Here is a 72,089-nt window from a genome sequence, read left to right on the forward strand (position 1 = left end):
GCTACTGTCCTTGGTGGCAGCCGTCTCAGTCTTGTCGCACCGGGCCTTTTTCTTTTTTGTCCTCTTCCTAGGTGGGCTGGCTGTCCCCTTGCTTCTGGCCGATGTTCCTGCCCGAGGATCTGGTGGACTCCAATAGCCCTGCACTATGGTCACAGTAGATGCAGGGCTGGTGGTGGCTGAGGTGCTTTTTTTACTCTTACCAGATGGAGGGGGTGGGTCAGTGATTGGAACGAGCTCAAGGTTGGAAAGGAAAAGGACTTTGGAAGGACAGGGACGGGTAGGTGTAGTGGGTTTGGGAGTGGAGGAAGAAGATGTGGTTGTAGGAGAGTCAAGTGTGCTGTCTTTGGGTGCAGGTGCTTGTGACGGAGCCTGTCATGAGGTGGATGGCTGTTGGGTGGGTGGCTGCCTGCGTTTGTGTGCTTTGGAAGAGGGGGTGACAGACACACTGGGAGAGGACACAGGGGACGTGTAAATGGCAGTGGGGGTGGTGACTGCACGTGTGCGGACTGTAATGGAGGGTGTGCTGGTGATGGAAGTACTGGCTGATGGTGGTGTGCATGCAGGTGTGAGTGGAGACGTCACAGGGAGGGAGGAGGGAGATGAGGAGGTGGGGGACACAGAGGTGGTAGTGACTGTTGGCATGTCTGCATCTGGATGTTGCTTGGGTGAATGCTTGTGGGATCTGTGGTGCTAATGTCTGGATTAGCTGCCCTTGGGTGTAGAGGTGTGTGCAGGCTGGTCTGATGGTGTGGATGGGATAGGCAGAGGAACAGGAGACGGGACTGGGTGGAGGGAGTCAGAAGAGGGAGGCTGGAGACAGGGACAATGGCTGCCGTCAGTGCTGAGGCCAGAGCGTTGAACGATCGCTGATGGGCAGCCTGACCCGAATGAATGCCCTCCAGGTATGCATTGCTCCGATGCACCTTCCTTTCTACACCCTGGATGGCATTCAAAAGGGTAGACTGCCCAACAATGAGTGTCCTGAGGAGGTCAATGACCTCCTCACTGACGGCAGCAGGGGTAACTGGGGCAGGGCCTGAGGTGCCTGGGGCGAAGGAGATGCCCGCCTTCCTGGGCGAGCGGGCACGGAGCGAAGGCTGAGGGGCTGCTGGGAGGGCGGGCTGGTGCGCTGGGTGGCGGCTGTACCTGTTGTGGCGGTGGGCACGGATGTTGCCGCCACCGCTAGGGAGCTCCCTTCCGAGGACGTGTCTGTGTCGCCGACGTCTCCACGGGTCCCCGTTGTGGAGCTCCACTCGCCCTCCGTCTCACTGGTGTACTCGGAGTCTGTTGTATGGCCCTCCGGGGCCATGTGAGATGCAGCTCCCTCGTGCGCCGATACCATTTCTCCTCCACCTGATGATGCTAATGCGCACATGAACAGGACGACAAAGAAAATGGGGGGGGGGGAGAAATGAAGACAGGTTGAGTGCATGCATTGGCAACACCGTTGTCGGAGAGGACAGACACAGAAGCCCCCTGAACTAGGCCGCACAATGGGGGTACACTACTCAGTTATTGTGACTAGGCCTACAGGTCTATGGACGACAAATGCACACATGGGTGAGGCCGGAGCATGGATAGCTGTACTTGGCACCCTACAGAGGTGGGGGGCGGGGGCAGGGGCTCAGGGCCGTGTCTAACGGAGGGGCCTAGCCTACAGAATGCGCCCTGGCCTGGAGATAGCCACAGCCCTCCTCCCCCACCCAGACACCTTCCCTGCGCGCAAAGATAGCAGAATGTGCTGATACTCACCCCCTTGTGTCTGCTGTGATGTCCTCACGTGCCCATCCAAATCGGGGTAGGCCACCGCCAGGATCCGGGACATCAGGGGGGTCAATTGGCGGCTGGCACCCCTCCTACATTGGGAGGCCATCCCCAGCAGAGACTCGGCGGTCTTTCTGGTCCCACGGCGGATGTCCTCCCACCTCTTTCGGCAGTGGGTGCCCCGTCTGTTGTGGACCCCCAGGGCCCGGACGTCCTTGGCGATGGCACGCCAAATGTCGATCTTCTGATGGGCACTGACCTATGTGACATGTACAGGGTGGTAAAGGAAATCGCATCAGTTTTCTGCCTGGTCAATGTGAGTGCCCCCCCCCTCCCCAACCTTGCCATGTGGCACATGCTCTCATCTTTTGTGCGTTGCACTCCTCATTCGCTCCCCTCCCCACCATCTTACATACACCCCACTCAACACAGGCATAGCCCATTCAACCTGCACCCTGTGTACTAACCTGTTGGTCTGGAGGACTGTAGAGTAGCGCATACTGGGGGAGGACCACATCAACAAGTCTCTCCAATTCATCGGAAGTGAAGGCAGGGGCCCTTTCCCCAGTCGCAGCAGCCATTGTATCTCCCAGACCGAGGTCACAGCAGCACTTGCAGTATAGGTCCTCTCCTGTGGATGATCAGGTCTCGAGTGATTAATCAGATAGAAAATGGCGGTCACGCCTGCGGCGGTGCGTACCGCGGCGGTGCGTACCGCGACCGCCGGTGCACATCGTCATTGGCTCCTGAGACCCATAGGGTTCAATGTTAACCAATGCTGCTTTGCGCCGCGGTCTTCGACCGCCTACCGCCACGGTGTGCCACGCCAGCGCAGTGACCTCACATCCTACTGTCACACTTCACAGGTCAGGCAGCCGCCATTTCAAGGGCCCACATGGCATGATTTCTACTGCGTCACACAGGCCTAGGCCTTGCATTGCCACTCATACAAGCCGTTCAATGCATAGCGATTCATGTACTGTGCAAGCTGTGTGAACGAACCTGTGGGTTGCTTGACTCTGTGCTCCATGTTGTCCTTCCTAGCAATGGTGCGTCCGCTGGGACTTGCGAGGAGAAGGATGAATCCTCCTGTGTACCGACCGCTGGTGGACCTGTCGACAATGGAAGAACGACATATCATACTTACATACCGGCTTGACAGAGCAACTATACATGAACTATGTGCCCAGCTGGAGCCAGACCTGATGTCCCCCATCCGCCAACCCACAGGGATTCCCCCTCTGGTGCAGGTTCTGTCAGTACTCCATTTTTTGGCAAGTGGGTCTTTTCAGACAACAGTGGCCATATCATCTGGGATGTCTCAGCCTATGTTTTCTAAGGTTTTGTCCAGAGTGTTGTCTGCCCTGATGAAATACATGCGGAGCTACATTATTTTCCCTGAGGTGGGCGAATTGGCTACAGTGAAGGGTGATTTCTATGCCCTTAGACATATCCCCAACATCATTGGTGCCATTGATAGGACCCATGTGGCTTTGGTACCCCCCAAAGAAAGTGAGCAGATGTACAGAAACAGAAAAAGTTATCATTCGATGAATGTCCAGGTGGTCTGTTTGGCTGACCAGTACATCTCCCATGTAAATGCCAAGTTCCCTGGGTCAGTGCATGACGCGTATGTCATGCGAAATAGCAGCATCCCTTATGTGATGGAACAGCTACAGAGACACCGTGTGTGGCTAATTGGTGACTCTGGTTACCCCAACCTGTCGTGGCTACTGACCCCAGTGAGGAATCCCCGGACCAGGGCAGAGGAACGGTACAATGAGGCCCATGGGCGAACTAGGAGGATCATAGAAAGGACCTTCGGGGTCCTGAAGGCCAGGTTTAGGTGCCTGCATATGACAGGGGGATCCCTCATGTACTCACCAAAAAGGTGTGCCAGATCATCGTGGCCTGCTGTATGCTTCACAATCTTGCATTGCGACGCCAGGTGCCTTTTCTGCAGGAGGATGGTCCAGATGGTGGTGTTGTAGCAGCTTTGGAGCCTGTGGAGAGTGAAGAGGAGGAAGACGACGGGGACGACACGGACAACAGGGATACAGTCATACAACAATATTTTCAGTCGCACACAGGTAAGAATCAGCCACCCCATTTTACATTTACTTAAGGCCTCATGCGTCTCCACTGTCTGTGTTTCCCCCCAGTTCCTGTTAACTGATTTGTGACTTTCCCTTCCCTTTTCAGAGCTGTATGACCCACTGCCTGACTTCAGCTTTGTTTGCCCATGGACTAAAGCTTATTGAAATTGGTATGTTGTCATCACAAAGTAACTGGACATTATTGCACCGTTATGTGTAATACATTTGTTAAGAATACAAGCAGACTCCTGTTTTTTTAAGTGGAATAAGTGATTTATTTTAAGTGCTACATATAGGTACATGATTGGGAAACGGTGATGGGTGGGGGTGGAGTAATGTCCATGGCAGAGTCCAGTTCTCAGTCGCACAGGTGCATTGTCGATATGCCTGGGGAAGGATGGAGCAGGGGCAGTTCAAGGTTGGACAGGGTGACAATGTGGGACAGTGGGATGACATCAGGGGGTATCTTAGGCTGGCGGGGGTCTTGCAATCCTACTCTGTCTTCTTGTGAGATCTCAGGTTCCGCTTGCGGGGTGGTTCTTCTTCTGCAGGAGGTGGGGTTCTGGTGGCCTGTCGTTGTGTGGGGGCCTCCTGTCCACTAGCGCCGGCGGAGGTGGTAGGCTGTTCCTGGCCTCGGCTAGTGACAGGGGCCCTTTGGGGTGCCACATGGTCCCGCAATGTGGTGACAATCTGGGTAAGGGCCACGACGATGGTCCCCATTGCGGAACCGATGTTCCTCAGTTCCTCCCTGAACCCCATGTACCGTTCCTCCTGCAGTTCCTGGATCTCCTGGAACCGGGCCAGTACCGTCGCCATCGTCTCCTGGGAGCAGTGGTATGCTCCCATGATGGAGGAGAGGGCCTCTTGGAGAGTCGGTTCCCCGGGCCTGTCCACCCCCTGTCGCACAGCAGCCCTCCCAGTTCCCCTGTGTTTCTGGGCCTCTGTCCCCTGGACGGTGTGCCCACTACCACTGCCCCCAGGTCCCTGTTGTTGTTGGGGTGGTGGGTCAACCTGGGTGCCCTGTAGTGGTGGACACACCGCTGATTTACGTGTCCTGGAGACAGAGGCATGGGCCCGCTGGGTGGGAGCTGTGCTGGTGTTCCCAGAGGGGGTTGGGTCTGGTGTAGCCTGTGGCTGTCTGTGGGGAACCGACTGTCCAGAGGTCCTCGATGGGCCGGGCTGGTCATCTGGCTCCAGGGAGACAGAGCTGCTGTCATCACTGGGGGCCTCTTCTGGGGGTGGGATGGACATCTCTGGACCCTCCGTGGCGGTGTGGTGGCGTTCGGGTCCTGCAGGGGTATAAAGGTATGGTTATTGCTTCTGTGTGTGGCATTTCATGTGATGGGTGGGTGTCCGTGTACCCATGTGCAGGCATTTCCTTGTGGGGGCTTTTGTGAGGGTGGCTTGTGGGGGTGATGTGTGTATGCAGTGGGCATGCTTTGGTGATGGGTGTCCATGCTTTGTAGTCGCATGCAGGGCTTGGTGTTGGGATGGGTGGGTTGTGATGGTGAGCCATTTGCTAGGTGTTGGTGTGATGGGGGAGGGGGTGAGGGTGGGGGTATGATTTGGCATGCAGGTGGGGTGGGGGTGGGAAGCAGTAGTGTAGATTTGCCTTACCAGACTCCATTCCTCCCCCTACTCCTGCGAGGCCCTCAGGATGCAGGATGTGCAAGACTTCCTCCTCCCACGCGGTAAATTCGGGGGGAGTAGGTGGGGGTCCGCCGCCAGTCTTCTGCACCGCAATGTTGTGTCTTGATACCATGGAACGCACCTTCCCCCGTAGGTCGTTCCATCTCTTCCTGATGTCCTCCCGATTGCGTGGATGCTGTCCCACCGCATTAACCCTGTCCACTATCCTTTGCCATAGCTCCATCTTCCTGGCAATTGTGGTGTGCTGCACCTGTGCCCCGAAGAGCTGGGGCTCTACACGGACTATTTCCTCCACCATGACCCTGAGTTCGGCGTCACTGAACCTGGGGTGTCTTTGGGGTGCCATGGGGTGGTTGAGGTGTGGGGTGGCGTTTGTGGTGATGAGTGTGGTGCGTGTGGTGGTGTGTGGTGTTTGGTGCGTGGATTCTGTGTGGGTGATGGTGTTGTGTGCCTCTGTGTTGTGGGATTGTCTATTCTGTGCTCTCTCTCTAGCCTTCGTCAATGATTTCGGGTCGTAGGGGCTTGTGGGTGATGTGGGTGTGTGTTTTATATTGTGTTGGGTGTGTGGGAGTGGTGTTAGTATGTGGATCAGGTGTGTGTATTTCAAACTGACCAATGTGTCTGAGTTTTCTATGTGTGTGTGTATTTTGAGGGCGGCGGTGTGTACCGCCAATGGAATACCGCGTTTGAAAGACCGCTGCGTGGATTTGTGGGTCGGAATGGTATGGGCGTATTTCTGTTGGCGTGACGGTGGAGGTTTGGTCATCGCCATTTTTTCGCTGAGCTTTGGTGTGGCGGACTTTTGTGGATGTCGGGTTTTTGGCGGTTTGCCAGTTGCGGGTCAGAATGACCGTGGCGGTTTACCGCGGCCGCGGCGGTGTTATGGCGGTCTTCTGACCGGCGGTAAGCGCCTTTTACCGCCGAGGTCAGAATGACCCCCATTGTCACTAAAATAAAGTACCTTTATTTTTAGTAACTATGAGTATTGTCTTTCTTATGATATAGTACCTATATGATATAAGTGGCATTGCATTAGTTTTGCATGTCTCCTAGTTCAGCCTTGGCTGCTCTGCTATAGCTACCTCTATCGGCCTAAGCTGCTAGAACACTACTACACTCTACTAACTGGACCTGGCATAAGGTGTAAGTACCCTTGGTACCCACTACAAGTCAGGCCAGCCTCCTACACTCACTGATTATGAATTCATGATCATTTCTAGTATGGCTATCCTGTTTTAGGTTTAAACCTATGATAGGTGATAAAGCCCCCTCAAAATGGAAGCAGCCCTCATCAATGTAACCATATAAACACTGATGAACACCTGCACAACCACAAACTAAAATGTCATTCAAAAAAAGGAAACTGAGAGAGAATGAGTCATTTTTTATATTTTCCTGAGGGGGCGAAGCCAATGTAACTTTGTTATGCAAGGTAGCAGCAAGTAAGGCTGGCCTAAGTGTATTCTGTTTGAGTTTTGTTGTTTGAGAATGCCAATTAAATATTCTTTCTTCTACCATTTTTTCCTCCAGTTTTGTGTCCTTGTATTAAAGGTGCAGGATTTAGAAGCATGTTTTAGGCCTGATCTAATTATTTTATGCACCGTAAAGAATCCTGAAATAATAAACCCATACTTGATCTTTTGCAGTGTTTAATTCTTTCACTGATTGGTGAAATGGCTGGCTCAGAGGAATCTTCACCAATATGTACTATCACATTTACCCACAGAATGGGTAAATCCCTTTGATACAGAAGATCCCCCCACCCCTTTTTCTAACAAGTCAGTATTGATAGAAGGTCACCTGCCAAACACTCCAAACATTAAACAGTCAATGCAAGGCGTAGTGACAGGTACCTGTGAAAAAAGTACTGTCACCATGAACATAGGATAGTGGTGAAAAGATGACACAAGGCATGCAACCGATCACCAAAATTCATAGCTGCAAGTTGTCCTATTGTTACCTTTTGCCAATCTTGGCTTTTTTACCCGACTGAACTTAACTGATGAGGTTTTTGAACCCATAGTTACAATGTTAACAACACTTCAAGTCCCAGAATACAATATGATGTCTGTTAAATGGTCAGGACTGACTTAAAATGAGACATTTACCATGGGGACACTTGGTGGCTATGAAATGAACCTGGTGTGTTTCAAAAAATGTAAATGTTTCTCAAGGCACTATGCTATTGACAGGGTTGACCAGCTCGATGAACACAATCTAAATTATGTATGCAAGGTAACTCACAATTACAGCAGATTACAGTGGTGCTGGAATAGTTTTCAGAATGGCCATCAATATGACATCACTGAAGTTATAAGGACTGTTAAACTTTCAACATTACACAAAGAACAAATGTAGCAAATGAGCCATGCCCATTCAGCAGGAGAATGGCAGCCACTTGCGCTCCTTTCCATTACTCTAGATTCACCATGCCACGCAGGGTCATGCAATGTGGCTCTGCGTGGCACAGTAAATCTGGGTCTTCACAACTATTCTGAAATATATTACAACTTATATTGTCTGCCTCAGCGGCCAAATGTTCTATTATACTTAGCCGCTAGTGCTTGCATTAATGTAAAATGTTTTGTGGGCACACGGATTTTACTGTTTTTTTCGTTGCATTGTTCGTTGAATGCTGTTTAGGATATGTACCAAGGAAAGCTTGCAGACCGTATGTTGTGTCCTTGAAGCACCATAGGCACTGTGTGCAAGAACGATGTGTCCTTTTGCGATGTTTCTTGTGCGTTAAAATGCTATTGTCCTACGAGAACCTCTTGTCAGAGTTACGGCTCTAGCCATTAGTAGACCTGTTCTGCGCATTGCCAGTGTGACGCTTTCTTTTCTACAGAACTTCCGCTGTAACCACCTGACCACGGCTGTGCTGTGAAACATGGGGCTTTGCTGCCATCTGCTGGGTATCAATACTTATGATTTGTGTGAAATAAATGCTTGTCAAATTCTGTTAATGAACGAATATATAATAATCTCGTATTTTAATGCAAGCGCCTTCTGTGATCCATTTATATTTTCAGTAAATATTTGAGTTTGTAATGCGAATGGAATTAATAAAATACGTTACTTCTATTTTATTTCTCAGTGAGAACTAATCTTAGGCAGTGAACGGTCATTTGCTAGGCACTATTCTCTCTGTCTCATTCTCTCTATTTATCTTCCTACATCCTGGTGTCTTCCGCTCTCTATTTATGTATCTCTGTGTTTTGTTATCAACAAAACGCAGAACCATTCACAAAAAAGTATATAAATCGTTCCACCTCTCATGGAAGCCGATTACGAATTCTTGAAACTCACCAAGGAAACATGTGACAGACACAGGCTTTAAGGACTACTCGTGGAAAGCGTTTGTCCGGTGGGAATTCGATTCTTGCAATGGCAAACCTAGCCCTTTGCTAGTGTAGAATGGAATTACATTCGCAAATGGCATGGTGATTCGCCCCCAATGTTTGCATGTTTCTGGAGGTCTTATAAAAAGAATAAAAGGAAGTGTAAGGGCGTGATGCGGAGTTTGGTGAACAGGGCGCAGTCAGTCAGAGTGGCGAAGTACGTTACATCGGCCCTCTTGTCAGACTACCGTCACCACACTGAGGGCCATATTTATACTTTTTGACGCAAAACTGCGCTAACGCAGTTTTGCGTCAAAAAAATTAGCGCCGGCTAACGCCATTCTGAAGCACCATGCGGGTGCCGTATTTATTCAATGACGTTAGCCGGCGTTAGCCGGCGTTAGCCGCTGGCGCTGCCTGGTGTGCGTGAAAAAAAACGACGTACACCAGGCAGCGCCGGCGTAGGGGGATATGGAGCTTGGGCGCCAAAAAATGGGGCAAGTCAGGCTGAGGCAAATTTTTCCCCTCAACCCGATTTGCGCCATTTTTCCGACTCCCCACCCCCATAGAAATGACTCCTGTCTTAGCAAAGACAGGAGTCATGCCCCCTTGCCCAATGGCCATGCCCAGGGGACTTCTGTCCCCTGGGCATGGTCATTGGGCATAGTGGCATGTAGGGGGGCACAAATCAGGCCCCCCTATGCCACAAAAAAAAACAAAAAAAAACACTTACCTGAACTTACCTTAATGTCCCTGGGATGGGTCCCTCCATCCTTAGGCGTCCTCCTGGGGTGGGCAAGGGTGACAGGGGGGGTCCCACAGGTCCCTTAACGCCTGCCCTGAGCAGGCACAAAAAAACGGCGCAAAAGTGGCCGTACGTCATTTTTTTTGACCCGCCCACTCCTGGGCGTGAATTTTGCCCGGGAGTGTAAATACGGCGCACATGCCTCGGAGTCATTTTTTTAGACGGGTACGCCTACCTTGCATATCATTAGCGCAAAGTAGGTGTCCACGCTAAAAAATGACGCAAACTCCATGGACTTTGGCGCTAGATGCGTCTAAAGCCAAAGTATAAATATGGAGTTAGTTTTGCGTCGGAATTGCGTAAAAAAAAATGACGCAATTCCGGCGCAAACAGAGTATAAATATGCCCCTTAGATTTCATCGCCGTCTCTCTCTACCTTAACAGGAGCCGCCATCGTAGCAGTTCCTGTCAAGGTACAAAAGTTTGGTTGACACCTGTGAACCAAATTTTGACAACTTCCGTTTTACTAAAAACAATCTCCCAAAGTTGGAGTTTATTTCTGTAAAAACAAAAAAATAATTATCCCCTGACTAAGGGAGTTTTTTTCCCTGGATGTGGACAGCGTTATAATTCTTTTGTGTCCCTAAACACAGGGATTTACCTAAGGGTGATAGACCAAAAAGGGACCCCACACCATCCACCTTAAATAGGGAGGAAGGCTAATGCCAGTCCTCTGTCATCCCTTATTCTTTTGGGATGTCAGATGAATCTTTCCGTTGGCTCCAATGACAGAAAGCTCGCAGTCCTCCCAAGCTTAAATATAGCAGGAGGACCATCAGTTTGTATGGACAGGGTAGTTTGTCACAGGGCCTAAAGAGAGAAAAACGTCATAAACGTCCATCATTTCTCAAATATAGAATACTACATTCAGTTTATAGTTAATTCGCATTGACCTGAAATACGTGCACATTCTTAGTCCACTTTTAGCTGTCATTTGCTGTTGTTAGCATCTTCTGAAGTCTTTTTAGCTTCAACCCCTTATTGAAATTCAGAATTTAAGTGCAGCCCCTATATGTGCTAACTGAGTGTGATATAGCATTAGTTGTTGTCTTGAGATCGCTATAGAGCACCAGGGAACAAACTGAGATGCCCTTTGCTAAAAATAGAAAAGTAATGCAGCAACAAAATTGTTTTGCTGCATTGCATTGAGGTGAGAGAATTGTACAGCCATATCTTCAGACACATGACACTGCTGCTCTTTTTCCCAGTTGTGGCCTACAAACAAGCTGACTAGCATCACACACACACCTTTGCACAGTAGTGCAGAAGCGTGTGCCTGACATGTAGCATAGGGTCTGACCTGGAAGGGTACCTTTCAAGCACAAAATACCATTCTTTGGCGAACATTATCACTTTTCACATATGTGTATTGCAGCACAAATGCATGTGGGAAAGTTTTAGGGGGAATTAACACATATCTCCTTTTTAAAGCTTGCCTCAAGAAGGCCTTTTTTATTGGTATAAAGTACTCTGTGGCTTTGCCTCAAACACCATAGGCGGTGGCATGGAAATGCCTATGTAACCTCATATGATGCTCCCTTGATGGAGAGTAATGCAAAGGAATGCAAAGCAGGGCAAAGCGTGAGTGAATTCTTTTTAGGGCAACTGGCACTGCTAAGTAAATACATTTTCAAGCCTTTGCAGTGATTTGCATCACTTTGCCTAACTTTGCATCAGTGCAACCTCTTGACAATTCTGCCTTTGAGTAATTCTGCTGCAACATGAAACAATGGGAAGGTAACGTTCTGTTGGTACAGCAACTAGCCAGGATTCTTTGTTTACTGCCCTAATTGGTGAGAAGTTTTCGGAAGGACTCCATCTTAAACAGTTAAATATTAAAGATCTACCTTTATTGGAGGTGGTGTGCTTTAGTTCCCAGGTTGTTCAACAAAATGTTTAACAGTTTGGACCTTGGTCACTTAGCGAGCTGCCTCCATGTTTTAGTTGTCTGAAAGTGGAGACTTTGGGCCTGATTCCAACTTTGGAGGACGGTGTTAAACCGTCCCAAAAGTGGCGGATATACCACCTACCGTATTACGAGTTCCATAGGATATAATGGACTTGTAATACGGTAGGTGGTATATCCGCCACTTTTGGGACGGTTTAACACCGTCCTCCAAAGTTGGAATCAGGCCCTTTATGTACTGGATGTGTTTTTTTTCTGTTCTAGGGGTGTTGTAGGAAAGGGTTCCAGAGATTGGTGACATGCCTGCATGTTTCCGTTGTCTGAAAGTGCTTTGCTCAGTAAAGTGCACGTTGTCCATTCACAGATTCCCGGTGGGGATCCAGGGTTTGCTGGTAACAGTGTTTTTTACATCAATGAGCCTTGTGGTTGAGACGGTATACTTCGAAGTGTCAGAAGTGGTTGAGAAAGGAGAGATCATTTAAAAAAGGAGAAGCCTGCACATAGGCCCCAGAGTAGGGTATAAGACCGAGCTGTGGGACACCATAATAGAGCTAGAGGCACAGAGGGAGTTAGCCCATGACGACTGATTTGAAAAGATATGAAGAAAGCCAACTGCACCTAAAAGACAATGAGGCAAAAGGGTAGAAAAAAGGACACCATGAACTAATGTGTTGAAGACCATGGACAGATCGAGTATAAGTAGAGAGAAAATCCTGCTATGATGGTCTGGACGAACATGGTTTGTGGAAAGCAAGAAATTGGACTTTCTGTAGAATGTAGTGAATGCAAACCAGATTGAAACTGTGGAAAGGGAAGTTTTCATCAAGTTAAGCAGACAGAAGAGGGTGGATAATGTTCTTCAGAGGTCTGAAGAGGTGGAAAAGCACATGTAATTGTTTCTTGTTTAAAGGTATAAGAGAATAATCTCAGAGAGCAAGAGAAAGTTTGATAAGGCATGAGAAGGCTATACAGCATTCAAATAAGTGACGTGGGCAAAGATTCAGAGCAATAGGACTAGCTTTCTAAAGCAAAGTATGATGTTTAGAAGACAAACCACAGAAGAGCTTCTTGAATTCTTTACAAATTGACAGAAGACCAGTTGAAAGAGGAAAGGTGCAGCTTAGCACCTAAGGATGTGGTGTGTGTCTGGGCTATGTAAATGTAATCCATCAATGTTGGATAGCACACCAAATTACATAATTTGGATTTGCTGAAAAGCATTCCTAGGAGCAAAATCAGTGACGGTAAGGCCTGTTACATGATCAGTCCGCACTGCAAAGTTGTGAATGAAGCTTATCTGAAAAAGTATTATATAATTTATGTCTGACTGCTTGGAAATCCCTGAATTTGTAATGATAGTGGGTATAATCACCACCCAGTTTCAATGAAAGAATGCAACCTTTTGTGTAGCTTGATCCCTATTTGTGTATGTGCATTGTTTTTCTACAGCACCACTTCACCAGTTGGTATTAGAGTGCTATACGTAGAACAATAATTGCTTGTGTGTGATTAGCTTAAACAGCAAACATCATTAACTAAGCAAAACGATTAACAGAAGTGGAGACTGTGGATCCTGATAAGAAGAAAGAGAGAGAGAATGTCTTCACAGTATTTAAATAACTCTGTATCATGTACAGAAAAAAGCTAAATAATAAATGCCTGTAGAACTAGGCTCCATAATATAAAGACGGTCTTAGCTGGTCTTGCTCCCAGATGGAGATCTGTTCATTCCAAGATCCCTTAATTTATGTACCTTGTAAATGTTTATGCCCTGAGTCCTTTACAAAAGAAGAGTTGTTACTAAATTGGTTAGAAGGCTGTTCCAAAATTGCAGATGCAAACCCATAAATGGATTATCTTGAGCCTCTGTTGTTCAGAATTTCAGGGAGTCCTTAGTACATGATTGTCCTAATCCACCACCTATTCTGATAAGTAACTAGGTCTGCCTGTGTGGAGGACTTTGAATTTGGCACAAATAGTTTGAATTTAACACAGACCTCTGAGGTAAGCTATTGAAGATTGTGACACATTGGGGTTATTGGTTAAGGGGATGAAACTCTGCTCAAGCAACAACCACAAGCCTTGCAGGGTGAACCAGAAAGTAACTAAATTAATCTGTTCTTAATCCTCTGGTGGCTTGGCACAAAACTAGCCAGGCTTAACTTAGAAGCAAAGTGTAAAGTATTTATGCAGCACACAACCACTAAAACGTAAAAACACACAACACAACAAGAACAATTTGAAACCAAACTAGAAAAATAGATAATTTTTTTATAAACCATTCTAGATCAACATGACAATCCAATCAATAGAACTAGAGATAATGAACTTTAAAGGTGATGGTTATTAGTTGTGCTGATCCTAGTATTGCCATCAAGTGCAAGCTGCAATAGTCTCATGGTAAGGGCCCTGGAACATATTTTTTTACAAATTAAGCACTGGCTAAAGCACCAACTGACGGTTTCTGATCCCAAGTCACACAATCAGGCCGACTGCAATGGAATGCAGGACCAAATTTGGCCCACTGAGGATTTCACTCTATTCCTGCTGCATATTCTGCATAGCATTGCTTTGTGAGGCTTCCCGTTGTCCGATGTTTGTTCTGATGAGCTGTGCGATTAGGTTTTGCAGGGCTTTGTGTTGCTCAGTGTAGGTTATGATGAGGTTTGGATATGTGTGGCAAGGCTTTGTGGTGTTTTGAGTCGCATGGTATTGGTTCTGATGAACTTGTGGCTGTGCAGCGAGGCTTTGCAAGGATTCACATTGCTTCTCCCCAGATTTGATGGAATCTTCAATTAGGCCAGGAGGGGTTCTCTCTGATACCAGCCAAAGGTAAGGACCAGAGGAGGCACCTCTTGTGGATCAGGAACTCACTCCAGAACAGGTAAGCAGGGCTCAGGCAGGTCTAGTTGCAAATCCAGGCAGGTCCAGTGTAGCAGGGCAGCTGGACAGTTGCAGGGAAGCCTCTGAAGTTTGTTGTGTACCTGTAGCTCAGAACAGGAGGTCAGCCATTTGACCTTTGGAGTCCTCCAGGTAGCCTGGAATGAAGGGAGCAGGTGCAGTCTTCCTTCTTAGATAGCAGGGCAGGCCTCAAGCAGCAGGACATTCCTTCTTTTGTGGTGTCCACAGGTCCAGAAGTGTCCTGAGGTGTAGGTCTGAGTGTCTATTTTTTTACCTGTGCCAGCTTTGAATTGGAATAAACTTCTAGGGTTTTCCCCACACAGATTATTCTGGAATTTCCTTCCTCCTTGCCCTGGTCCCAGGGTGTTTGGGATCATAAAAGGTTAGTGTGAAGTTCCATGTGACTGCCAGAAGCATCTACTATTGAAGTGCAAGTGTGGTAGGTGACAGCTCTGCACCATCCATCTTGTCAGGATGAGCCATCCTGCCAACACCCAAACCCCCTTTGTGACAGTGGAATATGCCAACTACATCTGATCATGTGATCCAGGACACAGGCTTCTGGCACCAAATTGTTAGGACATGAAAATGCCAACTTTCTAAAAGTGGCATTTTCAGAATTGTGACTTCAAATCCAAAGTTCCCATTACAGAGGGTTTTATATTATAATTCTTTTTGAGTGACATGACATTCCTTGCTGCTCCCAATCAAAAGTTATCACTTATTAAATGTAATAAGGTAACCCACTGTTATCCTATTGGAGAATAAGGCCTTGCAGTAGTGAAAAAAACAATTTTAACAGTTCTTCACTACCAAACATCTTTTTAAATACAGTGCACCCTGCCCTATGGGTTGTTTAGGTAGCAGTTTTTTTTTTGTAATGCAGCCCATTTTCCTTAAAACTTAAAAAACTTAAAAAATGAAACGTTTTTGTTTCATTTTTTCAGAGCAGGCAGTGGTCCAATGGACCACTGCCTGCTCTGAAAAAGATGTTTTAAATGCCATTCACAAAGGGGAAGGGGTGCCATGGGGACCCCTTCCCTTTTGCGAATGGGTTAGCACCCATTAGAAATGGGTGATAACTGCGATTGTTTTGCGACCACGTTCGCGGCCACAAAACAATACAGCATCGTGCTGCGACTCGCAATTAGGAAGGGGAATACCCTTTACTAACTGCGACTCGCAGTCCCGTTTGCGAATCGGTAACCAGGTCACGAATCACAAAACGGGGATGGGGCATCGCGATGTGCTTTTTGCACGTCGCAAACAGCAAAATTCACTGTTTGCAACTTGCAAAATGTTTTGTACATCTGGCCCCAAGTGATTTAACCTTTAGAGAGGGAGAAGGTGGTAATCAACAACAGGTCTGTAGTCTGTATTGAAATTAGGTCTGGGTCAATTTTTTTGTTCAATTTATGGTATATTAGAAAAAATTCTGTTTTGTGGGGCTACGTTTCAATGGGTTTCCTTCACCCAGTTAAAAAACATTTCCATACATCATTTGAGAGTTGCGTTGATTTTTGGGAGGATATTTTAAATAGAGCTGCATATCATCTGCATATTGGTGTAGTTAGAGGTTAGAATTTTCGAGAAGGAGGCCAGGGAGTTGCATATACATTTTAAAAAGAATTAGAGATAATCTGACACTTGTAGAACCCAACAAGTATTCATTTCATAATTAGATGTGTAGGTTTCTAATTTGACCAGATTGGGTAGGTTATTCAGTGAAACGTGAACCGACTGAGTACTGAGTCCTTTGAGCCAATTCTGTATTACAATGTTTTAAAGAGGCTTTCATTGTCTGCTTTGTCAAAAGCCCAAAAGAATTACAGTAGAATTAATAGCCATGTCACTCCATGATCAAGCATTCAAAGAATATCATTGAGGACTTTAATTGTGGCTGTTTCAGTACCATAACCTGCTGCAAATACTAATTGAGATGGTGAGAGCAGCAGGCTTTTCTCAGTGGATTTATTTAAATGAGAGTCCATGTTTTCCTTAATGGATTTGGCCTGGCTAGTTAGTTAGTAATATGTTTGTAGTTATCAAGAGTTTTAAGAATCAAATTTGGCCTTTTTTTTTTTAGGAATGGTGAGAGTTGTCTGACTGTGAGACTGTTTGGACAAGATTTTTGCAGCAGGGAGGTGTTGACAAGTGTGTGCCTTTGGAGTAAACATAGATGGCAGTTTTAATGTATTATTTTAGTAGATAGCAGTTGATCAAAGTAGAAAATTGGCTACATTTGATCAGTATTTTGGTTAGATTATACAGTTGTAACACATTGAATAATTTGAAGGTTTTGGGGCAATATGTAGATTTTGAAGCACCAGAAGGAGGGAGTTTGTGTTTTTCAAACAATCTCAGTGATTAATTGAACTATCCCTCTGAGCGGTAAGAAGGAGGAGGTTTGGGATCAGAACTTCCATATCTTTATTCGTCTCAAATAAACAAACCATAAAAGCAGCACAAGATCACATATAATAGTTACTTTAACCCCATAAAACAAAATAAAATCAGAGATCTTTAAAATATAAAAGAAAATACAATCATAAAATGCATCCCCCACAGTAACTTGTTCTTAGTTGCTCTACACTCCATATTCTTGAATAACAGGGAGCTAACACTGAGGCCCTCATTACAACCCTGGTGGTCGGTGATAAAGCAGCGGTAACACCGCCAACAGGCCGGCGAAAAAAAAAAAGAATCATGACCATGGCGGAAACCACCAACACGGACAGCCACTTTAACACACCAACCGCCATGGCGGTAGCCACAAACACCACAGCGGTAACTGCCAACAGCCAGGCGGAAGACAATGTACCGCCCACAGCATTTACAACAGTCCTATCCGCCACCTTTTCCGGGGCGGTACCAACGCCATTAAAAGCACAGCAGAAACAGTACTCTGAAGGGAAACAACTCACCTCTCGACACTCAAGGAAGAACCACGACGCCATGGAGCCCAAGCTGCACTTTTTTCCAATGCTGGTGTACCTTCTCATACACCAGGAACACGAACGCCGGCGAAGACGACAACAGTGAGTACTGCACCTAGCACACAAGGGAAGGGGGGAGGAAAAAGAGAGTGACACACACACATGCAACACACAACACCCCTACCCCCAACACCATACACACAAGCAGATGCAACAACATTACATATACACCCCGTAACCCTCAGGAATAATGCACGGACAAAAGGAATGCAGGTGGCGGTGCTGTCAGTGGTGGTGGTAGCCTCCAGGCCTTCACCTGCAACCTCAGACGGCTGCCCATTGGGACTGTTGCTGCTGGCAGTGGTGCTGCTAGCAGCGGGGCCAGGGGCGGTGCTGGCCGCAGTACACGTAGCGGTGCTGGCCGCGGTGGTGGTAGCCTCCAGACCTTCACCAGCAGCCTCGGACGGCTGCCCACTGGGGCTGCTGCTGTTGGCAGTGGTGCTGCTGGTGGTGGGGGAGGTGGCGGTGCTGCCCGCGGTGCAGGTAGCAGTGCTGGACACAGTGGTGGTAGCCTCCAAGCCTTCACCAGCAGCCTCGGACGGCTGAAGTGCCATGGCTGGTGTAGTGTGCCCCGTCCTGCCCTAGGCAGATGGTGGTGCCTCCTTGCTTCTGCCAGCTGGTGTCTTTTTCTTGCCCTTGCTGGCTGGTGGTGCCTCCTTCCCCTTGCAGGCTGGTGGTGCCTCCTTCCCCTTGCTGGCTGGTATCCCCTTCTTGCCCTTGCTAGGTGGCGGACCCTTCTTGGCCTTGGCAGGTGGTGCTGGCACACTGGCTGGGCTGACAGGTGCCTTCTTGGAGCCTCTCACACCTGCAGTAGCTGCAGAAACCACAGTGGCCGTGGACTGGGTGGCTGAGGTGCTGGGCTGGGTTCTGGCCACCCTGGCCCGAAGTGAAGGACGGGGGGGAGGGAATAGGTCAATGTTGGCGAGAAAAAGTTTTTTAGGGACACTGGGGTGGGAAGAGGGTGAAGGTTTGGGTGTGGAAGAAGAGGGAGTGGTTGCAGGAGGTGTCATTCTGCTGTGTTTGGGTGCAGGTGAATGGGCTGGATGCTGTTGTGAGGTGGATGGCTGTTGGGTGTATGAGTGCTTGCTTTTGTGTTCTTTGGGAGGCGGGGTCACAGACACAGTGGGAGAGGACACAGGGTACATGTGCATGGGTGTGGGGGTGGTGACTGCCAGTGAGGTGAGTGTAGTGATAGGCGTGCTGGTGATGGAGGTAGTGGATGAGGATGTATTGCATGCAGGTATGAGTGTAGACGCTACTAGGAGGGAGGTGGCAAGGAGGAGGAGGAGCACACAGTGGAGGCAGTGGATGTTGGTGTGCCTGCATGTGGATGGTGCTTGTGTGAGTGCCTGTGAGATGAAGTGTGGTGCTTGTGTTTGCCTGAGCCACTTCTGTGTGTTGATTTGGGTGATTGCTGGTCTGAAGGTGTGCCTGTGATAGGCTTGGGTTGAGGGAATTGGGACTGGGTAGAGGAAGTTGGAGGGGGGAGGCTGGAGACAGGGACAATGGCTGCCATCAGTTAGTTGGCCAGAGCCTGGAATGGTCTCTATTGGGCCGCCATGCCAGAGTGAATGCCCTTCAGGTATGCATTTGTTTGTTGCAAATGCCCTGCTACACCCTGGATGGCATTCAGTATGGTTGACTGCCCAACAGAGAGGGATCTCAGGAGGTCAATAGCCAGGGCTGACTGGGGCAGGACCTGAGATGCCTGAGGTGAAAGAGATGCCCACCATCCTGGGTAAGCGGGGAAGGGCTGCTGGGAGGGCGGTGCTGGTACGGGGGTGGCGGTTGTACCTGTACCTGTAGTTGGGGTGGGCACAGAGGTGTCTGCCACCGCCAGGGAGCTTCCATCGGAGGAGGTGTCGATGTCGGTACTGCCCCCTCCGGTCTCCATCGTGGTGCTCCCCTCACCCTCCGTCCCACTGGTGCCCTCACGTCGGTGGATTCGGCCTCCAGGCCCATGTGGGATGCAGGTCCCTCCGTTGCCGATGCCTCTGCTTCTCCGCCAGATGATGCTAATGCAAACAAGGGCAGGGTGACAAAACAAAAAATGGGGGAGAGACAGAGGATACACCTGGTCAATGCCAGCAGCAACAACACTACTGTTGGCGTATACAACTCACAGGGAACAGCCCTATGCACTAGGCCATGCACTACCAGTTACAATGCTAGTTACCAGGCCATGGGGTACAATGCCTTACGCCATTAGCTGCACACCTGAAACCCACAGGACCCTGCCCAGTAGTAGATGCCCACTAACATTATTGGGGTTGGAGTGCATCTGAGCTTGCCCATCATGGAACCTACCCTGCCATGTTCACCTAGCCTAGGGGCACCCACAGCCCACATCCCCCACCCAGGGAACACCTTAATGTGCGCAAAGTCATGATTCTGAATCTGTACTCACCCCATTGTGGCTGCTGTGATGCCTTCAAGCGCCCATCCAACTCCGGATAGGCCACCGCCAGGATGCGGAACATCAGGGGGGTCAGGGTCTGACGGGCACCCCTTCCTCATTGGGAGGCAAGCCCCAGCTGGGCCTCCGCCGTCTTCCTTCCCAGCGGCGCAGGTCCTCCCACCGTTTGCGGCAGTGGGTGCTCCACCTATCAAAGACCCCCAGGGTCTGCACCTCCTTGGCGATGGCACGCCAAATACCCTTTTTCCGATGGGTGCTGACCTGCAGAAAAAATACAGCAGAAAAGGCATTAGTCATACCATCCTGAGTGATATACTCATGGCCCACCGTATCCCCCCATCCCCTTACGCACATACATTGACCACCATACATGCAGCACTCTGCACAGGACCCCTCAGACTCCTCCCAGCATGAGGCTTACACATACAGCAATCCATACATTCATGCCCCACGCATCATGCTCACAGTGTACTCATCTGTTTGTCTGGAGGACCATAGAGTTGCGTGTACTGGGGTAGCACCCCATCCACTAGTCTCTCCAACTCCTCCGAAGTGAAGGCAGGGGCCCTTTCTCCAGACACTCGAGCCATTGTCGCTTCCAGACACAGGTCATAGCAGCACTTGCAGTGTAGGTCCTCTCCTGTTGAAGGTCAGGTAGCAAGTGAGTGAACAGATTGAAAATGGCGGTCACGTCCGCAGCAGTGCGTACCGTCTCTGCCGACGTACATCGCCATTGGCTCCTGGAACCCATAGGCCCCAATGATAACCATTGCACAGCGGTCGTCGAGCGCCGACCGCAATAGCGCACAACGCCAGCAGAATTACCTCATTTCCACTTGTCCCTTCTCACAGGTCAGGCAGCCGCCATTTCAGGGGGGCACAGGCCATGGCAACTAACTGTGTCACAGCAGACATTGGCACATCAACTGATTTACTAGTTCACATACTGTTTCTGTAAAGCAAAAGTTGCAACTTAATCTGAGAAAACTTTTGAATATGACCTTCTGCTCACCGTTTTTCACCCTAGAGTTCAACCACTGACGATGAATAGGAGATCGAGACATCCCCCCCCATGTACAGACCCCTGGTGGACCTGGCGACAATGGAGTACAGGCACATTATCCTAACCTACAGACTTGATGGGCCACAATCCAAGAACTGTGTGCCCAATTGGAGCCAGACCTGATTTCAGGTATCCGCCACCCCACAGGTATCCCACCTCTAGTGCAGGTCCTGTCAGTGCTCCATTTCTTGGCAAGTGGTTCCTTCCAAGTGACAGTGGCCATGGCATCAGGGATGTCACAACGTATGTTCTCAAACGTGCTGACCAGAGTGTTGTCTGCCCTGATGAAACACATGTGCAGCTACATCGATTTCCCCCAGGTGGAGGATTTGGCCACAGTGAAGTCTGACTTCTATGCACTGGGACATATCCCCAACATCATTGGTGCCATTAATGGTACACATATTGCATTTGTCCCCCCCCCTTCGGAGAAATGAACAGGTGTTCAGAAATAGAAAAAGCTTTCACTCTCTGAATGTGCAGATGGTGTGTTTGGCGGACCAGTACATCTCCCATGTCAATGAAAAATGTCCTGGCTCTGTCCATGATGCCTTTATCTTGAGGAATAGCAGCATCCCATATGTGATGTCTGAACTCCAGAGGCACAGGGTGTGGCTAATAGGTGAGCCCATGATCCCCACCCAGTTGATGTAGGTATATGGGTGTGGGTTTGGCCCTAAAGGTGAGTGTGTGGCTAACAAGTATCCCTTGATATTTACAGGTGACTCTGGTTATCCCAACCTCTCATGGCTACTGACCCCAGTGAGGAATGCCAGGACAAGGGCTATGGAACATTACAATGAGGCACATGGGCGAACAAAGAGGATCATTGAGCGAATCTTTGGATGTCCCTCAGGTCCTCCCTGATCCCCAGGTATTGTCCCTGCTGCAGCCGCTAGGTCTCCTGCAACTTGGCCAGTATCTGGCCCATGATCTCCTAGGAATGGTGGTATGCTCCCAGGATGTTGGTGAGTGCCTCATGGAGAGTCGGTTCCCTGGGCCTGTCCTCCCCCTGTCGCATAGCAGTCCTCCCAGCTTCCCTGTTGTCCTGTGCCTCTGTCCCCTGATCCGTGTGCCCACTGCCATTGGCCCCAGGTCCCTGATCATCCTGTGTTTTTGGGGTTGCCTGGATTCACTGTAGTGGTGGACATACTGCTGATTGACGTGTCCTGGGGACAGAGGTATGGGTCCACTGGGTGGGTGCTGAGGTGGTGTTTCCTGAGAGTGGAGGCTCTGTGGTGGTGTGAGAGTGTGCCTGGGTAACCAACTGTCCAGAGGTCCCTGATGGGCCAGGTTGGTCATCGTGCTCCAGGCGTGCAGAGGTGCTGTCACCACTGTGGGCCTCTTCTGTGGGGGGATTGGATGTTGCTGGCACCTCCAATCCGGTGACATTGAAGGAGGGACTTGTGGGGATGTAAATGCAGTGTTATTTGTCTGTGAGAGCCATCTTGTGCATGGGTATGTTTCCCTCTATGGTTGTTATTACCAAGGCAGCTTTGGCTTGTGTGAGTTGTGATTCAATTGGCTAAGTGATTGTCACTATTGTGCATGCTGTGGTGATGGGGGTCCATGCATTGGTGTTGCATGCAGGGCTTGGTATTGGGATGGGTGGGTTGTGATGGTGGGGTATATGCGAGGTGGTGAGGTGATGGTGGTGAGGGTAGGTGTTTGTGAGGCCATGCAGGTAGGGTGGGGGATAAAGTAGTAAAGAGTTGACTTACCAGAGTCCAGTCCTCCTGCTACTCCTGGCAGGCCCTCATGAGGCATGATCGCCAAGACTTGCGCCTCCCATGTTGTTAGTTGTGGGGGAGGAGGTGGGAGTCCACCGCCAGCCCTCTGTACAGCTATCTAGTGTCTTGCAACCACGGTACGCACCTTCCCCCGTAGGTCGTTCCACCTCTTCCTGGTGTCATCCCTTGTTCGGGGTGCTATCCCATGGCATTGACCCTGTACATGACTCTCTGCCATAGCTCCATCTTCCTTGCAATAGATGTCTGCTGCACCTGTGATCCGAATAGCTGTGGCTCTACCCAGATGACTTCCTCCACCATGACCCTTAGCTCCTCCTCAGAGAACCCCGGGTGTCTTTGTGGTGCCATGGGTGTAGTGTGAGTGGTATGTGTGAGGGTGTGTGGGGTGATGTGATGCAGTGTGTGCTGTGAGGTGCTTGGATGGTGTATGGGTGATGGTGTTTTGTGACTCAGATTCAGTGGGTGCTCCTGGCTTGTCTCTCTCTCACTTGCCAAAATCTTTGGGTCAGAAAGGGTTGTGGGTAGTGTGTGTGTTTTATATTGGTGTGTGTATTTTGAGCGCGCCAGTGTGTACCGCCAATGGTTTACCGTGGTTGAATGATCGCCTCAGTGATTCATGGGTCATGACGCTGTGGACGGATTTCTGTTGCCGTAACAGTGTGGGTTTTGGTACCGCCATTTTATCACTGACCTTTGGGCTGTCGGACTTGTGTGTGTGTCTGTATAGTGGTGGATTTCTATGTGTGGTTCATAATACCCGTAGCTGTATACCGTTGCGGTGTGTTGGTGGCAGTCAGAATGGCGGTAAGCGGCACTTTCCGCCAATGTCATAATGAGGGCCTAAATCTGTTCCAATGATTCATCATCCAGTGTTTCTCTAATCCAGAGTACCTTTTATAGGAGCATAGCAACACTATGGCTAATACCTACATCATTAAGATCATATAAATATTTAAAAGAAGCCAAATGATGAACAATTCTTTCTTTTAAAAACAGGGGCTTAAAGTAATATTTCCTTGGCACATGATAAAACCTACAAAAAAATGCATCGTGCATTGTAGATTGTTCTGACCCTCTGTCACAGGGATATTTCTGCATAATGGATCCCCAGCCTGTGTTCTTTGGAAAGGCTATTTTATAGTGAAACATGAGAAGGCAAAAGCATGTAAAAATATACCTATGGTGTGTATTATGAGCTAAAGTAAGGTACCTTAGGCACCCAGGTTGCTCATTAAGTGGAAGGTACCAGGCCACTATTTGCTTGTCAGCATGTAGCTCAGCCCTTCTTTCTCAGCAGGTCTTAAACACGTAGGGGCATATTTATACTCCCTCTGTGCCGATTGTGCTTCAAAAATTTTGACGCACAATCAGCGCAAACGTTGCCCCGTATTTAAACTTTGACGCCCGCGGACGGCAAAATTCCGCCGTGTGCGTCATTTTTTGGATGCAGCAACCCGCCTTGCGTTAATTATATGCAAGGTAGGCGTTCCCGTCCAAAAAATGGCTTAAAGGGCCGTGCGTCATATTTATGCTTTCGGGCAAAAATGACGCACGCCCGTGAGGCGGAGCCAGAAAATGACGCACAGCCCGATTTGCGTCACAAATTAACGCCTGGGTCGGGCAGGCGTTAAAATGGGGCAAACACACCTGTATTTAATCAGAACACACAGAACAAACAGCAGAGCAGCAGAGCAGCAACAGGGAGCCATGGAGGTGATTCTAATCCAGCGTGCACGCAGACGCAGAGCCCAGTAGCAACAACAGCAGCAACAACAACACCAGCAGGGACCCCAAACGCAGCGCAGAAGGCAGGAGAGGATATTCCGCCCAAGAACAACCCTTCAGGGCCTCAGGGAACACGACATCATACAGAGGTACCGGTTGAACTGGCAGGCCATTCAGCAGCTGCTGCGAAACATTGAACAGCAGTTGGCCCCCACTTTGGTGACACCCCGCACCATCCCAACAGAAACAAAGCTGCTTGTCGTACTTCATATGCTGGCAAGTGGCTCTTTTCAAACAACTGGTGCCCTGGTTGGCAGAATATCACAACCATCATTCTCTGCCTTTTTGCCCAAAGTACTGGATGCTATCATTCGACTGACACCCCGCCACATCTGCTTCCCTAACACACTGCAGAAGCAGCAGGAAACTAAACAGGGGTTCTACGCAATCAGAGGCTTCCCACACGTCCTTGGTGCAATCGACTGCACACATGTACGTCTTGTGCCACCTGCTGCAACTGAACACCTCTATCCCAACAGGAAGCACACACATTCCATCAACGTGCAGGCCATAGTCGATCACCAAGGATTGATCACCAACATCATGGCTAAATATCCTGGGAGTGTACATGACTCATACATCTTCCGTCACTGCACCATCAATGAACACTTCCAGGATGGACGGTATGGCAATGGACTACTTGTTGGTAAGTACAAAAACCTACTTATTTGCACACTGAACAGCAACCCTCTAGGACACACAACACATACACCACAACAGCAACATGTCGACAGGAACACACTGCGGTTGTGACATCGCTAGCCATGTTTCTTAAGTCACCATTTAACCTGTCACACATCGGAATTTACTGTACAGCCTAATGTGAAGATGTCAATGAGTGTGGTTGCCTAAATGTCACCTTGCAAATTGTAAGTGTCCCAATGACCTTTACAATAATACATTGCCTAAGTCTAAAGGTATGGGATGTCCAGGGTACTTTGATATGAACGTGTTAACAACACTTTCAATTTTAACTGTGCATGTAACTATCATCTCACCCCCAGTGAAGACACACAGACACCTGTATCACAAATCACAATGCTAGGGAGGGCACACTGTACTGCAAATCCCAAAACATACTGCTGACAAACGGTTAGCAGACAAACACTTGTTCAGCCAAGGAAACAACACAATGCAGATGGTATAGCCTACAAGCATAGGATGTCACATTAGTACACAAAAGAGTCACAGACAACACAAGACAACTACTGCCATTAAAGGTCTTTTCAATAGTGCCATCTACATCAACATGATCCCATTCATTTTCTCTTGCAGCTGATCAGGGGTATGGCATCCAGCCATGGATTATGACACCATTTGGCAACCCGAGTACAGCTGCAGAACGTGCATACAACGAGGCCCATAGGAGGACAAGCAGCATTGTCGAGCGGACCTTCGGCATCCTCAAGTCAAGGTTCCGCTGCCTCGACATCACTGGTGGTAGCCTCCTATATTCCCCCGAGATGGTCTGTAGGATCATCCTCACATGTGCAATATTGCACAACATTTGCATCAGAAGAAACATTCCCCTCCTGGAACAAGAGCCACACATGCCTGAAGAGGAGGAAGAGGAGGATGCTGGCCTGCAACAGGAGGGGGAACTACAGAACACAGCTGCTAGTATACGCAGGCGGCAACAGATTGTAAATAATTTCTTCTGAATATGATCACCTTCACCACTTTAGTTAACTAATTTAAATAAACACCTATTATAATCACCATATCATGGTCTGGCTATTCCTTTTTACACACCTTCACTTCTACTCAGAATAAGAGTGTTGCCTCATGGAGCTTTGCTGAGATACTGAGTAGGACACAGAACATCCCAGAGCTTATGTGATGCCTAACATACAATGGTCACATACACACACACTCGTAATGACATATATCATGTACATATCTCCTTTGAAGGCCTATAGCAGAGGACCACAACTATTTCACACATACATGTTGAAAGCAAGGTCCATCGCAGCATATGGCACACAACTATGACACCATCACTCAATAAGGGGAAACCAATCCTCATGCATGAGGCAGTCAATGTGCTTTGGCATCACTAACAGGAATGTCTGACAAGATCCTTGACAGCAGTTAGTCCAACTGCATCCAATATTTGCAAGGAATATCTGTGACTAGAGTTCCATAGAAGCAGAACATAGACAGCACAAGTGCCACACATATGAAATGCATTGCGCACATGACATTCCATGCACATGTCAGCCCATTTCCTAACTCCTGACACACCCATGCACCTGGTCACAACCCACCTGTCAGAAGAGGTCCCTGGAATACTAAATTGTGTACCCTGATAATACCTCCTCTACAAACACAGACCAACATTAGCAAACCAGTGTGCTACACCCTTTCCTAAGGTATGCCATTGTCAAAGAACATCTGACTGCATGGACGTCAGGTCAATTTATACACTGTCTTCTAGTTTCAAAGCCCTGTTAGCACATGTAGATTGCTTCCCCTTGTGAAAATGTCTGTTGGCCCTTAGAATGCATGTCTCACCTACAGGACTGGTGAGAAACAGATGCAGCCCACACCTGTGATCACCTCCATGCACACCACCCATTACAAAAAGCACTGCCCCTGATGATGCCTTGAACAGCATAGGAGTTGCCATTATGTCAAATACATCGTCAACCATTGATAGTAATTAAGCCGTGTAACACAGCCCTTGGGTTCATTTGTCACCTTCAAAAACACAGGACGTACACAGATTGACATGTCAACTGTCTAGTTTGTCCTCCAAACAGTCTCAGTCAGACCACTGATTATGTAACTTGTCCAGTAGCTGGCTCCTGAATCATCTTGCATTCTTTCAGCCTAACTGGCAACTGTCTGTGCGTCACACTAAAGTATCCCTGTGTCTTCATATGTACCACACTTGCGTTAGCAAACCTGCCATTCATCAGGGGGCATTGGGCATTGGGCATGGGCTTCTACCATGCATACACAAATACATTGTATAGCATCATCTGCCTTTTAACTGCACCATTTGATTTAAATCCTCTTGGAAATGCAAAATTCATGGCCCATCCCTTGTCTGGGTTGCATTTATGCATGAATGACAAAGTGTGACAGTGTCCCAGGGTCATAGGCAGAGATTGGGTACGGGGCTTTCAGCACAACCAGCAACCTCTGATAATGTACATGACTAATACACAAATGTCAGAACCATGACAGTTCACACACAGCATCACAGTGCGCACAACATAGTGATGGGCCGTGTGTGGTGAATAGCTGCGAGAATAAACAACACAGAGGCTATGATGTTCCCAGATGCAGTGAGAAGTGCAGAGGCCAACCTGTGTACAAATGTTGTAATGACACCTGCCGGAACATGACAATTGAGACATTATCTCACTCAGCACACCAAGGTTGCCCTGTTGACTGTCTCATTACACGTCTTTAGTGACAGGGTGGGACCATCCACATGTTGGTTCACATGTCCACATCTACTTTACTCACATTGATCAACAAAGGATACTCAGTAGTTACAGGAATAGCTGCCACTGACTCATGATGAGTCCTGGTCCGAACTGTGACAAATTACATCCCAAAAAATCTACAGGATCATCATTGGACCACACATATGAACAAGACACCTATGTGCAATTGATCACTGGAAATATGTGGACACGTACTGTCTTGTATGCTGGTCCACCACAGCCACTTGATTGTTGGGGCTTACTTCTATGGCCTCAACTGTGGTGTCATCATACATATGAGATTTACCTTTGTCTGTCTGTGCAAACAACATGGTACCCACTTCCTCAATGCATGTGTATGACTCACTGTGGGATTCATCAACTAGTGCCTAGGAAGCTGTTACCAATACTCTAGGACATAGGATGTAGAAATTGTGGACCTTTGACATGAACATGCGTCTGCCATCCATCTGGTGCATGCTATGTCACATGTGGTGTCTATGTGACCCTAAAACTTGGAAGTATACTTTGCGGGTATTGTTACATGTAGGACTAACATATGCCCTTGCTCATTCCAATTTTTACTTGCATCTTAGGGTTGGACACATGGACGTCACATTCATACAACCAAATGTACAATAATGCTTCATGTGATGTACACACACACTTGGTCAACCAACAAATTAGTTGTCAAATCACACACTTTGAGCCAAAGGCAATTAGGTATTGTACATATTTGCATCACATTGCTATCCTCTCCTTATGGCAAACATGCACAATTTGTGCCACACATATATGTAGGCCACACTTATGACCATCTTTGACGTCAGCCAACTGTAAACATACTGTGAAGGGTGTAGTGGATGATGTTCCGCTGCAGTATGATGTCACACATGTGAACATACACCATCAACACCATACTGTCTTCAATTAGCCAATCTCTGATGTGTTCCAAATGTAAAATAACCAAAAAAGAAGTAAAAATGCCCCAAACCAGTTAATGCACTGTAATTTTGACGTCCCTAGCGGTGTGCGTAATTTTTTGTTTACCAAAACTGTATTTGCGTCATTTTTTTTGACGCACAGGAGTGAAATTTAGCCGGCATCCAGATATTTGTACAGTCCATGTATCATTATGTGGATGCGGGTTCATAGCCACGTCTGTGCGTGAAAAATAAATGACGCAAATACAGTTTTGTGCAACAAAAAATGACGCATAACGCGAAAAAGGCGGGACTTTTCATACAGGAAGTGATGTATTAGGATATCCTGTTTACAGATCATGTACAGTGGGTGTACTTTCACTTTCACTTTGCAGTCTATGATCCTTCTAGACTGTGCGGCTGTGTAGAGAGTGTTGTCCAGAGATTTTGTGCTGTATTTGTCCTGTGTGCTATCTGTAAAGTCCTTTTGTGAAATACATTTTGTTTGTGTATACTGTAGTACTTAATTTTGTCTACATTTGTCCATTTATCTTGTGTATTTCTTGTTTGTGGGAGTCTGTTGTGGGTAGTGTTAGTTTGGGGATAGTTGGGCTCTTTTAGTGTTTAGGTTTACTTTTTTTCTGTCTTTTAGCCCTACTTTCACCCATTTCCCCTTTCTATTTCTTTTACCCCTATTCCTTCTCTTCAATTATAAGTATGTCTGGTAGGCCACGTCTTGGCAGGACGGGGGAAGAGGAGTTGGGGGGCTTCATCTGGCTGGTGACACATTTCCTGCCACTCATGATCCAGGCAGGGGACAGGGTCATACAGGGGTACCCAACAGAGGCGCGCAAAATCAGGTGGGGAAAGGTGCTGCATCACCTGCAGCGTGTGTATGCCAGCCAGAGGAGTGACCACCAGCTGAAGCACCGGTGGGCTGACCTCATCACCAGGGAGCAGGATCTCTTGGACCACCTGGGAATCATGATTGGTGGCACTGTTGGTGAGTACGACTATTGTTATTGTGCACAATTTAATGCTCTGTAGTGACATCAGTGGATTAGTGCAATGTCTGCCAGCTAACTTGATGGCTGTGTATAATTTTGGGGAAATATAAGGGGATCATTGATGCACTATGGCAAGGATCACAATTGCTAGCTGTCAGGTAGCACGTGCTCAGCAAACTTACAGGTAACTTTACCATGAAGGAAATTGGTGCAGCCTTTTTGTCAGCACAGCTAACAAAATAGGAGCCAATCATGTCTATATAGGGTATTATTGACAGAGAAGTACAGATGTACCAACATTTAGGCCAACTATGTTGACGCAATTGCTAGATTGACTTTAGAATCACTACATGATGCTGAAAATGAGTGCTGCCTTCACGTCAATTTATAATAGCAAAGTGGCTCAAACATTGGTCTCATGTTAGTCTGGTGAGTGTGGAAGGAAAACGTTCACAGAAGTACTATGAATGTGTGGGATTATTGTGTTTTTTGATCTTTTTGGATACATGTCAGTTCATGATTTGAAAACATCGTGAAAAGGTGTATGGTGTCCTCAGCTAACATCTTAACATGTTTGTTGGAATCGGTTGAGCCACAATCCAAATATGGATGGCAGTCCAAATGTATGCACATGGCTTTACATCTCCATGGTTGGTGCAAATCACCATAGCTGGGCCACATCAATTGACTATACTGTAACAAAATGATGGCTTACAGGAGTCCCTGCCCCTCCCTCTGTACATTGGGCGTATGTGCAATAAATGTGTCATGGTCACAAGGCATGTTTGACAGGTAATGCAGTCCTCAAGTAACCAGGCGTTGGATGTTTCTCTTGGATAGCAAAATACAAACGCTGTGGGATAGCGTAACTGGATGGACGGAATGCGGAACCAATCAAACATTCACCCCCAGTCACAGATCTGGGTTTAATCCATCCATTATTTTGCTCATCATGCCACCCCAGTTTGAACCCAGCCATATGCAAATCAGTCTTGACCCTGTTCCACATGGGAACAGTCCAGCCCGAACTGCCAGGCCAGGTTCTCCCTGGACCGGAAACAAGCATCCTGGGACCAGTTTCAGGGTTTCACCCCTCCTCAGCCAGGCTAGCTTGAATCCAGTGGCACAGTGAGCCCGGGACCCACGTCTGGGCATACCCGGCGCACTTAGGGCGGCAAAAGCAAAGCAAAATACAAACGCTGTGGGATAGCGTAACTGGATGGACGGAATGCGGAACCAATCAAACATTCACCCCCAGTCACAGATCTGGGTTTAATCCATCCATTATTTTGCTCACCATGCCACCCCAGTTTAAACCCAGCCATATGCAAATCAGTCTTGACCCTGTTCCACATGGGAACAGTCCAGCCCGAACTGCCAGGCCAGGTTCTCCCTGGACCGGAAACAAGCATCCTGGGACCGGTTTCAGGGTTTCACCCCTCCTCAGCCAGGCTAGCTTGAATCCAGTGGCACAGTGAGCCCGGGACCCACGTCTGGGCATACCCAGCGCACTTAGGGCAGCAAAAGCAAAGCAAAATACAAACGCTGTGGGATAGCGTAACTGGATGGATGGAATGCAGAACCAATCAAACATTCACCCCCAGTCACAGATCTGGGTTTAATCCATCCATTATTTTGGTCACCATGCCACCCCAGTTTGAACCCAGCCATATGCAAATCATTCTTGACCCTGTTCCACATGGGAACAGTCCAGCCCGAACTGCCAGGCCAGGTTCTCCCTGGACCGGAAACAAGCATCCTGGGACCGGTTTCAGGGTTTCACCTCTCCTCAGCCAGGCTAGCTTGAATCCAGTGGCACAGTGAGCCCGGGACCCACGTCTGGGCATACCCGGCACACTTAGGGTGGCAAAAGCAAAGCAAAATACAAACGCTGTGGGATAGCGTAACTGGATGGACGGAATGCGGAACCAATCAAACATTCACCCCCAGTCACAGATCTGGGTTTAATCCATCCATTATTTTGCTCACCATGCCACCCCAGTTTGAACCCAGCCATATGCAAATCAGTCTTGACCCTGTTCCACATGGGAACAGTCCAGCCCGAAATGCCAAGCCAGGTTCTCCCTGGACCGGAAACAAGCATCCTGGGACCGGTTTCAGGGTTTCACCCCTCCTCAGCCAGGCTAGCTTGAATCCAGTGGCACAGTGAGCCCGGGACCCACGTCTGGGCATACCCGGCGCACTTAGGGCGGCAAAAGCAAAGCAAAATACAAACGCTGTGGGATAGCGTAACTGGATGGACGGAATGCGGAACCAATCAAACATTCACCCCCAGTCACAGATCTGGGTTTAATCCATCCATTATTTTGCTCACCATGCCACCCCAGTTTGAACCCATCCATATGCAAATCAGTCTTGACCCTGTTCCACATGGGAACAGTCCAACCCGAACTGCCAGGCCAGGTTCTCCCTGGACCGGAAACAAGCATCCTGGAACCGGTTTCAGGGTTTCACCCCTCCTCAGCCAGGCTAGCATGAATCCAGTGGCACAGTGAGCCCGGGACCCACATCTGGGCATACCCGGCGCACTTAGGGCAGCCAAAGCAAAGCAAAATACAAACGCTGTGGGATAGCGTAACTGGATGGACGGAATGCGGAACCAATCAAACATTTACCCCCAGTCACAGATCTGGGTTTAATCCATCCATTATTTTGCTCACCATGCCACCCCAGTTTGAACCCAGCCATATGGCACAGTGAGCCCGGGACCCACGTCTGGGCATACCCGGCGCACTTAGGGTGGCAAAAGCATAGCAAAATACAAACGCTGTGGGATAGCGTAACTGGATGGACGGAATGCGGAACCAATCAAACATTCACTCCCAGTCACAGATCTGGGTTTAATCCATCCATTATTTTGCTCACCATGCCACCCCAGTTTGAACCCAGCCATATGCAAATCAGTCTTGACCCTGTTCCACATGGAAACAGTCCAGCCCGAACTGCCAGGCCAGGTTCTCCCTGGACCGGAAACAAGCATCCTGGGACCGGTTTCAGGGTTTCACCCCTCCTCAGCCAGGCTAGCTTGAATCCAGTGGCACAGTGAGCCCGGGACCCACGTCTGGGCATACCCGGCGCACTTAGGGCGGCAAAAGCAAAGCAAAATACAAACGCTGTGGGATAGCGTAACTGGATGGACGGAATGCGGAACCAATCAAACATTCACCCCCAGTCACAGATATGGGTTTAATCCATCCATTATTTTGCTCACCATGCCACCCCAGTTTGAACCCAGCCATATGCAAATCAGTCTTGACCCTGTTCCACATGGGAACAGTCCAGCCCGAACTGCCAGGCCAGGTTCTCCCTGGACCGGAAACAAGCATCCTGGGACCGGTTTCAGGGTTTCACCCCTCCTCAGCCAGGCTAGCTTGAATCCAGTGGCACAGTGAGCCCGGGACCCACATCTGGGCATACCCGGCGCACTTAGGGCAGCAAAAGCAAAGCAAAATACAAACGCTGTGGGATAGCGTAACTGGATGGACGGAATGCGGAACCAATCAAACATTCACCCCCAGTCACAGATCTGGGTTTAATCCATCCATTATTTTGCTCACCATGCCACCCCAGTTTGAACCCAGCCATATACAAATCAGTCTTGACCCTGTTCCACATGGGAACAGTCCAGCCTGAACTGCCAGGCCAGGTTCTCCCTGGACCGGAAATAAGCATCCTGGGACCGGTTTCAGGGTTTCACCCCTCCTCAGCCAGGCTAGCTTGAATCCAGTGGCACAGTGAGCCCGGGACCCACATCTGGGCATACCCGGCGCACTTAGGGTGGCAAAAGCAAAGCAAAATACAAACGCTGTGGGATAGCGTAACTGGATGGACGGAATGCGGAACCAATCAAACATTCACCCCCAGTCACAGATCTGGGTTTAATCCATCCATTATTTTGCTCACCATGCCACCCCAGTTTGAACCCAGCCATATGCAAATCAGTCTTGACCCTGTTCCACATGGGAACAGTCCAGCCCGAACTGCCAGGCCAGGTTCTCCCTGGACCGGAAACAAGCATCCTGGGACCGGTTTCAGGGTTTCACCCCTCCTCAGCCAGGCTAGCTTGAATCCAGGGGCACAGTGAGCCCGGGACCCACGTCTGGGCATACCCGGCGCACTTAGGGCGGCAAAAGCAAAGCAAAATACAAACGCTGTGGGATAGCGTAACTGGATGGACGGAATGCGGAACCAATCAAACATTCACCCCCAGTCACAGATCTGGGTTTAATCCATCCATTATTTTGCTCACCATGCCACCCCAGTTTGAACCCAGCCATATGCAAATCAGTCTTGACCCTGTTCCACATGGGAACAGTCCAGCCTGAACTGCCAGGCCAGGTTCTCCCTGGACCGGAAACAAGCATCCTGGGACCGGATTCAGGGTTTCACCCCTCCTCAGCCAGGCTAGCTTGAATCCAGTGGCACAGTGAGCCCGGGACCCACATCTGGGCATACCCGGCGCACTTAGGGCAGCAAAAGCAAAGCAAAATACAAACGCTGTGGGATAGCGTAACTGGATGGACGGAATGCGGAACCAATCAAACATTCACCCCCAGTCACAGATCTGGGTTTAATCCATCCATTATTTTGCTCACCATGCCACCCCAGTTTGAACCCAGCCATATACAAATCAGTCTTGACCCTGTTCCACATGGGAACAGTCCAGCCTGAACTGCCAGGCCAGGTTCTCCCTGGACCGGAAATAAGCATCCTGGGACCGGTTTCAGGGTTTCACCCCTCCTCAGCCAGGCTAGCTTGAATCCAGTGGCACAGTGAGCCCGGGACCCACATCTGGGCATACCCGGCGCACTTAGGGTGGCAAAAGCAAAGCAAAATACAAACGCTGTGGGATAGCGTAACTGGATGGACGGAATGCGGAACCAATCAAACATTCACCCCCAGTCACAGATCTGGGTTTAATCCATCCATTATTTTGCTCACCATGCCACCCCAGTTTGAACCCAGCCATATGCAAATCAGTCTTGACCCTGTTCCACATGGGAACAGTCCAGCCCGAACTGCCAGGCCAGGTTCTCCCTGGACCGGAAACAAGCATCCTGGGACCGGTTTCAGGGTTTCACCCCTCCTCAGCCAGGCTAGCTTGAATCCAGTGGCACAGTGAGCCCGGGACCCACGTCTGGGCATACCCGGCGCACTTAGTGCGGCAAAAGCAAAGCAAAATACAAACGCTGTGGGATAGCGTAACTGGATGGACGGAATGCGGAACCAATCAAACATTCACCCCCAGTCACAGATCTGGGTTTAATCCATCCATTATTTTGCTCACCATGCCACCCCAGTTTGAACCCAGCCATATGCAAATCAGTCTTGACCCTGTTCCACATGGGAACAGTCCAGCCTGAACTGCCAGGCCAGGTTCTCCCTGGACCGGAAACAAGCATCCTGGGACCGGATTCAGGGTTTCACCCCTCCTCAGCCAGGCTAGCTTGAATCCAGTGGCACAGTGAGCCCGGGACCCACGTCTGGGCATACCCGGCGCACTTAGGACGGTAAAAGCAAAGCAAAATACAAACGCTGTGGGATAGCGTAACTGGATGGACGGAATGCGGAACCAATCAAACATTCACCCCCAGTCACAGATCTGGGTTTAATCCATCCGTTATTTTGCTCACCATGCCACCCCAGTTTGAACCCAGCCATATGCAAATCAGTCTTGACCCTGTTCCACATGGGAACAGTCCAGCCCGAACTGCCAGGCCAGGTTCTCCCTGGACCGGAAACAAGCATCGTGGGACCGGTTTCAGGGTTTCACCCCTCCTCAGCCAGGCTAGCTTGAATCCAGTGGCACAGTGAGCCCGGGACCCACGTCTGGGCATACCCGGCGCACTTAGGGCGGCAAAAGCAAAGCAAAATACAAACGCTGTGGGATAGCGTAACTGGATGGACGGAATGCGGAACCAATCAAACATTCACCCCCAGTCACAGATCTGGGTTTAATCCATCCATTATTTTGCTCACCATGCCACCCCAGTTTGAACCCAGCCATATGCAAATCAGTCTTGACCCTGTTCCACATGGGAACAGTCCAGCCCGAACTGCCAGGCCAGGTTCTCTCTGGACCGGAAACAAGCATCCTGGGACCGGTTTCAGGGTTTCACCCCTCCTCAGCCAGGCTAGCTTGAATCCAGTGGCACAGTGAGCCCGGGACCCACGTCTGGGCATACCCGGCGCACTTAGGGCAGCAAAAGCAAAGCAAAATACAAACACTCTGGGATAGCGTAACTGGATGGACGGAATGCTGAACCAATCAAACATTCACCCCCAGTCACAGATCTGGGTTTAATCCATCCATTATTTTGCTCACCATGCCACCCCAGTTTGAACCCAGCCATATGCAAATCAGTCTTGACCATTTTCCACATGGGAACAGTCCAGCCCGAACTGCCAGGCCAGGTTCTCCCTGGACCGGAAACAAGCATCCTGGGACCGGTTTCAGGGTTTCACCCCTCCTCAGCCAGGCTAGCTTGAATCCAGTGGCACAGTGAGCCCGGGACCCACGTCTGGGCATACCCGGCGCACTTAGGGCGGCAAAAGCAAAGCAAAATACAAACGCTGTGGGATAGCGTAACTGGATGGACGGAATGCGGAACCAATCAAACATTCACCCCCAGTCACAGATCTGGGTTTAATCCATCCATTATTTTGCTCACCATGCCACCCCAGTTTGAACCCAGCCATATGCAAATCAGTCTTGACCCTGTTCCACATGGGAACAGTCCAGCCCGAACTGCCAGGCCAGGTTCTCCCTGGACCGGAAACAAGCATCCTGGGACCGGTTTCAGGGTTTCACCCCTCCTCAGCCAGGCTAGCTTGAATCCAGTGGCACAGTGAGCCCGGGACCCACGTCTGGGCATACCCGGCGCACTTCGGGCGGTGGTGTGCATGCAATTCATGATCATGGGTGTTCTAGCAACTCTGTGTCTGATGTAAGTCAGGCCTCACTGGAAGTATATGTTGTGTACTAAGTTCTGATTTTCCTGACATGTCTGACCTTATGAGTGCTCTAGGGTTTGCTGACTCCAAATTGTAGATAGACCTTACCTGTGGTGTGTCTGTAGAGACAAACATGTGTGGATTAGCCTATGCACTCCTCGGTGTACATGTTGTTGGCAAATTATAGTTGTGTATCCACCGCCCCCCGTCAAACACGGCCATGGGTTTGTGAATGGGGTACCTAGTATTGATGCTACCAGTATGTTACACATACCTGTGAATAAGTGAAGGTTAGGTTGCATAGTAGTATACACACTCAGGTTTGGCACTTGGGTGGTCATTACAACCCTGGCGGACGGTGTTAAAGGTGCGGTAATACCGCAAACAGGCCGGCGGACAAAAAAAGGGAATCTTGACTGTGGCGGAAACCGCCAACATAGACAGCCACTTTAACACTCCGCCCGCCACGGCGGTACAGACAATAAATAGCACTTACACAACAAATCTGTCTCTGGGTAATGTGACATATCAACTGCGCAGTAGATAATTGAAATGTCCCTATTGTCAAATAACGTAGCTTGTCAATACAACTGTCCAGATATAGAAATCTGCACAGTGACCATGATTGCATCATACTCTGCCCATCCTGAGGGAATAATCTGATGAAGTGAGAAACCATACACCGCCATGCTGTGTTGGACAGAAGAATGCTTCCTCAGGGAATAACTAAGTCTTCAAATAGTGCCCACTAAATGTTGTCAACATGCAAAAATAACACAATAAACATGCCACACTAATCTAAGTAAACACTAAAAAAACTGCACAAATGAAGCTGTCTGAGTTTACATACAAATAGGTACTCATGCTGAACTGTGTCACAAATGACGTATGTGAGTCATGAAGACAAGAATACAAGAGTGCCTACGAGAATTCATCTTATAAGGTGTCCTTGATCATCACACTGCAGTCAGACCTAAAACTGTTCCCCCAATACCAAGTCTGGAAGCACTGTTTGTGACTTAGAAAACACACTTATCAACAGAAACACATTGTGATCCATATTAACTGTGATCATTGGTTGCAACGAAGGGTGGAAACTTTGCAAGGTAGATCTGGGGTAGCTGCCAATCTTACAGCTCAGTTTTGATTTGTTTGTATCATAGGGCACAACTGTAATAGAACAACATTCAGGTACACCGATTCCAAGCCCAGGATCAAGTATCATTTAACACATACAGTTAAGGGTTAACTAAATATTTATTAAATGCTAATCACAGAAGAGGAAACTGAGGGAAAAGTCTTACCTACCCTAATCTACCCTGACTACTCATTACCCACAACTGTCCCTAACTAACCTAAGCTATACTTACTTATCACATGTAACGAAACGTTCTAAACATCCACCCCCCACACCCCTTATGAGACGGGACACATGGAGGACAACACATACTAACCTAAACACATACTATCCTATTCTAAACAAATATATATATATATATTTTTTTTAAACACACAAGAACCCCAACAGAGCCTAACACCCACCCACCCACACACGTAATAAGTAAAAATAGAAAGAATCAGGACCCCCCACCCACTAACACTAACTAAACTAACAGCCTATACTAACCTAACACTAAACCCCCTAAGCCCACTAAGTATAAGAACAAGGAAAGAGGAGGGAGGGGAGGGAATCATGTCCATTTCAAAAAGTCTAGAGGTTGGCCCTGCGGAGGGTTCTCTTGATCGACTTCACACGCCGGTTAATGTGGCGAACATCCCAGCTCAGATGGCTTAACTTGCGCAACACACGGTCCATCTTCCGTTCCATGTTGTGGAATGCTGCAGGGTCAACAGATGGAGCTGGGGCCGTCTGGGTACCGGTGGAGGAGGTCTGTGTGTATATGGAGCCAAGGCCAGTGGGCTGTCCTGCACCCGTAGCAATGCTGGGGCCTGGAAGTCCGGCAGATGTAGGGACAACAGTCCCAGCTGTGGGTGGGGCCACCTGGCTTGAAGTGGTGGTTGTGCTGGTGGTGGCTGTGGTGGGCAAAGTAGGGCCACCCTGTGGGAAGGCCCTCCATGCCCCGGAGGCCCGTTCATGGCGATATCGACGGGCCATCCTCCTGAACCCCGACTCCACCAGCAGGATGCGCTGGTATCTCATGGCCCGCCGCTGGAACTCGCGGACCTGGTCTGGAGTCATGTTTGCAGCTGTGAAGACAAATGCAAATAATCTACATTAGGAACTGCATTGTGTGAAATGGCACAAGAAGTCAATCAGACAATACATCTACTGTACTTGTTACAGCTCATATCACAATACAGATCATTGAATGTCCCTGAGGAAGTATATGGCAGGCTAGCCTACAAATGTCACATCACACACAGCACATCCATAACCTACAAGATGGGTAACAACTTGCATTGACTTGCCATCTGAGTTCTGCCAGTTATCAGCTAACAATCATGCTGCATATCCTCCGCCAATACCTGGGCTACAAATGTCAGTGTACGGAATGCAAAACTAAAGCCACATGGTCTGCAAGTTGTAACAGGAGTTGCAGTATAGTACCCATGTGCCAAACCTGAGTGTGTATACTAGGTTCCAACCAAACAGTCACTTTTTCACATATATGTGTAACATACTGGTAGCATCAGTCCTAGGTACCCCATTCACAAACCCATGCCTGTGTTTGAGGGTGGGGGGGTGGATAAACAACTCTCAATTCCAAACAACGTGAACACCGAGGAGTGTATAGAAAACTCCACACGTGTTTGTCTCTACACACACACCACAGGTAAGGTCTATCATCAATTAGGAGTCGGCTAACCCTTGACCAATCATAGCGCCACACATGTCAGGAAATGCAGAGCTTGGTACACAACAAATACTTCCAGTAAGGCATGACTTACATCAGACACATAGTTGCAAGAACAGCCATGATCATGATTAGCATGCACACCTAGGCCATTGCACTCAAGTTCTACATCCTTGTAGCACTACATGTGGAAGTACGTGCTTATAGGAAGTTCTACCTACAGTTTAATAAGTACCTTGGAAAATAGGGAAGCAGAAGTCTATTGGAAAGCAATTTGCTGTACCAATCTTGGAGAATGTGGGTCTGACAGGCTGACTAAATCTGAGCTGACTTCCAGTGCGTCTCTTGTTGATACAAGTGTCATCCACATGACTCACCCCAGTATTCACTGTGGTGCCTACAGGAATGGCCTACAATCCTTAGATAATACAATAGGATACGCATTGGCCAACTCAAAACATGTGAGAAACTGAAATCCCACTCATGGAACAAGACAAATGATTGCCCAACGCATCACACCTTGCTATGCGTTCAACACACAGGAGTCCATAACCAGCAAACACAACACATAACAGACATATCAACACTTACTGGAGTGGTCGGGGTCCTCAAATATAGCCACCTCTCCCACAGTGTAGGGTGCCGGTCCACCTGTAAGGCATGGAAGGAAGAAATGTGCCGAAATCTGTGCACAGACCAACAATTTCATAAACATATGCAATGTGTAGGCTGAAAAAGGAAATGGCAGCCATTCAGACATGATGATACTGCATCTGATATATCACGGACAACTTGTACATAGCATGGGTCTCCTGTGACAGTTACACACATATCTGCACACATGCAGTGGCCCTAACTATCATGTGGTGGCAAACATGCCCTGTCATAGGTGACCAGAAAAAAATATGGAGTGTAATCGTCTCATCATGTGCATCCAAGAGAGACATCCAAAGCCTGGTTACTTGAGGACTGCATTACCAGTCAAACAGCCTATGTGGCCACACATAGGTACAATGTACAGAGTGACAGGGACTTATGTAAGCCCTCATGTTGTTACAGTTTCTTCATTTGATGTAGCCCAGCTATGGTGATTTGCACCAACCATGGAGATGTGAACCCATGTGCATACCTTTGCACTGCCATCCCTAATTGGAATGTGGCACAACTAACTCCAACAAACATTCTAAGATGTTAGCTGAGGGCACCTTACACCTTTTCACAATGTTTTTAAATCCTGATCTGACATGTATCCTAAAAGATAAAGGACCACAATAATCCTTAACATTCATAGAACTTCCGTGAACGCTTTCCTTACACACTCACTAGACTCACATGAGACATATGTCTGAGCCACTTTGCTATCATCAATTGACGTGAAGCCAGCACTAATTTTCTGCATCATGTAGTGATTCTAAACTCAGTCTAGCTATTGCGTCAACAAAGTTAGCCAATATGTTGGTACATCTTTACTTCTCTGACAAATGTGGCCTATATAGACATGATTGGCTCCTATTTTGTTTGGTTGTCTGACACAAAGGCAGCACCAAATTACTTCACGGAAAAGTATCCTGTAAGTTTGCTCAGCACGTGCTACCTGACAGCTAGCAATTGTGATCCTTCCCATAGTGCATTAATTATCCCTGTATGTTTCCCCAGCATTACACACAGTCAGCAACTTAGCTGATGTCTCTACAGAGCATTTCATCGTGCACATTTACATGATTAGTACTCACCAACAGGGCCACCAATCACGATGCCCAGGTGGTCCAAGAGATCCTGCTCCCTGGTGATGAGGTCAGCCCACTGGTGCTTCAGCTGGTGGTCACTCCTCTGGCTGGCATACACACGCTGCAGGTGATGCAGCACCTTTCCCCACCGGAGTCTACGCGCCTCTGTGATACCCCTGTATCACCCTGCCCCCTGCCTCGATCATCAGTGGCAAGAAATAGCACTCAAGCCATATGAAGCCCCCCGACTCCTCTTAACCCATCCTGCCAAGACGTGGCCTACCAGACATTGTAGAAATGTGAAAAGGAATAGGGGTTAAAGAAATAGAAAGGGGAAAAGGGGGAAAGTAGGGGTACAACTACAGAAGAAAAGTAAACTTAACCACTAAAAGAGCCCAACTATCCCCAAACTACCACTACCCACAACAGACTCCCACGAACAACAAAAACACTAGATAAATGGACAAATGGACACAAAACACAGTAGGACAGTATGTATTTCACAAATTGACAATAAAGACAGCACACAGGACACAAAACCACAAAATCTATGGACACCACTCTCTACACAGCCACACAGTCTAGAAGAATCATAGACTGCAAAGTGAAAGTGAAAGTACACTCACTGTACATGATCTGTAAACAGGATATCCTTCTACATCACTTCCTGTATAAAATGTCCGTCCTTTTTCGCGTTATGCTTCATATTTTTTTCACGCAGTTTGTGCGTCATTTTTTTTCACGCACAGGAGTGAAAATTAGCCCACATCCAAATAATAGTAAATAGCCTGTACAATTATCTGGATGCGGCCAAAATCAGTATTGGTGTACAAAAAACTGACACATAACGCTAGCATCGTCAAAATTTCAGTGCATGAACTGGTTTTGGGCTTTTCTTCTGTTATTATGTTATGTTACATTTGGGACACATCAGAGATAGCCTGATGGCACCCACTATGGTGTTGATGGTGTATGTTCACATGTGTGACATTATACTGCAGCGGACCATGATCCGCTACTTCCTTTACAGTATTTTGACGGTTTGCTGACGCACTAGATGGCCATATGTGTGGCCTACATATATGTATTGCACAAATTGGGCATGTTTGGCATCAGGAGAGGATAGCAATGTGACGCACATATGTACAATACCTAAATGCCTTTGCCTCAATGTGTGTGCTGTGGCAACTAATGTATTTGTTGACCAAGTGTGTGTGTACCACATGATACATTATTGCACATATGCTTGTACCCAATCCCTGCATACGGCCATGGGACACTGTCACACTTTGTCATTCATGCATAAATGAGACCCAGACAAGGGATGGGCCATGAATTTTGGTTTTCACAGAGGATTTAAGTCACATGGTACTGTTAAAAGGCAGATGATGCTATACAATGTATTTGGGTATGCATTGAAGAAGCACATGCCCAAATACCCCCTGATGAATAAGAGGTTTGCTAACGCAACTGTGGTACATATGTAAACACATGGATACTTTAGTGTGACGCACAGACAGATGCCAGCCAGGCTGACAGAATGCAGGGTGAATCAGGATTCAGCAATTTGACAAGTTACATAATCAGTGGTCTGACTAAGATTGTTTGGAGAATGAACTAGACAGTTGACATGTCTAACTGTGTATGTCCTGTGTTCTTGAAGGAGACAAATGAACCCAAAGGCTGTGTTACATAGCTTAATTAGTATCAATGCTTAACGGTGTATTTGGCAAAATGGCAACTCCTATGCTGTTCCAGGCATCAGCAGGGGCAGTGCTTGTTGAAATGGGTGGTGTGCATGGAGGTGATCACAGGTATGGGCTGCATCTGTTTCTCACAAGTCCTGTAGGTGAGATTTGCATTCTAATGGCCAACAGACATTTTCACACGGGAAGCAATCTACAGGTGCTAACAGGGCTTGGAAACTAGAAGCCAGTGTATTGATTGACCTGACGTCCATGCAGTCAGATGTTCTATGACAATGGCATACCATAGGAAAGGGTGTAGCACACTGGATTGCTATTGACAAGCTGTGTGTGTAAAAGAGGGAATATCAGGGTACACATCTTAGTATTCCAGGGACCTCTTCAGACAGGTGGGTTGTGACCAGGTGCATGGGTGTGTCAGGAGTTAGGAAATGGGCTGACATGTACATGGAATGTCATGTGTGCAATGCTGCTCATATGTGTGGCACTTGTGCTGTCTATGTACTGCTTCTATGGAACTCTGGTCACAGATAGTCCTTGCAAATATTGGATGCAGTTGGACTTACTGCTGTCAAGGGTCTGGTCAGACATTCCTGTTACTGGTGCAAAAGCACATCAACTGCCTCATGTATGAGGCTTGTTTTCCCCTTATTGAGTGATGGTGTCTTAGTTGTGTGCCATATGCTGCGTTGGACCTTGATTTCAACATGTATGTGTGAAATAGGTGTGGTCCTCTGCTATTGGCCTTCAAAGGAAAAATGTACATGATATATGTCATTTACAGTGTGAGTGTATGTGACCATTGCATATTACGCATCACATTAGCTCTGGGATTTTCAGTGTCCTAATCGGTATATCAGCAATGTTCCATGAGGCAACACTCTTATTCTGATAGTTAGAGATGAAGGTGTGCAAAAATGAATAGCCAAACGATGATATGGTGATTATTATAGGTGTTTATTTAAATTAGTTCATAAAGTGGTGATGGTGATTATATTTAAAAGAAATTGTTCACGATATGTTGCCGCCTGCGTATACCAGCGGCCGTGTTCTGTAGTTCCCCCTCATGTTGCAGGCCAACATCCTCCTCTTCCTCCTCTTCAGGCATGTGTGGCTCGGGTTCCAGGAGGGGAATGTTACTTTTGATGCAAATGTTGTGCAGAATAGCACATGTTAGGATGATCTTACAGACCATCTCCAGGGAATATTGGAGGCTACTACCAGTGATGTTGAGGCACCGGAACCTTGACTTGAGGATGCCGAAGGTCCTCTCGACTATGGTGTGTGTCCTCCTATATGCGTCATTGTAGGCATGCTCTGCTGCAGTACTCAGGTTGCCAATAGGTGTCATTATCCAGGGCTGGATGCCATACTCCTGATCAGCTGCAAGAGAAAATTAAGGGGATCATGTTGATGTAGCTAGCCCCATTGAAATCACCTTTCATGGTAGTAGTTGCCTTGTGTTGTCTGTGACTCTTTTGTGTTATTTTGTCTCATCCTATGCTTGTAGGATGTACCATCTGCATCGTGTTGTTGCACTTGGCAGAACGAGTGTTTGGCTGCTGACCGTTTGTCAGTAGTAGGTTTTGGGATTTGCAGTACAGTGTGCCCTCCCTAGCATTGTGACTTGTGATACAGGTGTCCGTGTGTCTTCACTGGGGGTGAGATGATAGTTCCATACACAGATTCATTTTGACAGTGCTGTTAACACGTTCATATCAATGTACCCTGGACATCCCATACCTTTAGACTTATGCAATGGATTAATGTAAACGTCATTGGGACACTTACAATTTGAAAGGTGACATTTAGGCAACCCACTCCACACGTTGTGATCTTTCACGTCTTAACATTAGACTGTACACTAATTTCAGATGTATGACAGGTTCAATGGTGACCTAAGAAACATGGCTAGCGATGTCACGACCTCAGTGTGTTCCTGTCGACATGTTGCTGTTGTGGAGAATGTGTTGTGTGTCCTAGAGGGTTGCTGTGCAGTGTGTATATAAGTAGGTTTTTGTACATACCAACAAGTAGTCCATTGCCATACCGTCCATCCTGGAAGTGTTCATTGATGGTGCAGTGACGGAAGATGAATGAGTCATGGACACTCCCAGGATATTTAGCCACGATGCTGGTGATCAATCCTTGGTGATCGACAATGGCCTGCACATTGATAGAGTGTGTGTGCTTCCTGTTGCGTTATAGGTGTTCTGTTGCAGCAGGTGGCACAAGGCGTACATGTGTGCAGTCGATTGCACCAAGGACGTGAGGGAAGACACTAATGAGGTAGAACGCCTGTTTTGTTTCCAGGTGCCTCTGCAGTGTGCTAGGGAAGCAGATGGGGCGGGGTGTAAGTCCAATGATGGCATCCAGTACTTTGGGCAATAAGGCAGAGAATGATGGTTGTGATATTCCGGCAACCAGGGCACCAGTTGTTTGAAAAGTGCCACTTGCCAGCATGTGAAGTACAGCAAGCAGCTTGGTTTCTGTTGGGATGGTGCGGGGTGTCAGCAAAGTGGGTGCCAACTGCGGCTCAATGTTGCGCAGCAGCTGAATGGCCTGCCAGTTCAACCTGTACCTCTGGATGAAGTAGTGTTCCCTGAGGCTATGAAGGGTTGTTCTGGGGCGGAATATCCTCTCCTGCCTTCTGCGCTGCCTTTGGTGTCCCTGCTGGTGTTGTGGTAGCTGCTGTTGTAGCTGCTGGGCTCTGCGTCTGGGTGCACGCTGGATAAGAATCACTTCCATGTCTCCCTTTTGCTGCTCTGCTGTTGCTTCTGTGTGTTCTGATTAAATACAGGTGAGTTGGCCCCATTTTAACGCCTGCCCTAACCCAGGCATTAAATTTTGACGCAAATCGGGCTGTGCATCATTTTCCGGCTCCGCTTCCTGGCCATGTGTCATTTTTGCCCGAAACCATAAATACGAAGCACGGCCGTTTAAGTCATTTTTTGGATGGGAACGCCTACCTTGCATATCATTAACGCAAGGCGGGTTGCCGCATCCAAAAAATGACGCACACGGAGGACTTTTGTCGTCCCTGGGCTCGGGCGTCAAAGTTTAAATACGGGGTAACGTTTGCGCTGAATGTGCGTCAAAACTTTTGACGCACATTCGGCGCAGACGGAGTATAAATATGGCGCTTAATATCCTGCACAGATATTTCTTTATCTAGGCAAGAAAGGTCTTGAGACTGATTTGGTTGAGATGGGAGAGATGTAAAAAAGGATTCAAGAGCTGCCTCAGAGGGGGATGATTCAGGCGTATAGAGATTTTGATAAAAGTCAGAAAAACATTGCAAAATATCCTCATTTCTAAAGTGATTATTCCCCTTGTCATCTATAATATGTGAAATCTTGGATTTTTGGGATTAAACTTTAAGATAATTTGCAAGCATCTTTCCAGCTTTATTACGCCCACCATAAAATTTTGAATTTATTTTTAAAAGCGTGCCTGGGGCTTGTTCAGTGACTTCTTATTAAAATCCAGTTTGGATTGAATAAGGAGTTTAAGAGTATCATTATCATTTGAGGTAAAGTATTTATGCTCCAGAGTTTTAATACATGATAAAAGAAGAGCTGACTCTGTGAGAAACTTTTTCTTCTTTGTAGGTTATATCGTTGCAGCCACATAGTCAATAATGAAGCCTCTGGCCGAGGCTTTGAAAGCGTCCCAGACAATATGGAATTGCAAAAAAGGCGTCAGATTAGGATCAAAATATTCCTTAAGAAATACTTCAAATTTATCTACAAAAACCTGATCCTTCAGCAAATAGTTATTAAAGCGCCATCTCCTTGACCTACAAGATTCAGTTGTTATGTCAATAGCTATAAACATAGATGCATGATCCGATATTAGTATAGCCCCTATTTCAGCGTGCACTAGACCAGTAAGCAAGTGAGGTGTCAAAAAAATATTATCAATTCTAGATTTTGAATTGTGTGTGGAAGAATTAAAGGTAAATTCTAAACTATCTGGATTGTATATCCTCCAAGCATCTTTCAAGCCTCTGGAATGAATGACATTCTAGAATGTTTTTTGCATTTTATTAGGGATATATCTGGAAAGGGAGTGCCTGTCCGTAAAGGGGTCCATAACTTGATTACAATCTCCACCCAATATAAGATTATCATTCAGACAGGAACATAAAACTCGTGAAATATTTTCCCAAAACTTTAGATCAATACCTGTAGCGCCATAAATGTTGAGTAAGGTGTATGAGACATTATTGATAGTGGGGTGAAGAAGAAGCCACCTCCCTTCATCATCTCTCTCCTCTCTATCTGTATGGAAAGTGATTTATGAAATAAAATAAGAACCCCATTTTTATTATGGAGCGCCGGGGAACAAAAAATATGACCCACCCACTGCTGCCATAAGAATTAATATCCTTATCAGAGGCATGGGTTTCTTGTAAAATGGCAACCTTGCAATTTAGCTTGGAAAGATGTGAAAGGACTCTGTGCTTCTTAGTGGGAATGCGTGAACCTTTCATATTCCAAGAAACAACACGCAGGACTATAACCATTTTGCAGAACAACAAAACGATATACCAGTAGCAACATTATCAATATAAAATAATTTACATAACCGTGAATTAAATACCACTGGATCTTATAATACCAAAAACTATGTAGAATGAGCAACCAAATCTCAGTCGAATAAGAAAGAAGAAAGGAAGAAATGGGAAAGAAAGAAGAGAAAGAGAGCAAAAGGTGATAAAAACAGAGTAGACGGCAAGGAGCCTAATGGCTTGAGCCATAGTAAGACAGGGTAAAAACAATACAATGACAATAAAGTAGGAGAGTGGGGAAGCACGAAAAAGCTAAGATGGTCCACAACCGGAACTACTCACGAGAGGAAACAGAAGGCCACGAAGACATTATTATCAGAAGAAATATATAATACGGCATAAATATGAACAATATTGACTATACAAAATACTTACCGACAACTGAGAACAAATGAAGGCAATGGGTCTGGAACATGGCACAGGAAAGGGACACATATCGGATTTAGGGAAACAAATGAAGCGTGAGGTATTTGTAAAAATAAATAAAAATATTAATAAAAAAAATAAAATTAAAATAAAAGTGATCAGTAACTTAGGACACTATGGCCCTCAATCTGACCTTGGCGGTCTTTTCGCAAGACCGCCGAGTTACCGCCGCGGTGAAGACCGCTGACCGCGGCGGTATGCCGCTGTGCGCATTCTGACCGCTGGGAGCGTTCCGCCGGAAAACCGCCAGCAGCCACACTGGCGGTCGGCGGGAAAGTGGAGACTGGTCAACCTCCACCGCCACGCCAGCAGAACACCGCCCACAGAATTACGACCCACATTTCTGTGTGGCGGTCTTCTGTTGGCGGTCTTCTGTTGGCGGTCACCTCCCCATGGCTCCCGTCGCCTCCCGGAGGACCAACGCACAAGGTAAGTTGACCGTCCGTGAGGGGAGGGGGTGGGGGGGTGTTGTGTGATGTGGGCGTGCATGGGGGTGTGCGTGTGAGTGTGTAGAGGGGGTGTGTGAGTGCGTGTATGCGGGCGGGGGGTGCTGCTGTGTCTATGGGTAATGTGTGCTGTTCGGCAGGTGCGCATGTCTGCATGTATGTGTGCGGGTATGTGTCCCCGTTGTGTATGTGTGTGTAGGGGGTGTGTATATGTGCATGTTGGGGGTGTGTGCATGTCGGGGTGCATGTATGTGCATGTCGGGGTGGGGGTGGGGAGGGGGTTCGTACCACCTCTGGGGGGTGGCAGGGGGGTGGAGGGTGTGGGGGGAGGACTCGGGTGGGTAGTGGGGGGTGGGGGAGACCCCTATCAGTGCCAGGGAAGGAATTCCCTGGCCCCGATAGTGCTTACCGCCATGGTTCGCACGGCGGTTCCCGCCCGCAAGAAACCGCGGCGGTAGGCAGGGTCATAATACCCTTGGCGGTCTTGGGACGACCGCCGGGCCGGAGTGCGCAAACTCCAGCCCCGCGGTCATGACCGCCGCGGCGGTCGGAGTGGAGAAGTGGCGGTCGGTCGCGGCGGGGACCGCCGCGGTCAGAATGCCATTTTTAATACCGCCGGTCTGTTCGCGGTCCGACCGCCGTCTCTCCGCCGACCGCCAGGGTCAGAATGAGGGCCTATATCAGCAGAGAAATTCATAAGAACCAACAATGAATAATCAAGATTTGCCACATGTCATTTCTTTACCCTTGCATTTGCTAATGAACTTTTTCAGATCAGCAGGAGAGGCAAATGAAAAAGTACGATCTTTGTATGTTACTTTAAAGAAGCAAGGATGAACCAGTCCATAACGAGCGTTTAGTAATCTCAACCCTGGATGCAGTGAAAGAAACTCTGCGACGGGCAGCCGTAGCACATGCTACATCCTGTGACAAGAAAATCCTATGACCAGACCACAGCATCTGTTTCCTTTGCTTAGCTGCTTCCAAAACCATGAGTAACTCAGTATACTCCAAAAAAAGAACAATTATGCCTCTTGGTCGATCAGGTGATGAGGCACCGGAAGATCTGGGCCCCACACGATGTGCGCATTGTATATTAAGAGCAGTACCATCCTTGAGCCCAAGTATTTTTGGAATATTTGTTTTCAGGAAAGGGATTATGTTATTGCCTTCCGCCTCCTCAGGAATGCCATAAATTCTGAGATTGCTACGCCGGTTACGATTTTCCAAGTCCTTAGTTTGCTGCTTCAGAAGCAAAATTTCTTTAGACATGGCATCAATCTTAGTAACCTGATGCTGCGTCATACAACATTAAAGTATACAGTCATTTTTTCCTTCTTTTTTTTTACTTTCCTCTTTCAAAAAAAAAAACAAAAATGGCGGCCACCAAAGCTGATGAGGAGCCATAAAAGACAAAAAACACGACAAAACACACTCTAAAATTATTCCAGCGGTAAAATACCTGTTGCCCTCATATTCCCATCTCTGTGCCTCCAATTATTTCTGTTCATAGTGCCCAAATGCTGCCAAACGAAGCAAAAACGTCTCTGTGGTGAGGCAGAGCTTCAACGGAGAGCAGCCATCTTGCGGGCGTCTCGCCACGCCCCCAAAATGTATAAATATCATATCAAGCTTCTTATCAAGAGTAAGTAAAATGAGCTGATAATGAGGAGAGGTTAAAATGTTTTCCTTATTCCTTGGAGCCAGGGTCATAGGGATGAAGGCAACTAGGCCCCCCCTTAGCACTACCCATGGTGGAAGGGACAACAGCAGTGTTAAAAGACACAAAACTGCCTATTCCTATTTGCGTGAAGACCCAAGCCTCCAGTAAATAAACTAAGTGTGCAGGTGTAACATCTCTCCCAGTCTTCAGTATCTTGTTTGTTCGGAAGGCCCACTACATTCCATGAGGTAAATAGAGTCCCCCACTTAATAATGTCGAGTAATAGAAAACTGGGGTCCTGATCATTTTCAGTCTCTAATTACTAGCTCCGTAGGTGGCTAGACAAGTAGTCATGGGCAGGGAGTCGCTCTTGGGAATACAGTTGTGACAGTACCTGAAATCTGTTCAAGGTGGGGACTGGTGGGGTGGGCGTTTTGCCCTATGGACCCTAACCTCAATGGTCTATAAAAGAAACTTAGAGTTAGGGCCTCAATAGATGTATCCACTCACCCAGAGAAGAGGATCCTTGACAGGATAACATTATTGACATCCTTAGATTCAAAATGTATTACAAGGACAGTTGCATCTGACTTCAGCAAGTTTCCCACCCACACTACCCTCCATACAAGATTGACTTGTTCATGTAATACCCCTTGACCCTCAATCATTTCATTCACCCAGGGATCCACCTTATTTAAGAGCTGGTTGTGATCTTTTCTGACTCTCTGCTGAAAGGGAGGCACTACTTTTAACACCATAACATATGGGATGGCTTGGGGGTGGTGGTAAACTTGGCAATAAAGCGGGCTCCCTGGAGTGGTAAGTCAATTGGATCAGGAGGGCAGCTAATTTTTGTGAGCTTGCTTCAATCCCTATAGGGCCTCCTACTCGACTACAAAGGAGATTAATGCGCTGACCTTGTCTTCCCGATTCACTATTTGCAGGTCCCAGGTCGTTTGAAGCTCCCCCCGTTGCTTGCTGCCTACTTAGTGATGCCCAAAGGGAAACTTGGTCCCCCCCGAGAGGTGACTCCCTGAGCACAGCCTTTTATACAAATCTTCAAGCCCAAGACATTCCTCTCTGTGACCACATGTGTGCCATTCATGCGCGAACCTTGCCCCAGACCAGATTCCAATTTGGATAGATTCTCTTCACTCTTTATTAAGCGATCTAATTTGTGTTTTAATGCAACCCAAACACAACCTCTGAAGACACAACTGCGTGGGGGAAAGGGCGTATAGTTTGTTCCTTTTCACCAGGATGTGAATTGTCCCCAGAGTCATTTGCCCTGCCACAAAGGTCCTTCCTATGCTCATCGGGGCATATATGTTTTGATGTTTGTTCCCCCTCTGTTCTCTTTCCCCTTTGCACTTTAGCTTGACACCCCTTTCCAGTGACTTGCGACTCCAAATTAAATTAATCCTCTCGCTCCTCTTGTATGCCCTAAGATGGCACCATAGTTGTTTGAAGGAACCAGAAATATTGGGGAAAGGCTGAGATACACCAACTCAAATTTCGGCTGTTTGTGGCATGATGTGGATATTGGGGAAAGCAGTAGAGCCACCAACAACTGGATGGGAGGATAGAGATAAGCACCTTTCCACAAGTTCGATTTCCTTATTTATCATGCTCACAGCGCGCAGCAGGGAACTGTCCATGGTGGTCCTGGGGGTCAGGATTGGAGCCGGGACCATCAGTCTCCTTTTTCCCCATATTGTCAGCGAAAATCTCACCTCAGCTTGTGGAAACCAAAAGGTTGTGAAAGTTTATATGCTCCGACCATGCTATCAAAGTGCTATAAAGAGATGTCGGCTCTCATGTACAGCCACAGGGTTGCCAAAATGAGTCTCAAAAGTGAGTTAAAAAGTCAGAGCTGAAGAAGATGAGAAAAACCAAAAGACTCTGGGGAAAAAAGTTTGCTTTTGGGCACCTTAGCGCACTGCAACTGTGTACACAGTAGCTACAATCTTCCTAGTGATGGAAACAAAGTAGCAGCCTCCTGGGAGTCTGAAATCCTGAATTGTAAAAGGAAATGCAGTAGGACTTATAGCTGATAGCTGATAGACCTCTTGTTGCAATACAACAGCAGGAGAAGATACCAAGAAGATACCAAGATACCAAGATACCAGAGTCTGTCACTTACTTCTTCCTCTGGTCTAGAAACAGGCTCCGCCACCACCCACCCACCCACAGGCACTAGACTCAAGGCACGGAGACAAATACCTAATGGTTGGCAAGTGCTTTCAGTCCTCCAAAACCCTTGCTCTATGCTTCAGGGTCCTCCTTGTGGATTCCTCTTTCTTTCTTCTCCTGAAACCATTGAGGGCACAGAAGGGGCACTCTCTTGGTACCGCTCCCCTTCTGCCCCTGCCCTTGTGCTGCCTGCAAACCCCAAAGCTCGACCATCATCGACCTTCCGCCCTGACACATGCCCAAAGCTCACCTGGCTCCTCAAGTGAGCAGGACACAGTAGCAGAGGGACACCAGCAACAGGTTATCAGTGTAGCAGTGCAGCAAAAAAGGGCAAAGTCGAGGTTTTCACACTTCTGCCTGACAAGCCAGTGAACTTCTCAGCCCTTCCCGGTGTCATTCCTTGGGATCCTCCAGCTTCCGAACAGCTCGGTGCAGCTCCTCGCTTGACCTCCTGGCTTGCCCTTTCAGCGTCAGAGCCTGTGGAAGGGCATGAGCATGGCAGCGGTGGAGGAGAGCAATAATACCCACAGTGGAGGGGGACCACTCTGAAACAGAACTGTTATCATTAATGATTTTGAATATGATCCAGCTCTGAGACAGGGCAATTTCTTCCTAGGTGTCTGAAACTTTTGCATTCTGTATTTCAGATCTGTGAGCTTTTTTGCTGTTTTTACTTTAGACTTACTGTTACTGCATCTTCTAACCAAGCTTTTACAATTGTGCTGAGGTCAAGGATCAATCTAGAACTCAGTGGGATAGAGAAATTAATTAGAAAATGATGTGACCAATCGACTCATTTGAGTGAGAGATGTGTAATAGCATCATATGTGGACAATACCAAGTCCAGGGTTCTACATTTATTGTTCAGATATAAATTGTGACTGAGTGAAAATCCTAAACTCAATGGGGATGTTACATTACTGAAAAATTTCTATCAATGAAGGGATCCATTAATTGACTGCAATCTTCTCTAAAAATAAAATGATCATTTGCCTTTTTTATTTGTTTATGATAGATTGATTTCTAGAACTTTGCATCTGGATGGGTTTCACAACGAAATTAATATTAACATCAACTTTAAATTTAACAAATAACCATCTACCATCAGGTATTTGTCTTAAGAGATTAATCAAATGAGGAAGTTTTTTTTTCTCTCCATAAAATGGTTACTCCATTTTATTACCAGTAGACAATGAATTAAATAATTCACCAATTCATTGTTTTTTCAACTTATAAACAACCATAGCAGACAATGGGGGTCATTACAACTCTGGCAGTTGGTGATAAAGTGGCGGTAATACCGCCAACAGGCTGGCGAATAAATACTGCCAAATTATGACCATGGCGGAAACAGCTCAGACAGACAGCCACTTTAACACACAGACTGCCAGGGTGGAATCAAAAGGCACCACGGCGGTAACTGCCTACAGCTAGGCGGAAGACAATGTTCCGCCCACCATGTTATGAGAGTCCAATCCTCCACCTTTTCTGGGGCGGTACCAACAACATCAAAAGCCTGGTGGAAACACTGCACAGAAGGGAAACAACTCACCTCTGGAGACTCAGGGAACAACCATGCCGCCACGGAGCCTGAGCTGCATGTCTTCCCCATGCTCTTCTACGTGCTGCTCCATTACGAACACCAACGACATTGAAGACGACCACGGTGAGTAAAGCCGCCTAGCACACAGGGGAGGGAGGGAGGAAAAAGAGCATGACACACACATGCAACACACACACCCGCAACACCACACACACAAGCAGATACAGCAACATAACATACTGACCCCATACCCCTCAGGAATAATGCAAGGACAACTACAATAGAGTAAAAAGAGTGTAATAAGATAAAATAGTAGCAATACGTGCATCAAAATGAAAAAGTATATACATATTTACAAATGAAGGGACACCGCCCAGTCCTCAATGTTCGTGGGCCACAGGGCCACATTACAAAGTCCAAGGCCCCACTTCACTCCTGCAACAACACGGAGAGAACACTGCTGGGGCATCAGTTAGAAAATAGACAGGCACCTCATGGGGATGGGAAACGGGGGGCACCTCATCCAGCAGATGGAACAACGCCACTGGTCCTGGAGGAGGGCACATGCCCATTGCTTGGTCCTGGGGAGTGCAGGGCCACAGTCTGTCAAGTGTGTGGCTTCTCCACTGGATCTGGAGGGGGCATCGTGCCCAGTGATCTTCATCCTGGGGAGGATGGGGTGAGTGGATGGCTTCTCCACTGGTTCTGGAGGGAGCATCTGTAGGAAAGTACCATCTTGCCTGGCATGTTACCCCCATTTTTTACTTGTGTGTCAGTTTGTTTTTGCCTGTCTCACTGGGATCCTGCTAGCCAGGACCCCAGTGCTCATAGTTGTGGCCTGAATGTGTTCCCTGTGTGGTGCCTAACTGTGTCACTGAGGCTCTTCTAATCAGAACCTCAGTTCTGCTCTCTCTCTCTTTAAAATTGTCACTGCAGGCTAGTGACCATTTTTACCAATTCTGATTGGCACACTGGAACACCCTTACAATTCCCTAGTATGTGGTACCTAGGTGCCCAGAGTATTGGGGTTCCAGGAGATCCCTATGGGCTGCAACATTTCTTTTGCCACCCATAGGGAGCTCAGACAATTCTTACACAGGACTGCCACTGCATCCTGAGTGAAACACCATCCACGTTATTTCACAGCCATTTTACACTGCACCTAAGTAACTTATAAGTCACCTATATGTCTAACCCTCACTTAGTGAAGGTTAGGTGCAAAGTTACTGAGTGTGAAGGCACCCTGACACTAGCCAAGGTGTCCCCACATAGTTCAGGGCAATTTCCCCAGACTTTGTGAGTGCGGGGACACCATTACACGTGTGCACTACATATAGGTCAATGCCTACTTGTAGCTTCACAATGGTAACTCCCAATATGGCCATGTAACATCATGGAATTGTCCCCTCATGCCAAATCTGGTATTGGGCTGCCAATCCCATGCATCCCCGGGGCTCCAGCATGTACCCGGGCACTGCCAAACCAGCTCTCTGGGGTTTTCACTGCAGCTACCGCTGCTGCCAACCCACAGACAGGCTTCTGCCCTCCTGGGGTCTGGGCAGCCCATTCCCAGGAAGGCAGAAGAAAAGATTTCCTCTGAGAGAGGGTGTTACACCCTCTCTCTTTGGAAACAGGTGTTAAGGGCTGGGGAGGAGTAGCCTCCCCCAGCCTATGGAAATGCTTTGAAGGGCACAGATGGTGCCCTCCTTGCATAAGCCAGTCTACACTGGTTCAGGGATCCCCCAGCCCCTGCTCTGGCGCGAAACTGGACAAAGGAAAGGGGAGTGACCATTCCCCTGTCCATCACCACCCCAGGGGTGGTGCCCAGAGCTCCTCCAGTGTGTCCCAGACCTCTGCCATCTTGAATGCAGAGGTGTGAGGGCACAATGGAAGCCTCTGAGTGGCCAGTGCCAGCAGGAGACACCAGAGACCCCTCCTGATAGGTGCTTACCTAACTAAGTGGCCAATCCTCCTCTGAGGGCTATTTAAGGTCTCTCCTGTGGGCTTCTCTTCAGATAATGAATGCAAGAGCTCACCAGAGTTCCTCTGCATCTCCCTCTTCGACGTCTGCCAAGGATCGACTGCTGGCTGCTCCAGGATGCCTACGAAACTGCAACAAAGTAGCAAGACGACTACCAGTGACATTGTAGCACCTAATCCTGCCAGCTTTCTCAACTGTTTCCTGGTGGTGCATGCTCTGGGGGCTGTCTGCATTCACCCTGCACTGGAAGCCAAGAAGAAATTTCCCGTGGGTCGACGGAATCTTCCCCCTGCTAACGCAGGCACCAAACTTCTGCTTCACTGGTCCTCTGGGTCCCCTCTCATCGTGACGAGCGTGGTCCCTGGAGCACAGGAACTGGATCCAAGTAATCCCGACAGTCCAGTGGTCCATCTGTCCAAATTTGGTGGAGGTAAGTCCTTGCCTCCCCACGCCAGACAGTAATCCTCTGTACTGCGTGAACTGCAGCTGCTAGGGCTGCTGTGCACTTTTGCAAGGAATTGTTCATGCACAGCACAGCCCAGGTCCCCTGCACTCCGTCCTGCATTGTTCAACTCGTTGAATTGACCACCGGCTTTGTGGGACCCTTCTTTGTAGTGTTGAGATGACTGCCATGCTCAGTTTTCTTGAACCCATGTTCAAGTACTTCTGCGGGTGGTGCCTGCTTCTGCATAGACTCTCTGTGTTGCTGGGCGCTCCCTCTGTCTCCTCTTCCAAGTGGCGACCTCTTGGTCCTTCCTGGGCAGCACCCTTTTCCCTTAACCGTGACCTTTGCAGCTAGCAAGGCTTGTTTGCGGTCTTTCTACTTGGAAACAACTCTGCATCCTCCAGCACGCCGTGGGGCATCTTCTGTGCAAAGGAGAAGTTCCTGGCATCTTCTGTTGTTGCAGAATCTTCACCTTCTCCCACCTGGAGGCAGCCATTTTGCACCTTCATCCAGGGTTCAGTGGGTTCCTGCCCCCCCGGACACTTTCGTGACTCTAGTACTTGGTCCCGTTCCTTTACAGGTCCTCAGGTCCAGGAATCTGTCTTCAGTGCTTTGCAGTCAGTTGTGGTCTTTGCAGAATCTCCTATCACAATCTTAGTGTGTTTCTGGGGAAGTAGGATAACTTTACTCCAACATTTCCGGGTCTTGGGGTGGGGTGGGGAGTGTTTTGCGGAGTGTTTTTCTTACACTCCCAGCGACCCTCTACACACTACAGTAGGCCTGGGTCCCTAAGTGGTTCGCATTCCACTTTCTTAGTATATGGTTTGTGTTGCCCCTAGGCCTATTGCATCCTATTGTATTCTACAGTGTTTGCACTACTTTTCTAACTGTTTACTTACCTGATTTTGGTTTGTGTGTATATTTTGTGTATTGTACTTACCTCCTAAGGGAGTATATCCTCTGAGATATTTTTGCCACATTGTCACTAAAATAAAGTACCTTTATTTTAGTAACTCTGAGTATTGTCATTATTATGATATAGTACCTAAATGATATAAGTGGTATAGTAGGAGCTGTGCATGTCTCCTAGTTCAGCCTAAGCTGCTCTGCTATAGCTACCTCTATCAGCCTAAGCTGCTAGAACACTACTACTCTACTAATAATGGATAACTGGACCTGGCACAAGGTGTAAGTATCATCAGGTACCCCCTATAAGCCAGGCCAGCCACCTACAGCATCGTGCCCTGTGATGCAGATCTAAGGGAGTGCAAGGTCACAGTCTTTCAGCTCGGTGTCATACCTACAGGATTTGCAGGGGCCAGGCCGCACAATAGCCCATGGACGCAGGACTACACACTGTCCGCCGGCAGTGACGGCTGTTCAGTGGTGGCAGTGGTGGTGCTGCTGCTGCTGGTAGTGGTATGGTGAGGCTCCAGCCAATCCCCTGCAACCTCGGACGGCTGCCCACTGGTGCTGGTGGTGGGGGGCGGCTCCAGACCATCCCCTGCAGCCTCGGACGGCTGCCCACTGGTGCTGTAGATGCAACTGGGAGGGAGGTGGAGGACGATGAGGAGGGGGCCACAGTGGAGGCAGTGGATGTTGGTATATCTGCATCTGGATGGTGTTTGTGTGAGAGCCTGTGGGATGAAGTGTTGTGCTTGTGTTTGCCATGTCCACTCTTGTGTGTTGTCCTGGGTGCCTGCTCGTCTGACTGTGTGCTTGGGATAGGTTGGGGCTGAGGGGTATGGGATTGGGATTGGGTGAAGGAAGATGGAGGGTGGAAACAGGGACAATGGCTGCCATCAGAGAGGAGGCTAGAGCCTGGATTGATCTCTGTTGGGCTGCCAAGCCAGTGTTAACCCTCCAGAAATGCTTTGGACTGTTGCATTTGGGCCACTAGCCCCTGGATGGCATTCACAATGGTTGACTGCCCAACAGAGATGGATCGCAGGAGGTCAATAGCCTCCTCACTCAGGGCAGCAGGGCTTACTGGGGCAGGGCCTGAGGTGCCTTGGGCGAAGGAGATGCCCACCCTCCTGGGTGAGCGGCACGGGAAACTTGCTGAGGGGCTGCTGGGAGGGCGGTGCTGGTACGGGGTTGGCGGCGGCACCTGTAGCTGGGTTGGACAAAGAGGTGTCTACCACCACCAGGGAGCTTCCATCAGAGGAAGTATCCGTGTCCAAACTGTCCACTCCCATCTCCGCCGTGGTGCTCCCCTCGCCCTCCATCCCACTGATGCCCTCACTGTCAGTGGATTCCACCTCCTGGGTCCTGTGGGATGCAGCTCCCTCCATCGCCGGTGCTTCTGCTCCTCCGCCAGATGATGCAAATGCATAAGGACAGGATGACAAAACAGAAAGGAGGGCGAGAGACAAAGGATACACTTGGTCAATGGCGGCACCAACACCACCATTGGCGTACACAACACACTCACACACAGGGAACAGCCCTACGCACTAGCAATGCATTGCCAGTTACAATGCTAGTCACCAGGCTATGGGTAGGGACAGATACCGCCAACTACAGCATACCTCAGACCCACACACCCCTGCCCAGTAGTGGATGCCTACTAGCTAGGTAGGAGGAATTTCACTTCAGAACCCTGCCCAACATGGGACCTACTCTGCAATGTCAGGCGTGGCCCAGGGGCACCCACAGGCCCACATCCACCACCCGGATACTACCCCACCAGGCGTCAGTAGTAATGAAGGGCACTGTACTCACCCCCTTGTTGCTGCTGTGATGATCCCAAGCACCCATCTAGCTCCGGATAGGCCACCGCCAGTATGCAGGCCATCAGAGGGGTCAGATTTCGACGGGCATCCCTTCCTCGTTGGGAGACCATCCCCAGCTGGGCCTCCACCGTCTTCCGTGCCCAGCGTCTCAGGTTCTCCCACCGTTTCCGACCGTGGGTGCTCTGCATGCCATAGACCCCCCAGGGTCCGCATGTCCTTGGCGATGGCACGCCATAGACCCTTCTTTTGATGGGCAATGCCCTGCACAGAAAATATACACAGGGAATGGTATTAGTCAGACCATCCTGCCTGTTACACTCGTGGCCCACCATGCATCTTCCCATCCCCATTAGCACAGACATGGCCCAGCATACATGCTGCACGCTTCCCAGGGGACATCCACCACCCCCCCCACACAAGGCCTTCACACACACCACTCCATGCATTAATGCCCCATGCACCGTACTCACAGTGTACTCACCTGTTGGTCTCGAGGACCATACAACAGTCGGTACTGCGGTAGGACCCCATCCACCAGTCGCTCCAGCTCCGCCGAGGTGAAGGAAGGGGCCCTTTCCCCAGTCACACGCGCCATGGTAGGTTCCAGACACAGGTCACAGCAGCACATGTAAGTCCTCTCCTGTTGAAGGTCAGGTAGCAAGTGAGTGAACAGAGAAAAAATGTTGGTCACGTCCGTGGCAGCGTGTACCGTCACTGCCGGTGTACATCACCCTTGGCAACTGTACCCCATAGGGCCCAATGATAACCAATGAGGAGTTGCACGGCGGTTCTCGACCGCCTCCCGCAACGGCGTACAACATCAGCGGAATTACCTCATTTCCACCTGGACAGGCGGATGCCATTTCGGGGGGGGGCATGGATCCTAACTGCATCACAGTTCAAAATTTCACATTCTGGACATATACCACCAAAATACTGTAACAATCACAATATGCATTGAACTGTAGTGGTTACAATGTACAGATAATGACCAGCTGCTCACTCTTTTACCACATAGAATGCAACAGTGTTGTCTGCCCTGATTGAACACATGTGCAGCTACATTGTTTTCCACCAGGTGGAGGATTTACCCACAGTGAAGGCTGGCATCTATGCAATGGGACACATCCCCAACATCATTGGTATGAATGATGGAACACATATTGCATTTGTTCCCCCCCTCCCCCCGGAAAAATTAACAGGTCTTCAGAAATCGTAAAAGTTATCACTCAATGAGTGTGCAGATGGTGTGTGTGGCGGACAAGTACATCTCCCATGTCAATGCTATGTATCCAGGCTTGGTGCATGATGCTTTTATCCTGAGGAATAGCAGCATCCCAAATGTGATGGCCCAACTCCAGAGGCACAGGGTGTGGCTAATAGGTGAGCCTTGGTTCCCACCCAGTGGATGTTGGTGTATGGGTATGTTGTGGATCATAAGGGTTAGTATGTGGCTGACAGTTGTCCCTCGATATTTTCAGGTGACTCTGGTTACCCCAACCTCTCATGGTTACTTACCCCTGTGAGGAATCCCAGGACAAGGGCAGAGGAACGTTACAATGAGGCACATGGGTGAACAAGAATGATAATAGAAAGGACCTTGGGCCTCCTGAAGGCCAGGTTTTGGTGCCTCCATCTAACAAGTGGATCCCTGTGCTACTCACCCAAGAAGGTCTGCCAGATCATCGTGGCATGGTGTATGTTGCACAACCTTGCCTTGCAACACCATGTGCCTTTTCTGCAGGAGGAGGAGGCTGGAGGTGGCTGTGTGACAACAGTGGACCCTGTGGACAGTGAAGATGAAGAGGCAGAGGATGAGGATGAGGACAACAGAAGTGCAGTTATTCATCAATACTTTCAATGACATACAGATAAGACAGTGTTATTTCACATTTCATTGACAGTATGATGTGTGACATTGTCACTGGCAGACTATGAATTCCTACTTCTATGCCCACTCACTTTACCCATTGGCATCTCTTTTTGCAGATGTTGGTGCCACACTGTTAATATTACTGTACATTTGAATTGCAATGTTTGAACCTTGTTAAACGAATACATTTGACATACTCCATACTTGTATTTTTCCAAAGTGTGTTTATTGCAGTGCTCTGATGGCAAGGGGGAAGTGCAATGGGTTGGGGTGATGATGGAGGAAAGTCCAGGTTAGAGTCTAGTCTATTTGTAGCACAGGTGCAGTGTCCAAGGGCCCATAGGAAGGGGAACAATGGCAGTTCAAGGTGGACAGGGTGACAGAGTGGGACACAAGGGTGACAATCAGGAGAGTCTTATTTCCTGGCGGTTTGTCTTGGCAATAGTCTCTGACTTCTGCCTGGATCTCAGGGAATGTTTGTGGGGTGGTTCTCCTTCTGCAGGGGGAGGGGTGCTGGTGGCCTGTTGGTCCTGTGGCGGGGCTTCCTGTCCGCTAGCAGCAGTGGAGGTGGAGGGCTGTTCAGTAGTCTGGCTAGTGTCAGGGGCCCACTGTTCTGTCACTGCCTCCCTCATACTGTTGGCCATGTCTGCCAGCACCCCTGCAATGGAGACCAGGGTGGTGTTAATGGCCTTCAAGTCCTTCCTGATCCCCAGGTACTGCACATCCTGCAGCCGCATGTTCTCCTGCATCTTGTCCAGGATCTGGCCCAGCGTATCCTGGGAATGTTGGTATGGTCCCAGGATCGTGGTTAGTGCCTCCTGGAGGGTCGGTTCCCTGGACCTGTCCCCCGTCTCGCACAGCAGTTCTCCCAGCTTCCCTGTTATTCTGTGCCTCTGTCTCCTGAACGGTGTGTCCCTGATTGTACTGGGTTTGTGGTGTGCCCTAGGGTCCCTGTAGTGGTGGACACACTGCTGATTAACGTGTCCTGGGGAGAGAGGTATGGGCCTGCTGGATGGGTGCCGTGGTGGTGTTTCCTGAGGCTCTGTGGTGGTGTGAGAGTGTGCCTGGGTAACCGACTGTTCAGAGGTCCCTGATGGGCCAGGTTGGTCATCCAGATCCAGGCGACCAGAGCTGCTGTCCTCACTGTGGGCCTCTTCTGTGGGGGGACTGGATGTTGCTGGCACCTCTTCACCGATGACATTGGGTGGGGTACCTGTGGGGATATAAATGCAGTGTTATTGTTTCTGCGTGTGACATATTGTGCATGGGTGGGTTGCCCTCTATGGTTGTTATTGCCCTGACAGCTTTGCCTTGTTTGAGTTGTTATTTAATGGGCTAGGTGATTCTCTCTAGTGTACATGCTGTGGTGATAGGTGTCCATGCAAGTCTGTGAGGGGTGTCCATGCATTGGTAGAGCATGCAGGGCGTGGCATTGGGATGACTGGGTTGTGATGGTGGGGTGTGTGGGAGGTGGTGGAGTGATGCGAGTGAGGGTATGGGTGGGGGTATGTGATGGCATGCAGGTGGGGGGGTGATAATAGTATAGAGTTGACTTACCAGAGTCCAGTCCTCCTGCTACTCCTGCCAGGCCCTCAGGATGCATCGTTGTCAAGACTTGCTCCTGCCATGTGGTTAGTTGTGGGGGAGGAGGTGGGGGATCCACCGCCAGTCCTCTGTACTGCGAGGTGGTGTCTTGCACCAATGGAACGCATCTTTCCCCGTAGGTCGTTCCACTTCTTTCTATTGTCATCCCTAATGCTCGGGTCCTGTCCCACGGCGTTGACCCTGTCCACAATCCTCCGCCATAGCTCCATCTTCCGAGCAATGGATATCTGCTGCACCTGTGCTCCAAATACCTGTGGCTCTACCCCGATGATTTCCTGCACCATGACCCTTAGATCCTCCTCAGAGAATCTGGGGTGTCGTTGTGGTGCCATGGGTGTAGTGTGAGTGGTGTGGGTGAGGTTGTGTTGGGAGATATGTTGGGGTGTATGGTGTAAGGTGCGTGGGTGGTGTATAGATGATGGTGGTATGTGGCTCTAGTTGTGTGAGTGCTCTTGCTGTCTCTCTCTGCTGGCAATTATTTGTATTCGTAAGGGGTTGTGGGTAGTGCGGGTGATGTTTTATAGTGTTGTGGGTGTGGTGTGTGTATGAGTGTCTGGTGTGTGTAGTTTGAATTGTCCAATGTGGCGTTGTTTTGTATGTGTGTGTGTATTTTGAGTGCGGTGGTATGTACTGCCAATGGTTTACCGCCATTGAATGTCCGCCTTGTTGATTCGTGGGTCATAATGTTGTGGGCGCAGTTCTGTTGGCGTAACGGTGTGGGTTTGGATACAGCCAGTTTATCACTGACCTTTTGGCTGGCGGATTTGTGTGTGTGGCTGAATAGTGACGGATTGCTGTGTGTGTGTGTCATAATATGGTTAGCGGATATCTGCTGCTGCGGCGGTATGTTGGCGGCTGTCAGCATGGTGGTAAGTGGGATTTACCCCAATGTCATAATGAGGGCCAATGAGTTTCTAGTGATAATACCAGCTGACCTTTAGGATTTGTAAACCCTTAATGTTCCAAGTAATACACATAAGGTTCATTATATTCAAAACTGTTTAAAACATGTAGCAAGGAATAATTAATATCCCAGAAAAGAAGAGGAAAGAAAAAAGGTGAAGATGGAAGAGCAGCAGAGAGAAAACTAAAAAAGGGATTAATTTCCCCTGTATGTATGTAAAAGGCAACAAAGGGAACAAAGTCTAAGTCACTATAGAAGCAAAAGGAAAATAATTATGAGCACTCCTTACAGTGAAATGGTAGCAGAGCACCTAAAGAAAGGAACATAGGTCATTACTCCAACAATATGCATATCATGAAATGACAAATGAATAACAAATCAACACAAAGACAATTAAATAAAGTTACTAAAATTGTATTACAAGGGATATTGTATTACAAGACAACAGAGGCAAATACCAGAAATAGCATCTTATCAATGGAAACTCATGGAAAGCCACTTGAACATTAAACAGCTGGGTGGTGTCCTTTGAAGACAGGCGATTAGAGATTTAGGGATGGACAACACCTACTCACACACGAGTAAACTAATTGCATTACTCTTGAGGCGGAGAAATGTAACGTACACATTTGCAGTCAGTTTACACTCGGAGTTCGAGAATACTAAAAATAGTAAACTTACTACAAAGTGTAAACCTTCTCAAAAGTGTAACACCTTTGTGAATCAGGCCCATCAAGTGTAAATTACTATAAAAGTGTAATTATGTCTCCACGTCCGGAGTACAGCAACTGGCTCACTTTTGCATGGGTATGTGGTCCTTTCCTAAACCCCTTCCTTACCGCCCTTCTCCAAATCCCTCTTACTCCTCCCTAATCGCATCCTCTTTTGGAATAAGTCTGTCTCTTTCCAACACATTCCCTCCAGCCCCACCCACATTTACCTCTAAAACATACGCTTACATGTGCGGAGACTGTGCAGTCAGAGTGGAGAACTCTGCACACATAAGGAAAAGCAATGCCGCAGGCGTACACTCTACACATAACTTGTGACTATCACTTTTTAGTAGGTTTCGTAGCACTACAAACTGTACTGCAAAGTGTAGTTTGTGAATCAGACCCGTTAACACTAACCAGAACAGTGGCTTTAAGCTTTCCCTACTTACACTGAACTTTGTTTAAAGGCTCATTCTTTATTGTCATAGAGCTAGATCTAGGAAGCTTAATTTCCCACCTGACAATAAAATCTGTAGGATGCCTCTTATACATCAACTCAATGCACATTTACCTCACATTGTACTGCTGTATCAGGACCTGTATGTAAATGTAGTCAGTTGCTGCATCCCATATAACTCAATCTTTGGAGGACCTAGTGTTATCACCACCAAAAAAGTAGGAGCTACTAGCTGTGTATTAAATTCTATGTTCATGAGTTCTCCTCCATCACAAGTCTAAAGTGTGCTACCAATTGCCTTACAATGTTCCACAGAAACATCCAACACCAGCAATGAGTGATTGGATAACACCTGAGAGAGTGTTTCCTTCTCAAAAGCTCACGTGATCACTTGGTCACATCTACATGTGAAAAAGACTGCTATTTTAAAAGAGAAAAGGGAATAGACAGGTCCTTTAGGTAACACTTGCACCATGAGGCGCATTCAATAAACATTTTGCAATGTAGCATTGCAGGAAATGTTGCTGTGCTGCATTTCACTCTGCTAAAATATGGCTCTGCTGCTTTCTCACCCAATTTGGCTCACAAAGAGGCTGACTAATACCACTCTGCACATATTGTATGTGTGCTGTATAGTGCATTACACAAGCAATGTTGTTTGAGAAGTTAGGAGAAATTAAAGGATTTATACAATTTAACGCTTGCCTCAAGGAGCCACCAGTGTTAATAGTTAGGGCTTTGCATCGAAAATAGGTGTTGTAGCATGGAAATGCCCAGGTATCATCCATAGAATGCACCGTTGATGCAAACCAGCGCAAAGTAGTGCAGAGTAGTACAAAGTAGCACAAAACACTGGTTGAGTCACTTTACAGGCTACTTTTCAACACAAATAAAGTTTTGTGCTGGAAAGTAAATACTTTGTCAACATTTTGGCAGGTTTGTATCATTTTTCATGGCTTCACACTTGGTAGCATTAATAAATCTGCCCACTGGGTCTTCCAACCATTATAACATCTCCAACATCTCCCCGACAGCACTATGGGTTCCAAGTTTATTTAACCCATATCTAGCAGATCTAGCAGCTCTCATCAAGTGACATTCCAGTCTTCGGTGAGGATATACGGGCCCTGAAATCCACAAGAATGGTACAAAACGCAAAGAGTGTCTATGGGTTATTTCAGTTTTGGCATAAAAACATGGTTAGGTAGTTAGATAACCAACTTACTCCACCAGAAGGTTTACCTCCTTAATCCTAATCTTACCTCCTTTTTCCCTCTAGTGACTCCTTGAAAGAGATGATTGCTTCTTAGACCCATCTCAGCTTCTGTAACTTTCTTTCTGAGAATAATTAAATTTCTCCCCCGGATTCTTTCATGGTCAGAAAGACCACATCAATCTTGATTATAAACCCAAGACTAATTATGTGTTGGCCAATAACCCTCCTTATCATAAGAAAAATAATTTCCTATCTAGTCCGAGTTTTATTTGAGGTTTCTTTTTCAAAACTCCCTATAAAATTCCTGACTTGACATGAGGACAACATTGATAATCATTTTTTACATATTTTATCACCTATTTTCCTCGCAACCCCAAGAACACCCCCTCCACTATTGCCACCTACCAACTTTCATTTACTCAATTACCCTTCCAGGAGAAACCACTGTTCCCCTCTCTCCATTGGATGTTACCACAGAAGTTTCTCTTCTGAATAGATCTCCCTGGGTGCAAATCTATCAAATAGAGTCTTCATCACAAAAAGAAAAGCTATAACAGCTGTCAACAAACAAATATCCATTCTCTAAATCACGATTAAAAGTCAACTACGTTTTGGTCTCCAAATTCTGTCCAGGTTTCCAGGCTACAGATTTTTTGACTTAGAGCATGTCCACACCAATTTATCTGCTTCTTCCTTGTAGAAGACAAACTTATGGCCATCAACACAAACTATTTTTAGCTTTGCTATGTGTTACAGATAAAAGACAAGGTACACACTTAGAACACTCATTACATTCCTTCAAGATAACATAGTCCATGAGTGCATCTAAAAAGATCAGGGTGAATAAAAATCTGAGCCTCGAAAACCAGAAAAAGCTTCCACAATCCACCAAAATGCTTTTGGCCATTGACTGATTTAATTATTAGTCAAAAAGCTGTTCTCTTCCCATCTGGTAAGCAAATCTTGGTTCCCTATGAATCCAGCATAAATAATTCATCAATGCTTTGCAGTTCTTTTTCTGCAGTATTTCGTGCAAAAATCTAACCACATATTCCTTCAATGAATAGTGAATCTTGACCTTGTTTATAGCTCATATCAACACTTGATTTTATTTTTATGGGACACAATCCTTTTTTGTTGGGTTCTAAAGTTTCGTGCGTGGAAAAGATCTGTCCTTTTTTCTACATTAGAAAAGAGGGACGTGAACTTATTATCTAGTGGCATGAGAGAAGTTCATGCATTAGTCACCTGCACAGTTAAATTTGAGATATTGGTTTCCACACTGCTAGAAGATTTTTCAATGTCAGAACAAATTAATTTGTGAGTGCCTATACTCTTAGATAGACAGATCTCTTAGATCATTGGATTACGCATCATCTATGTACCACGGCTTGTTGTAAAAGGGTTAAGTATTGCAGTGATGGCAGACCCTCAGGATGAACTTTTCCCTTCCTTTTCTTCTTAAAAAATCTCATTGAGAGATCAAAATTCATATTTTCTACGTTTCCGAACTTCCTTCCCAGCTGCAACCTGAGAAGGGAGCACGTGAGACAAGGTATCACCAGGGTGACTGTCTACCTTCTTCTGCACAGCCACTTCCCAGCTCTAGAATTTTAATGGCATGGACATCTTTTCTGTCTCTCCCATTCGTGTGCTGTCTCCGCAGTGACTTATTCATCAAACAAGGATTCAGATGCCTGTAAAATATCAGCAGTATCCAAATGAACTGATATGCAACCAGTAGTAATCAGGGATACCTTTCCTCATCATTCAAAAAGAGGCAGTTGTCCCGCCCCGGAAATTACATCACATCTATTACCGGGACTTCCGGTGACCCTTGGGAGCCCAACCCAGAACTGACGTAGGTGTAGGTGAGTCACAGGTATTGTGACATAGTCTGATGATGTGTTACTCATGTGCCCTGTTGCTGTCCCTAGTGTCTAGGTGTATGTGTGGTATAAAATGGCAGCCGTGCAGGTGTGTGCCATGTTTCTGCCCCTAAGAGGACAAGTCGGGCATGTTCATGCCGTCAGGCTGTCTGGACTTCAGTGTGGCTCCTCAGAGGGAGCTGCAGTGGAACTACAGAGCCCCCACCCTCCCCAGAGCCTTGCATAACCTTGAGGGAATGTACAATGGAGATCTTTTTAAAGAATAAATAATAATCTTGAAGTCCACAGGCACAGAAAGGGCCAAGCAGGGTGTATATGGACATTGCGCATGACCTTTAAAAACACAAGTCATATTTACCTAAGGAGGGTAGCTGTGTGTAAGGGGAAAATAAGTGAGGCCTAGCAGGCCACATGCGGGTGTTCAGGACGTTACATAGGGGGTCATTTTGACCTCTGCGGTCTTTTTCCCAGACCGCCTAGGGACCGCCGTGCGGAAGACCGCCAGTGGTGGCGGTTTGCCGCTCGGCCTATTATGACCGTTGGAAGCTCTCCGTCCTTTTACGGATGGAGAGCCGCCAACAGCCATACTGGTGGGCGGCAGGGAAGTGGAGGTTGCTCCATCTCCACCGCCACGCCAACAGTACACCGTCCAGCAAATCAGGTACTGTGATTCGGCGTGGCGGTGTTCTTTTGGCGGTGTGGTGTCGGCGGAGCTGCCCCCATGGCTCCCGTTCCTTCCCGGAGGATCGTCGGATCAGGTAAGTCGATCGTCCGTGAGGGGAGGGGGGTGGAGGGTGTTGTGTGCGTGCATGGGTGTGTGTGTGTGTGTATGTAGAGGGGGTGTGTGAGTGCGTGCATGCTTGCGGGGGTGTTTGGGAATGAGTGCGTGTATGTCTGTCTGTATGGATGTGTGCGTGTATGTTTGAATGTGGGTGTGCGTGTCTGACTGTGTGTGTGGATGTTGGCATGTATGTCGGTGTGTGTGCGTATATGTATGTTGGTGGTGCCTGCGTGCGTATCGTGTGTGTATGAGTGATGTTATGTTGGGGGTAGAGGTGGGGAGGGGGGTCCTGCCACCTTTGGGGGGTGGCAGGGGTGGTGGGGGGGTAGGGGAGGGAGTCGGGGTGGGGGTGGAGGGTGGGGGAGACCCCTATCAGTGCCAGGGAAGGAATTCCCTGGCACTGATAGTGCTTACCGCCATGGATTTCATGGTGGTTTCAAACCGCATGAAATCCATGGCGGTCAGCCGGGTCAAAATACCGCCGGCGGAGAACGGAGAACCGGCGGTAACCGCCATGGTCATAATACAAAAAAAAAGACCGCCAGCCTGTTGGCGGTCTTACCGCCGCTTTTCCGCCTTCCGCCATGCTCATAATGCCCTCCATAGTTTCTAGAGGAGCTGCTGCCCACCACCCCTAGTATCTTATCAGGCCTTCTTGTTACTGCTTACGTAAAGCAATGAACTTTCAACCTATGTTTTTGCAAGTCAGAGTGACCCATACTTCCTTAGCAGATGTCCATGTAGAAAGAGGTAGCCCCCAGGTGACGTGTTATGAAATTCTAACATAACCATAAAACATAATATGTTTCAGGGCCCACCCCTTCACAATACCTATGCATAATTAGATTGGCATAGCAAGTATAAAAGCCCCCCATAGGTATCATACAGACAGGCATTTCACAAGACTGTTTTTGTGAGCAGCAAATTGAAGCTTGCGAAGAGCAGGGTTACCCCAGACCATTAAGGAGAAAAATATGAAGGGCAGGCCACAAACTGGTAATGCAAACCAGCTTCTACTGAACGTAAATAACTATGACCTGCTTGTATATTTTTTGTAATGTAATTCCAACTTGCTGTTGTCTCTAGCCCCTTTCCCTAGGACACACAGATCATATGTGCCATGTACTTTGAATACTACTATCTAAAGCCATGTTTTCTTTTAAATTTATTTATTATCATTATTATTATATTAAATTTATGTGGTAGGCAAAATAGGCTAGGGGTTCCCATCATGAACCCTTGCACCCTCAGCAGCCCAAGGGGCTAGGCTCACGGATGGTGGGCGCACAAAACCAGGCCCTGTCACCCCAACTGACCTTACCTTAAAGGTAGGGTATAGGGGTGTCCTGCATTTTGAGAGCTTTCCTCAAGGGACAGGGGCAGCCTATGGGGCAGTGCGAGGGGTTAACTGAGGAAGCTTACTATTTAAAAACACATGCTGAAAAGTTCCATGTGCATAGAGAGTTCTGAAAAAATAAAAATTGTCAAGATACCTCTTATAATTAATGTGCCTACTAGTGAGCGCTAGTTTTGACTCTCCATAAAGTAGCTCGGAGGGTTAATGCGTCTGTTGCAAAGAATACAAATGTATTTTGTATTGGTAAACCCAGCCTTTAACTGTGCTTTTAAAATGATAATAATGTATGTGAAAGGAGAGCTATGGCGAGATGTGGGGGGTACAATGTTTTTTTTTTTGGTGAGGTAGGGGGTACCAAAAAGGCTGTTGCATGGGTCCATAGGCTATGAGCCCTGGGCCCCCCCTGAGAACACGCATGCAAGGTCACGTGATGGAGGGTAAAAGTGCTTAATTTGTGCTTGTTGTTTCCGGTACGGAGCACCTGCACTTATTTTTTAGGGCTGGGGCTTATTCTTCTGCCTCAAACATTTGCTGCGAGCAAAGACACATTGGGGAAATATGGTGGTAGAGAAAAACGAAAAAAGCTCCACAATGGGTGAACGCAGCAAGCTGCAGAGTGAGCTGAATGGTCAAGGAGTGGCTTTAAATGCAATAAAGAGACCTGAGATGGCGTCAGGATTACGATGCCTCAGTATTCTGTGTTCCCACATTTAAGTGCAGCAGCCGTGTGTTTAAGAGAAGGGCTTTGGGCACTGACAAGTTTTTATTTACAATTTAAGCACTGGGTGGTGAGCACATGAGGCTCGCCACACTTTGTTATTAACTAAGAATACCTGCTCCCAGGGGCCAAAGGCTGTGAGCCTTTGGCCCCTGAAAGCTGGTATTCTTAGTTAATGGTGGGTCACAGAGCGCATGTGGCTCAGTGACCCCTGTTAATAACCTAACACGCCTGCTCTCAGAGACCACGTGGCATCTGAGAGCCGGGCTGTTAAGTTAATTACGAGGGTCACCAAGCGCTTTGTGGAACAGCGACCACAATTATCAACATAACAGATCTGTTCTCAGAGGCCACGCGGCCTCCGAGAACAAATCTGTTATGTTAATGGCATGGTCACTGAGCCGCAAAGCGTTTGGTGGCCTTCGGTATTAACTAACACACCTACTCCCAGATGCCACAGGTTCACACCGCACGGCTTCTGAGAGCAAGTCTGTTAAGTTAAGGGCATAGATCACCAAGCCACAACAAACGTTGAGGGTTCTGAAACAATAGCAGCCACTAAACGCAACAGGCCTTCTAGCGTAGACCCAGAGGCACAGCAGTCTTCAGGTCAGCAATCACCTGATCCTAGCCCCTGCGCGTCCCACGCATCCGGGGCCCTAAGCTATTATGATCACCATTTACGTTCCCTTTATCTAATGTCCCCAATCACACGTCCAGAAACATATGATCCCACCAGTCCCCCATCCAGTATATACGTCCCTCAGTCATCTCCCTCCTCAACATACCCTGATGGTAGTACAGGCGGCAGCGGGTCACAAAGTCTATGTGTTGGAACCCCGTCTAGCGAGGAACAGTCCTCCGAAACACCTGGGTGTTCGCATTGGGGCCCTGCTTTTTTGACCCGTCCTGGTCCACCCATTCAGAAAGCGGGAATTGCTGTTAACAATGGAACTGCACCTAGTATGGCTCAGGGAAATATAAACCCTGCATCTAACGCCTCAAGTAATGACCCAGATCATGGCACTTTGGATCGCACTAGAGTCCTGGACACCTATAAAAAAGAAATACACAAATCTGTTAGAAAGCTAAAATATAGACTGAGCCTGAAGACTTTAATACTTGGAAAGGAGGGTCACAATACTGCGTCCTCTGGAGCCGGCCTGGGTACTTTAACTCAGAGGTTGGCATTGTGTAGGGGGGAGGTGGTCCAAGCATGTGAAACAGTCGCTGCAGACATAACTAATTTACAGGCGTGTCTAGGTGTGAGGGGTCGCCTAAGGAATGTAAGAACCGCATTTATTAATACTAGTGTCCACAGGTCTAAATATTAAAAGAGAACCCTGAATGTGCTCACTAAAGCTCTATGGTTCTTACGAGCGCTCAAAATAAAAAAAAACGCAAGAGCCACCCAACAACTGTGTAAAACCCAAAAAATCAACACCCTTAACATATAAAACGACCTGTGCTAGTCCTCAAGACATAAAGTTAGGAGAAAACATCACA

This window comes from Pleurodeles waltl, chromosome 5 (genome assembly GCF_031143425.1).
Source record: "Pleurodeles waltl isolate 20211129_DDA chromosome 5, aPleWal1.hap1.20221129, whole genome shotgun sequence".
Classification (NCBI taxonomy): Eukaryota; Metazoa; Chordata; class Amphibia; order Caudata; family Salamandridae; genus Pleurodeles; species Pleurodeles waltl.